Below are 72,089 nucleotides of genomic sequence, written 5' to 3'. Positions count from 1 at the left end.
CTTGTGTTTTCTCAATCCGTGCCTCCATTCTATTTCCAGTATTCTGAATCATTACTGTCATTACTCTGAATTCTTTTTCAGGTAGATTGCCTATTTCCTCTTCATTTATTTGGTTTTGTAGGTTTTTACCTTGCTTCTTCATTTGTGACATATTTTTTTGCCATCTCATTTTATTTATTTATTTTTTTTTAATGAGTGGGATTGTGTTCCTGTCTTACTGGTTGTTTGGCTTGAGGCTTCCAACACTGGAGTTTGTAGGCTGTTGGGTAGAGCTGGGTCTTGGTGCTGAGATGAGGAACTCCGTGAGACCTCATTCCGATGAATATTCCCTGGGGTCTGAGGTTCTCTGTTAGTCCAGTGGTTCAGACTTGTAGCTCCCACCACAGGAGCTTCGACCAGACCCCCAGATGATGAACCAAGATCCCACAAGCCACGTGGGGCAGCAAAGAAAAAAAAAAGAACAGTAACAAAGTAAACAAAGTAAAAAATAAAATTAGACTAGGAAATTAACAGATATGTTAGAAAGAATATAAAAATATAGATGAATCAACAACCAGAAGGTACATCAGTATCACAATAGTAAAAAAGAGGAGGAGGGAAAAGAAAAAAAAATATAGAAAGAAAGAAAAAAAAAAGGGGGGGATGGCCTTGGCTGTGGAGGGTGGGGCCTAAGCAAGGGTGAAGTTTGGGCAGTGGACGGGGCCTATGCTTAGGACTTTTCCAGCCCTGTGGGCTGTGGGGGGTGGATCTTAGGCTCAAGGAACAGAAGGGGCCCCAGGCGTGCCCCCTATCCCTGGTCTCAGAGGGCGGGGGATCTCCTCTGGGGGCCCAGCAGGCTTCCTGGGCTCGAGTGGGCAGAGCAAACGCCTTCCGCTCCTCTCCCGCTCCTCTCAGATGTCTCCTACCTCCTGCCTTTCCTGATCTCCCTGGCCTCCCTCCTATGCCCCCAGGACCCACTCGGCCTGGAGGGGGGTTTGGAGGGCAGGGGACCGGCCTGGGAGCTCAGCAGTCTCCCCGGCCCGAGTAAGCCAGGCGATCGCCCTCCGCTTCTCTCCAGCTCTTCCTGGAGAGTGCCTCCTGCCTGCCTCTCCTGATCTCCCCTGCCTCAGAGGCGCCGATCCTGTCTGACCTAGAGTTCTCCTCACCCCTCAGTCCCCCCACATCCTACCGGTTCACTTGGACGTTCCTCCCATCTCCTTGGGCATCAGAGTCTCCCACCATTGGCTGGCAGGCACCCTAATTGTGGGGAGATGCCAACTCCGTGTCTTCCCACACCGCCATCTTGACTCTGCCGCTGGTCTAGAGGTTTTAACACAAATTTTTCTTTGAAGTTATTATACAATTGAATAACTTTAGAGTCGTAGTTTCCAAAGTGTGTAACTTTAAGCCCTTGTCCCTCAAGATGCTCCTCCAAGTAATACATTCACTACAAAAGTATTTATTGAGCTCCTGCTGTATGCCCTGGCTGAGGCACTAGGAACAACGGTGAAGAAGAGAGATATACTTACCTGTCCTGTTAGAATTTATAGTTCGGTGGAGAAGACAAATTAGTAAACAAGTGCAAATGAGGTTTACACAAATTTGTTTATACAAGTAAAATAAATGTAAATCATGATGAAAATAACAGACTTTGAAGTAAATAATATGAAGAACCTCTTTCTTTTAGAGATTCACAATGAATATTAGCGGATTAAAGGCTCTGAGGACTTCTACCTAAAAACATTTGCTTAACATCTTCCCAACAAATTCCCAAATTTTTTTTAGCACTGAATCTTTGTGAGCAATGCTATTAATAAAATAGAACCATATTTGTGGAACAGTGCTTTTTGAAACCAAAGAATCCAATAAACATAAAATTCTGTTAACATTACCTTACATTTTTTGCCAAAGCACATTCACAGATTTTAATAAATTTGTATGTATATAATCTGTTTGAAATAGATTGAAGATAAAATTATATACAAACGTATACATATATTAATAAATTTTAATAGATTTATAAGAATATATTTTATAGATTTTGTCTGAAGATAAAATGATGTAGACACATTTATAAATCTATTAGAGTATATGAGTATATATATGTATAAGATAGATATTTTGTAGCTAATGTTGTTTCATGAATGGATTTCCATATATCAACATAGTCCAGATGCTTATAATTATTAGTTGCTCTGTAGTCCGTAATATTGGTATAGAATTGTTTTCTTAACCCTCAGCTTTAGGATAATACATTTTCTGACTCTTTTGCTATTGTAACTAACACTGCCTTAACTTCTTTGAAAAATTTAGTCTCTGTGATATTAAGTGGAGGGAATATTTCTGATATCAGTATTTTATTAAACATTTAAAATGTATATTTTTTAATGATAAGCTTCAAAATTTCAGTAGAAGCAGATTTGATTCTGGATCTCATAGATGACCACTTTATAACTGAGTACAAGTATGCAATTTCAGAACCCATGTTTTTTGCATTTATCATTGCATTGGTGCCTAGCAGTATCACCCTGTCAAAGCCTAATGAGAGAACTCACAGCTGAACAATAAAAAGACAAATAACCCAATTATAAACTGGACACATGATTTGAATACATATTTCTCCAAAGAAGATATGCAAATGACCAACAAGAACATGGAATGATGCTCAACATCATTAGTTCTTAGAGAAATGCAAATCAAAATCACATGAGGTATCACTTCACACCCACTAGTATGGCTATAATCAAAGTCAGTATTATAATATTAAGAGTTGATGAGAAAGTAGAGAAATTAGAATCCTCATACATTGATGAAGGGAATGTAAAATGGTGCACCTATTTTGAAATAGTTTAACAATTCTACTCCTAGGTATATACCCAAGAGAATTGAAAACATGTCCTTAGGAAATCTTGCACCCAAATGTTCACTGCAGTATTATTTATAATAGCTCAAAAGGGGAAACAACCTAAACATCTTATCAATTGATAAATGTACAAATGAAATGTAGTATATTCGTATAATAGGATATTATTCAGACATTATAAAAATAAATGAAGTACTGATACAGACTACAACATAGATGAATCTTGAAAAATTAGTTCAGGTGAAACCTGCCAGACACAAAAGCCCATATATTTTATGATCCCATCATATAAAATGTCCAGAATAGGCAAATCCATACAGACAGAAAATAAATTAGTAGCTGTTAATTTACTGGCTGATGGAAAAGGGAATGGGGAATGACTCCTTAATGGGGAGGGGATTTCTTTTCGATATGATGAAAATATCCTGGAATTAGATAATGGTGATGGTTGCACAACTTTGTGAATATACTAAAAACTACTGAATCGTACACTTTAAAAGAGTGAACTTTATAGTATGTGAATTATATTTCAATAATAAAAAATAGTATCAGGAATTGTCTAAAAAAATTTAATGAGTGAGCAAATATAGACTTAGTTTCTAACAAGGCATTTGCTTCTAGCGAAGACCAAATAACATTAATTTGTGCTCTTCCAAGGTATATTTAGCCGTTGACAGAAGAGAAAAAAGGGATGGGAGAAATTAGTCACTATCCAGCTCATTTTAACTAAAACTTTTTTAATTACGTAAATTACAGGTATACAATATAGTGGTTCACTATTTTTAAAGGTTATACTCCATTTGTGATTATTATAAAGTATCAGCTATATTCCCTGTGTTGTACAGTATATTCTTGTAGCTTATTTTATACCTAATATTTTGTACCTCTTAATCCCCTACCCCTTTATTGCCCCTCTTTCCTTCCTTCTCCCCACTGGTAACCACTAGTTTGCTCTCTATATCTGTGAGTCTGCTGCTTTTTTGTTACATTCAACAGTTTGTTGTATTTTTTAGTTTCCACATATAGGTGATATCATACAGTATTTGTCTTTCTCTGTCTGGCTTATTTTGCTTAGCATAATGCCCTCCAAGTCCATCCATGGTGTTGTGAATGGCAAAACTTCATTCTTTTTTATAGCTGAGTAGTATTCCAGTGTGTGTGTGTGTGTGTGTGTGTGTGTGTGTGTGTGTGTGTGTGTACCACTTCTTCTTTATCCATTCATCTGCTGATGGACACTTAGGTTACTTCCATATCTTGGCAATTGTAAATAATGCTGCTATGAACATTGGGGTGCATGTATCTTTTTGAGAGCTCATTTTAAGTATGTTAAACCAGAAGATCTACGAAGTTTCAGTCAGTACCACACTCACATTACAAGCAGCAATTTAATTTCTGTCCAACAATATCATTCTTCATACTCAGTTGTCTGTGAACTTTTTGTGAAACCCAGGTCCCCACTGACCAGTTGTGTCTTGATTTCCCCGTCTACTAAATGAATATAATAGTGCCCACCTAATAGAGTTGTTGTGAGTTTTAAATGAGTTGCTATATGTAAAGTGCCTACTACCCATTAACTAGTATATATGTTAGATATTATTTAACAAACTTGCACATTTGTTTTGGTTTCATAGTTACATACATGTTCTAATCATAAGAAATTTACACAAAGTTTTATATTTGAACGTAATCATGTAATTTTTAAAAGAGAAATTTAAGTCAACAATGTGGCCATTGAGAGTTTTTCCCCCTTCTTTTTTCTTTAAAAGGAGTTCATACTTTACTCAAATTTGAGAATCACTGGTCTAGAATAAACTTGGGCTTTTTTTCTCTCTCTGTACACCACTTTGTACCCTCTAATACATCACAGGTATCACTCTGCAGTCTTAAAAATTAATAAGGATCAACCATACTCAAGCCCAGTTGTCTTGTTAGTAAGGTTTTAGTTCAAATACTACTGGGTAAGTGAAAAAGGTAGCATGTTGCATGCAAATTTGTGGACTAGGAGTTAGAATGTCTTCAACGACTTATGTAAACCTTTAGCAAGTTGCTTAACCACTCTTGGTCTTAGTTAGAGCGTCTTTGAAATAAAGGTTGGCTTTCAGGAATTCCCCGGTGGTCCAGTGGTTAGGACTTGGGGCTTTCACTGCCATGGCCTGGGTTCAATCCCTGGTCAGGGAACTATGATCCTGCAATCCACATGGTGTGGCCAAAAAAAAAAAGATTGGCTTTCAAGTCCCTTCAAGGTCTAAAATTTTATGACATTTTCAGTATACCTACTATTATATTATGATAAGTTGTTATGTACACCTAGTACTTAAAAACAATATGTGCCTTTCAAGGGGCCAGACTTTCATTTGGTATCATTCAGTTGGGAGTTTCTAGGTGTTGTTCTGTCCTTTTCTCATTGCCTGGTATCAGTTTGAATACACAGTTAAATTCCCCAAAGTAGCAGAAGAGAATATAGTCAGAAGGACAGGTTATAGTGATTACTTAAAGATTGTAAAATTAACTGGAAAATTCACACTTGGCTGCGTAGGATTAAAGAATCATTCCTGATTTTTTTCCACTTTTTTTAACCCATCATATTCTTTTGATGCTCTTTTGGGCACCTTTACCAGCTCTATGTCAAATGTTGTAGAAAGCACTTGTGGTAGCTGGTCTCCAAAGATGGTCTCCCTTGAATTATACCTTCTAGTATTCATACTGTTGTTCAAGATTCCTGGGTTGGCCCCATTTAACAAATAGAGTACAGTAGTGGTGATGATTTTTAATATCTAAGTCTGGATCACAAAAAAGCCTTGTAGCTTCTGCCTCGGTCTCTTAGAGCTCTTGTTATAGGCGAAACAAGTAGCCACTTAAAATTTACCTTAGACCACCATGCTGTGAGAAAACTCAATCCAGGCTCATAGAGAGGCCATAGGAAGGGACAGATGCCTGACCAGCCTACCCAGTTAAAGTGTAAATCATGTGAGTGAAGAAGCCATCCTTGATGTCCAAGGCAAGCCTTCAGATGACTTCAGCCCCATCAACTACCTGAGCAAAAGCATGAAAGTCTCCAAAATGAGAATCACCAAGCTGAAGGCAATCAATTTACAAAACTGTGACAGAAAATAAGTTGTTTTAAGCTGTCGATTTGGCAGAAATTTGTTATGCAGTGATAGATAAGCTTGTTTAAGGACCCAAAAATGCTCATTTTCTCTTTTGATCAAGAATATCTACTTTAGGGACTTCCCTGGAAGTCCAGTGGTTAAGACTTTGAGCTCCCAATGCAGGGGGCATGGGTTCGACCCCTGGTTAGGGACCTAAGATCCCACATGCAGCACAGCTGGGCCTAAAAAAAAAAATCTACTTTATATCCCTCTCATACGAACTCTTTTAAATAAAGTACAGCCATACTTTTTTTCAGTAGACAATTTCCTTCTTTGTTTCATTTAAAAATTTTTTTATTTATTTTTGTCTGAGTTGGGTTTTCGCTGCTGTGTGGGGGCTTTCTCTAGTTGCAGCGAGTGGGGGCTACTCTGCGTTGCGGTGCGCGGGCTTCTCACTGCAGTAGCTTCTCTTGTTGCAGAGCACGGGCTCTAGGTGGTCAGGATTCAGTAGTTGCAGCACACGGGCTCAGTAGTTGCAGTGCGCAGGCTTCAGTAGTTGTGGCACACAGGCTCAGTAGTTGTGGCCTGTGGGCTCTAGGGCGCAGGCTCAGTAGTTGTGGCACATGGGCTTAGTTGCTCCACGACAATTTCCTTCTTTGTTTCATTATTAAAAAAAAAAATCACAAAGACATTATTTCACAGTTTCATGTCATTTCATCATCTTTTTGATGTCTGGTTTAAGATGCATTTTCCAGGAATAATTGAGTCATCATCAACATTACGAATCCTGTTGTTAACACCCATGAAAGAAACTTGCTTTAAGAAACAAAACCCAACTGCTCTTTCTATAAACATAAATGTTTGACCCTTATTACTGTAAAAGGATCAGAGAAGATTAGGAGTGGGAGAGATATTAAACAGGAGTCTATTTTAATCTGTTTTCATTATTTTTGACCTTGTATTTAACCTAGGTCATTTATTTTCAAACACATTTAAGTAAAATTGAAATGTCATTTAAAATGTTGGAATTTTATAACTCTAAATCCAACTATCTCTAAAAAAGAGATTGCCATTTATTTTTATACAAATGTTTTAAGAACTGACAAAGTGCTTATAAATAACAAAGTGTTTTATAATACTTAATTTCATACAGTACCACCAAAATAAATTCTATTTAGGTCAAAGTGTTAAAATTTAAAGTTTTATTTTTAATAAAACGTAAGTTGAGGGGGAATGTTTGCTATAAGTTTTAAAGATTGATGTCAAATATTTAAAATAGCTCATACAAATTCAGAATAGAAGCAAAAGTTTAGGCTCCAATAAATGGACAAAAGAATTGAATGAACATTTTAATAAAGAAGAAATAAAATTGTTTAATAAACAGAGACACTGGGAAAGATACAATCTACGGGCTTTCTATAATCTCTTTATTCTTTTCCTGTTTATTAATTTTGAGCAATTAAGTATTCACCTCTCTAAGCAAGTCACCAAAGGTTTTACCATTTAAAGGACCTTTTTAAAGTTTGCAATACACTTTGTTAAGGCAAAAAGTAAGAGGTAGGCCATTGGCTTAAAAATGCCAAAGACGACATTTCTCTTATTTTTATTATGCAATTATTTAATAAAGGAGTTACCAGACTTCCAGTATTCAGTATATTTATATACTGGGCCTATTGTTTCCTAGATTATTCTACTCCAGTAAATTTACCCATTTTATGAGCATCTATATGTTTTGAGTCATCTTTTCCAGAAGCATGTCATTAAGAGGGTTCATGTTTATTTTTAAACATTAACTAATAACTTTTATTTTTTGTGTTTTTTCAAACTATTGATTTATTCAACAAATATTTATTGAATGTTCTTTTTGTGTCTCTCTAAGGGGCTGGGGACACAACAGACAAAGCAGATCCCCGCCTTCGTGAAGCACGCATTGGCGTCTCAAATATTTAAACCACGAATTCACCAATGGAGTTTGAGTAGTTAGAAAAGAAAAGAATTCCAAGGATTGAGCTTTGGAACATTCCAACGTCTGGTGTTGAGAGAGATGAGGAGTAAAGGACAAAGGAAATTAAGATGCCACTAATGAGGTAAGAGAAAAAGTGGGACTGTTGAGTGCCCTGGAAGCCAAGTGAAAAGAATATTTCAAGGAAAGGGGTGTAATCAGCTGTGTCAAGTGCTTTTGTGTGATCAAGTAGGATGAGAAATGAGAACAAGATTTAAAATGTGAAGGTCACTGATAACTTACCCCGTGGGAGTTGGTTTAGAGAAGGGGAGAACAGAAACTGGAGACAAGTCAAAGAACGGGCCAATCCAAGTATAGACAACTCTTCTTAAGACTTTTGCTGTAAAATAAAGAAGAGAATTGGAGTGGTGACTGGAGGAGAAAACAGGGTCCAGAGCCAGGAACATTTTATGATGGAAAAAAATTGTATACATAGGCTTATGGGGACGATCCCATAGAGAGTAGAAGATGGATGATGCAGAACATAGAGTGGAGAGTTGCTGGAGCCAGGTCATTGAGAAGGCAAGAGGGGATGGATTTAGTGCACAAACGGTGGACTTGGCCTTTGCTAGGAGGATGAACAGTTTATCCTCAACAGAAGAAAATGTGCTATCGATGAGTCCAGATGCAGTGAAGTGGCTAGATGTTGTGGATGAGCTTGGGGAAGTTCTCCCCTGACTGCTTCTTTTTTCTCAGTGCTATAGGAAGCAATTGTCTGCTGTGGGTGAGGAAGAGGGAAAATGAAACTTTGGGAAAGGAGGGAAAGGCATGAATAATGGGACAGATAGCACATAATAAGAAGGTAGAAATAGGTCTAAATGTAACAGTAATCACCACAACTATGAATGGAATAAACTTTCCAATCAAAAGGCAAAATTTTCAGACGGGATTGAAACAAACATTTATGCTATTTACATAAGTCAGATGTAAATTGCAAGAACAGAGAAAAACTAAAAATTAAGGATTCAAAAGGCGTACCTGTGAGATATCAAGTAAAAGAAACATGATCTAACTATATTACCAGGTAAAATGACTTTAATGAGAGTTATTACATAATGATAAAATATTCAGTTCACCAAGAAGATAAAGTAATTCTAAATTTTATGTCTCTAATAATGTAGCCTCAAAACATAATATGACAGAACCACAAAGAGATTTTTAAAAAGTTTACCACCACAGTAAGAGATTTTAGCACAATTTTTGAGCAATTGAATCTTTAATTAAAATCTTTTTATAAAGTAAAACATAAACAGCAAACAAATAAAATCAGGCACAGGAGGCTTTCCTGGTCAGTTATCCAAACATTCAAAGAACAGACCAATCCAATATAACACAAACTCTTCCAGAAAACAGATGAGAAAGAATGTTCCCCAACCTGTTTTATGAGGTTAGCACAACCTTGAAACCAAAGTTAGTAAAAAACAGTACAATTTTATTTTTTAATTTAATGTAAAAATTTTTTAAAAATGAACAAACTGATTTGCTTGATAGCAAATTTTAAAAAAGATAATACATTATGATTAAGTTTATTACAAGGATGTTAGATGATTTAACATTAGAAAATATATTACTGTATTGTAATTCACTATACTAGTTCAAAGGAGAAAATCATATGATCATCTCAATAGATGCAGAAAAAGCATTCTGCATAACTCTATTCATAAAAACAATTTAGCAAACAGAATAAAAGGGAACTTTTAAAACTGAAGCATAGGGGCTTCCCTGGTGGCACAGTGGTTAAGACTCCACCTGCCAATGCAGGGGACACGGGTTTGAGCCCGGGTCCGGGAAGATCCCACATGCTGTGGAACAACTAAGCCCTAGCACCACAGCTACTGAGCCTGCGCTCTAGAGTCCGCGAGCGACAACTATTGAAGCCTGCATGCCTAGAGCCTGTGCTCCGCAACAAGAGATGCCACCGCGGTGGGAAGCCTGTGCACCGCAATGAAGAGGAATCCCCTCTCACCGCAACTAGAGAAAGCCCGCGTGCAGCAGTGAAGATCCAGTGCAGCCAAAAATAAATAAATAAAATAAATAAATTTAAAAACAAAAAAACCCTGAAATATAGTTGATTTACAATATTGTGTTAGTTTCAGGTGTACAGCAAAGTGATTCAGTTATATATAGAATTTTTTTCAGATTATTTTCCATTATAAGTTATTATAAGATATTGAATATTGTTCCTTGATACAATAAATCCCTGTTGCTCGTGTATTTTGTATATAGTAGTGTATACCTATTAATTTCATACTCCTAATTTATCCCCCCCTCCCTTTCCCCTTTGGTAACAATAAGTTTCTTTTCTATGTCTGTGAATCTGTTTCTGTCTTGTGCATAGATTCATTTGTATTATTTATTTTTATTTTTTTATTTTTTATAAATGTTAACTCCATTTCTTTTTTTTTTTTTTAAATTTATTTATTTATTTGGCTGCACCGGGTCTTAGTTGCGGCACGCAGAATCTTCATTGCTACATGCGGGATCTTTAGTTGCGGCACGTGGAATCTTTAGTTGCGTCATAAGAACTCTTAGTTTCAGCATGTGGGATCTACTTCCCTGAGCAGGGATCAAACCTGGGCCCTCAGCATTGGGAGTGCAGAGTCTTAGCCGCTGGGCCGCTAGGGAAGTACCTGTATTATTTTTTAGATTCCATAGATAAGTGAGATCATATATTTGTCTTTCTCTGTCTGACTTACTTCACTTAGTGTGATATTCTGTAGGTCCATCCATGTTTCTGCAAATGGCAATATTTTATTCTTTTTTATGCAATATTATATGTATATTATATATATATGCAATGGAAAAAATATATATATGACATCTTGTTTATCCATTAATCTGTTGATGGACACTTCAAATAGTGTGCTGTAAATAGTGCTGCTGTAAACATTGGGGTGATATATCCTTTCAAATTATCATTTTCATCTCTTCTGGATATATACTCAGGAATGGGATTGATGGATCGTATGGTAGCTCTATTTTTAGTTTTTTAAGGAACCTCCATACTGTTTTCCATAGTCGTTGCACCAATTTACATTCCCACCAACAGTGTAGGAGGGTTAAAAGGAAACCTTTTTAACCTACCTTTGGGCCTGCGCCCAGCACTTCCTAATGTAGTGTTGAAAGCATGTCCTTAAATAATGAACAGGACAAAGATATCCTCTATTCCCATCACTGCTCAACATTGTACCTGTAGTCCTAGCTTGTGCAGTAAGGAAATAAGAAGAAATAAAAAGTATAATGATTAAAAAGGAGGAAACAAAATTGTCATTATTCATAGATGGAATACAGTTGACTCTTGAACAACAGGGGATGGTCAAGGGGGTTAAAGGTGGAGGTTCCACTTCAACACAGTGGGATGTAAGCTCTCTGTATCCATGGTTCCTCATCTGTACGTTTAACCAACTGTGGATCATGCCGTATTATAGTATGTACTTATTGAAAAAAGAATCCATGTGTAAGTGGACCTGCACACTTCAAATCCCTGTTGTTCAAAGATCAACTGTAATTTTACATAGAAAACCCGAGAGTCCACAGATAAAGCATAAGATTTAATCAGAGTTTAGCAAGATTGCTAGATAAAAACATCAACATACAAAAGTCAATTGTATTTCTATGTAGCAGCAATGAATAGTTAAATAATGCAATTAGGGAAGATACCATTTCTTATAGTAACCCCAAGCACCAAGTACCTACTAATAGTTAATGAAAGTTAAGCAAGCTCCTTATGGAGAAAAGCATTAACTGTATTGGAAAAGGAATTAAAGAATATCCAAATGAACATAAAGATCTTCCATAATCTTGGCTAGAAGAACTCAGTATATTAAAATAGCAATTCCTCCCCAATATATCTATTTTTTCAATGTGATTCTAATGGTTGTCCCATCAGGGTTTTTCATGGAACCAGACACATTAATTCTAAATTATCATGGAAGAGCAAGAGGTCAAGAATAGTTATGAAATTCCCAGAGAAGAAGAACAATATCAGATGATTTGCTGTTTCAGATATCAAGGTTAACATAAAGCTGTGAAAATTGTTTAACACAGGGTTAGGCAAACAGACCAAGGGAATGGAATAGAGAACACTGAAACTGACCCAGGCATAGAGGAAAAATTTGATTTGTACCAGCGCTTGTATGTCAGTGGGCTGTTGTTTATGTTAATTTATAAAACATCGTTTTTTGAAAAAAAGAAACTGTACTTTCCTCCACAAAAATCAAGTCTAGGAAAAATGAAAGACTTACTCTGAAAGGAAAACTTGAAAATATAGGAAAATATCTTTAAAGAGGAAAACATAGGAAAATATCTTTGTAACCTTTGAATGAGGATAGATTTATTAAATAAGACACATATAAGAATGTGAACCAAAAGAGTAAATAATTTATCCATTTTACACTAATATTAAAACTCCTCATAATCAAAAGAAACCATGGAGGGACTGAAAAATATTAGTTGCATTGCAAAATGGTATTTGCAGTGTGTAAGCAAATGATTAGCATCCAAAAATAAAAACTGTATGAATTAATAAGAGCAGCATCCATCCAAAAGAAAAATGATCAAAAATATGTGCACAGTATTCAGCCTAGCAATACCATTCCTGTTATATGCCTCCAATACTTTTGTCTCTGAACCTATTTACACTCTTAAAAATTATTTGAAGAACCCCAAAGGGTTTTTGTTTCTGTGGGTTATATCTGTCAACATTTATTTATAAATACTTATTTCGTTTCATATAACAATAATAGATAATGACATGTTAATGTAAATAACATTTTTATGAAAAATAACTATATTTTCCAAAACAAAAGTGAGAAAAGTGGCATTGTTTACATTTTTTCAAATTTCTTTAATGCCTGGCTTAATAGAGCATGGTGTCTACCTCTGAGGATGGGGGTGGAGAGTCAACTATAACAAAGAAGGGCACTTAGGAGACCTCTGAGACACTAGGATTTTATTCTTAAGCTGATGTCTGCTGCATGAGTGTTCATTTCATTAATAGGATTTTAACTACACAGACATATTTCATACAAATTTTATTTAAATATGATATAATTTAAAACATATATTTATAAGGTAATACAAATCAGTTCAAAATGACAAAGCAATATTAGAAACACATTGGCTTTGAAATGGAAAGTGAGAGCTTCAGGTATGGTTTGATCCGGAGTCCATATCTACAGCTGGGGAAGAGATCATTTTCCTTCAGAGCACAAAGACTACATTGGGAAAGGCTGAATACCAGAATGAAGAACCACTGAAAGAGGAAGAGTCTAGGCAGGGAAAATTAGTAAATGTCCAGAGCCACAAAACATAAAACAAGTGTCACAAATACTTCAGTTAGCATTTCTCATCTTGCACTCAACTTTTAAAATGCTTGTTTTTCCTGTTTGACTTCTGCTAACCTGGATTTCTAGCTGGAATGAAACTTATTAAGAGGTATAATTATTTTATAATATCCCTCAATTATTTTGTACCTGTAACAGTCCAACTTATGCTTTAACTTTTTGCTCAAAAGATATTTTGATTCAATAATAAGCACTCCTTTTAAGTGTGGTGACATTCTGACTGAGAAATAGTCTTAAAAGCTTGTTAAAATAGTGACTGCTGTGCCTTGTATTCCAGATATTTTTACAAGTCATAATTAGGATCATATTGACTTTGAATGTAATTGCAACTTTAATTTATTTTATCTTATTTAATTTTTCATGTTTTTCTAGTTTTAAAACTGTTATTATAATAGACAACTTTCCCAAGCTAATTATTATTATTATTTTTTAAACAAATTTATTTATTTTATTTATTTATTTTTGGCTGTGTTGGGTCTTAGTTGCTGGGCGTGGGCTTTCTCTAGTTGAGGCGAGTGGGGGCTACTCTTTGTTGCGGTGTGTGGGCTTCTTACTGCGGTGGCTTCTCTTGTTGCAAAGCAGGGGCTCTAGGCCCATGGGCTTCAGTAGTTGTGGCTCGTGGGCTCTAGAGCACAGGCTCAGTAGTTGTGGTGCATGGGCTTAGTTGCTCCATGGCATGTGGGATCTTCCCGGACCAGGGCTCAAACCCGTGTCCCATGCATTGGCAGGCAGATTCTTAACCATTGTGCCACCAGGGAAGCCTCCAAGCTAATTATTATTATCACAGTTTATCATTTCTTTTGAATAATTGTGGATTTAAATAATTTAAAATTTCCCCTTTAGGTCCAAAAGTTTTAAAGAAAATTATTCTTTTTCAAAATTTTTAAATTGAAGTATAGTTAATTTTCAATGTTGTGCCAATGTCTGCTGTACAGCAGACAATGTCTGCTGTACAGCAATGACTCAGTTATACACATATGTACATTCTTTTTTTATATTCTTTTCCATTATGGTTTATTCCAGGATATTGGATGTAGTTCCTTGTGCTATACAGTAGGACCTTGTTGTTTGTCCATTCTAAATGTAATAGTTTGCATCTACCAACCCCAAATTCCCAGTCAATTCCTCTCCCACCCACCCCTTGTGGCAACCACAAGTCTGATCTCTATGTAAAGAAAATTATTCTTGATAGTAATCTCTCAAGACCTTAAACAGATTAAATGCTATGTAATTTAATGTTTTGTTCATGGCTCAGGGTCATTAGGAATGTAAATTACTTTGTAATAATTACAATAATTTTAAATGCAAGTAGCTGTTTGTTTCTATACTTGAGATTATTCTAACTGGTGAGTGTAAATTTTTTATGTTTTTTAAAAATTGTATTGTTTTATTGGAATATAGTTGTTTTACAATGTTTTGTTAGTTTCTACTGTACAGTGAAGTGGAGTTCCCTGTTCCATACAGCAGGTTCTCATTAGTTATCTATTTTATACATATTACTGTATATATGTTAATCCCAATCTCCCAATTCATCCCACCCCCCCCTTTCCTCTCTTGGGGTCCATACGTTTGTTCTCTACATCTGTGTCACTATTTCTGCCTTGCAAACCAGTTCATCGGCACCATTTTTCTAGATTCCACATATATGCGTTAATATAGGATATTTGTTTTTCTCTTTCTGACTTACTTTACTCTGTATGACAGTCTCTAGGTCCATCCACATCTCTACAAATGACCCAATTTCGTTCCTTTTAATGGCTGAGTAATATTCCATTGTATATATGGACCACATCTTCTTTATCCATTCATCTGTCAATGGGCATTTAGGTTGTTTCCATGACCTGGCTATTGTAAATAGTGCTGCAATGAACACTGGGGTGCATATATCTTTTTTTTTTTTTTTGCGGTACGCGGGCCTCTCACAGTTGTGGCCTCTCCCGTTGCGGAGCACAGGCTCAGGATGCGCAGGCTTAGCGGCCACGGCTCACGGGCCTAGCCGCTCCGCGGCATGTGGGATCTTCCCGGACCGGGGCATGAACCCGTGTCCCCTGCATCGGCAGGCAGACTCTCAACCACTGCGCCACTAGGGAAGCCCCATATATGTTTTTGAATTATGATTTTCTCAGGGTATGTGCCCAGTAGTAGGATTGATGGGTCATATGGTAATTCTATTTTTAATTTTTTAAGGAACATCCATACTGTTCTCCATAGTGACTGTATCAATTTACGTTCCCACCAACAGTACAAGAGGGTTACCTTTTCTCCACACCCTCTCCAGCATTTATTGCTTGTAGATTTTTCTGATGATGCCCATTCTAACCAATGTGAGGTGATACCTCATTGTAGTTTTGATTTGCATTTCTCTAATAATTAGTGTTGTTTAGCATGTTTTCATGTGTTTTTTTTGCCATCTGTATGTCTTCTTTGGAGAAATGTCTATTTAGGTCTTCTGCCCACTTTTTGACTAGGTTTTCTGTTTTGGTCTTTACTCTCAACATGAGCTTTAATTTTCTGAAGCTGTTAATATGCCAGCACCTAGCAGCAAAACTTTTCTAAGTTGTTACAACTGAAGTGCTACAAACTGATAAACTAGTTAAAAGCGTGACATAACCATGTCAAAAGTATCTGTGAATAGGCTTTGAGTAAAGTTCTCACAAAAAGGAAGTACTTGAATTTTAGAGCAAAGTTTTTTTAATTTTATTTATTTATTTGGTTGCGCCAGGTCTTAGTTGCAACAGGTGGGTTACTTAGTTGTGGCTCACAGGCTCCTTAGTTGCGGCATGCAGGCTCCTTAGTTGTGGCATGCGAACTCTTAGTTGCGGCATGCATGTGGGATCTAGTTCCCTGACCAGGGATCAAACCATGGCCCCCTGCACTGAGAGTGCAGAGTCTGAACCGCTGTGCCATCAGGGAAGTCCCAGAGCAAAATTTTTGATACCCCTTTTATTTTTTATTTATTTATTTATTTTTGCGGTACTCGGGCCTCTCACTGTTGTGGCCTCTCCCATTGCGGAACACAGGCTCCGGACGCACAGGCTCAGCGGCATGGCTCACGGGCCCAGCCGCTCCACGACATGTGGGATCTTCCTGGATCGGGGCATGAACCCGCGTCCCCTGCATCGGCAGGCGGACTCTCAACCACTGCGCCACCAGGGAAGCCCCCTGATACCCCTTTTATATCACAACAGTTTTAAAATTTTTACTTATAATTTTCCTTCTTACCAAGTTTCTAGTTATCTTTTACATAGTTAAAATTTCTAAGGAATCCTATGAATATGGATTGTTTTATAATCAGGAAAGAGTACTAAATATGAATGAAAATGCTGAATTGTTTCAGTTATATATGATTTTACCACTGTAATGTTTAAATTCTATACTTCCTGCTCATAATGTTGACTTTAAGCTTTATTAATACCTTTCTAAACTATCTGTGATTTCTGTTTAAAAAGATTCTGTTTTTAATTGTCTCTTTTTCTTCAAAAATTATTTTAGTGATTTTTTATTTCTCATTTTATATTAAAACTGTTTTGTTGGTGCTCTGAAACTTTCAAAAATCTCCATTGTCTGTAGGACAAAACACAGACTACCAAAACTCTTCTCTAGTGTATCCCCAAATTACCTACCTTCTTTTACCAAGCATATCCCTGTCTAAGCTCTCTTTTCACATCCTATTGGTCTAGAATATGTCATTTTCAGTCCTATTTCCTGGTGAGCTTCTACTAAATTACCTGCCTGTACTAAGTGATCCACTGGTTAGATCCCTTTTCTTTATGAGACCTTTCTTGAGTTCTCCCAGCCCACACAAAACTCTCTCCTCTAATTATGTATGACACATTATCCTTACTACGGACGTAGATCTTGCATGCTGTTTTGGGTTGGCACTCTTTCTAGAGTAACCTTTGGATGATTTTATATATCTATAACACTTAGTTCAGTGTTTATCCATAATACCTAGAACACTGTCTTAGTAGCTACTTGGTAAGGATATAAAAATGGGTGGGTTCTTTTCATTTAGAGTACACACCAGTAGTCTACCTGGGAGAGTTCTTGTCCTTTCATGATGAAGTGGTGTGGGTTCCCTTTTGGCGAGGAATCCTGGCAGGCAGAATACTGTGAGTACACGTTTCTACCAGGAAAGCAAAATACAGACTGCGAGCCAAAACTCAAGTAATTCTGGCCAAAGACATAAATAGCCAAATTCCTTCAGAAATAGTTTCCTAGAAGCCATTTGCATTGACTGTGCTTTGCTCCAAACAGCCTCCTTTAAAAGTGTAAATCTTTAAAACTGTGGTGAATCTAATCATTGCAGATTGATAGCTTGGAGTAGTAGTGTTTAACTGTTGACTAAAATCATCTAGATTATTGCTTCTGTAATTCAATACAGTTTGGAAAGTCACAATTCATTTTCTGCAGATATGTGGTTGAAAGTACACATCTTTTTAGAACTGGAGTACCTTCTAATTTCTGAACAGTCTTTCCTCAAGTGTGGAATTTGTTGAACCTAGGGTGCAGAAGGAATTAAAAAAATATGTGAGTGTCATTGTATAGTGATTAAAGAGTCAATGGAAACAGCATTTTTCCTTAATGTGTACATTGATCAGAAAGTTGAATTCCTAAACTGGGTTAAAGACATTCATATCTTTAAATACCCAGAGGTGTACAATCAAAATCAAATAAACAAGTGTTTATTAATTGCAAACCAAGCCTTACATGGGATGAAAAGATATCTAAGCCATAATCTTTGTTTCTTAAAGTTTGCAATCTAAATAAGTAGCTATAGGTAGATAATGTGTTATTTATTGAATGAATTCATGATAGAATAAAGCAGTACATCATACTTGCCAAAGAATGATACAACAAAAATATTATCACCAGAGAGAAAGGGAGAGGAAGTTCCTTCAGGCTGGGATGAGTATAGAAAGCTGTATGAAAGTAAACTCAAAAGGTGTACTTGAAGAATGGGTGGACTTTGAATAAGGGAAGAAGAGAGAAAAAGACATTCTTGGAGATAAGGAATGAGAACAATGTGAACAAGGCCATGGAGTCAAAGCCATTTTAGGAGGAGAGTGAGTAAATTGGTTTTTCAGAGAGGTGAAAAATTATAGATTAGACTAGGAAAGGAGTTTGGAGTCAGATTGTAGAAGAGTGTGAATGCCAGATTAAGGACTAAGGACTTACCTTATAAGCAGTGAGGAGCTATTTAGGGAAGATTTTGATAAAAGAAACAGCTTAATCCAAGTTGAGTTTTAGGAAGATTAATTTGTTAGCCATGTGCCATTTGCAAAGGAAGGCAAAGAGGCTTAGAAGACTAATAAAGCAGTTCAAGTGTGAAGTAGAACAGAGGACATATGTAATTTTTCTGTCCAGCATCCCCTCTTTTCTGATTCAGTGGTTTAGGTGGAGATGACACCATTCTCCCTCACGAGCTATAGGTAGGCAGATGACCCTGATGTGCTCAATTAAAGGAGTCCATTCCTCTGGTCATAATTATTGGTTCATGAACGGGCACACACTCTAAACGGAGCCAATTAGCATTATCTCTAGAGCTTTTTTTCCTAGACCTATCGGGAAAGATACCCACTTCTTCAAGGATCCTAACATTGTCAGTGGTCATCTTTCCTGCCACATTGTGTGGTTGCCAGCCTCCAAGATGGTCCTCAGTGTTCCCTCCTGATGGTCATGACCTGTATAATCTCCTTCCATATTGTATTAGAGCTGGTCTATATCAGAAGTCCCCAACCTTTTTGGCGCCAGGGACCAGTTTCGTGGAAGACAGTTTTCCACGGACCGGGGTGGATGGCTCCGGGATGATTCAAGCACATTACGTTTATTGTGTACTTTATTTCTACTATTATTACGTTGTAATATATAATGAAATAATTATACAGCTCACCATAATGCAGAATCAGTGGGAGCCCTGAGCTTGTTTTCACTTGCCACTCACTGATAGGGTTTTGATATGAGTCTGCAAGCAATTGATTTATTATGGTCTCTCTGCAGTCAAACCTCTCTGCTAATGATAATCTGTATTTGCAGCTGCTCCCCAGCGCTAGCATCAGCGCCTCAGCTCCACCTCAGACCATCAGGCATTAGATTCTCATAAGGAAGGCGCAACCTAGATCCCTCGCATGCGCAGTTCACAGCAGGGTTCATGCTCCTGTGAGAATCTAATGCTGCTGCTGATCTGACAGGAGGTGGAGTTCAGGAGGTAATGCGAGCGATGGGAGATGAAGCTTCGCTCGCTCACCTGCTACTCACCTCCTGCTGTGTAGCCTGGTGCCTAACAGGCCATGGACCGGTACCAGTCCATGGCCCGGGGGTTGGGGACCCCTGGTCTATACGATGAATGAGTATACAGCAGAAGTGATGGTATGTTATCAGTGAAACTGGGTAGGGACAGAAGCTATAGATTCCAAAGTGGAATCAAGTCTTGGTAAATCAAGACAATTTTTAGATGGAAGGGAACACAGAGTTTTTTAGTTTGACAAACAGTTATATCATTAACAGATGTAGCAATGTCTGGAAAGGGGATTTGTTGTTGTTGTGGGAGATGGACAGGAGGAGATAAGGAAATTATTTTCAGGTTGAGACTCTGGATAGCAGCATTAGGAACAATGGCTGGTATTTATAGAAATAGATTGTCTCACAAAATAGTGAGTTCTCTGTCACTGTATGATTCCTTATTGAGAATGTTAGAGACTGGACTTATTATAATAATATAGCATCTAAAGTCACATCCAAGCAGATGATTTGATTTCTATTAGCTGTTAGACACACACTCAAAAGAAGGGATACTAAAAATAAGTGGAGACGATAGCCATAATCTCTCCTACCATAGAGCTCTTAACAGTTTTTTCCCTTGTTTCTCTCTTGTTGCATCAGGTGAATTATAATCTCTGTTGGAGCGTACCGAGTTCAGTAGACAGACCGGAACCAAGATCAGGGGACTCGTCACAGCCATCTCTCAACTTTGCAAATTACTTTGGTTCCATTCTCACTTGATTCTATGCTGTATAAAACTGGCCATCTCAGAAAATACTCAGAAAAACAGAGAAAAACAAAAGATACCCTAGCAAATTGACAAACCTATATGTCTTCTTTCCATTGGAAATGATTTTATGTCCTGTAAATATCTTTCCTATATTGCTCAATACACTCAAATCCCCCTTTTCGTTAATTTTCTTTTCTTTTTAAAAAAGTTATCATCTATTCCTTTTTTCTGAAAAATTTTCCATTTTCTTTAACATAACCCCAAAGCAAACAAAATACATTGCTTGGAGAAAATAAAACAAAAATGTAGAACGAGGAAATTAGACTAGACAATTCTGAAGATTCTTTTTAGCTCATAAATGTAAATAGCAATCCTAAGTATTGATATTTTGTATTCAACAGCACTGAACTCCTTTAGTAATAGTTAAAATTTTTTTTAATGACACAATTATACAAACTATGTTTTTCAATACTTTTTCATCAGATTGTTGTAAAATTCTGTGAACACTTAAAAGGCATTTATGGGCTTGAAAAAGCTAACGTGCTTCTCTATTAAGCATCTTATTCATAAGAAGCCAAATCTTGATATTCAATAGGATATGTGAAAAAAAGCAAACAAGGAAGTGGGACAATGAGAAGAAAACAGGTTCATCAGATTCTTGACTCGTTCTCAGCCTCCCTTTACCTCTCACCTTGGATTCACTGAGTACTTGTTCTTTCAAGTCTGGAAAAATCTCTCCTGCTTGTGAGATCCGGTAGATGCCTACTCTGGAGATTTATTGTTTACTTTGCTTGCATCCAGTTGAATATTTTAATGAAAACTGGAGCCTTCCTTAGAAAATATTTGTTTTGACAAGTGGGAAAGGATTAGCAAAAGCATTGATAATTTGAGTGATTTTATAAAACCACACAGCAGAGTTTTTCATCACTGGAAAGACACTTAACATATTAAGGTTTTCTTATGCCATCTAGGAACAACAGAAAGACCAAGCTGTTGCAATTTTCACTCATCAATTATTTGATGAAAGCAAGGGAATTCCCAGTCAGCCATTTTTAAGTACGCCGCAAGGCTAAAGGGGCTATTTGACTTTTAAATTCTGTTTGTGTAAACAAACGCAAACCAAGACCCAAATCGTGGGTCAGTTGACCTCAAAATTTTCCCTTCTTGGTGTTGTTCTTTTCCTCTGTCCCTCCCTGCAGCCTCCCTCCTCTTATTGACAGTTCTTCTTACCATAAGCTATTATAATATAGAAGGTATTATCTTTCCGGATAAAGGCAGAATGCCAAAGTGCGAGGCAGAATTTTGGCAGTATTCCTCTGTCCCTCCCTGCAGCCTCCCTCCTCTTATTGACAGTTCTTCTTACCATAAGCTATTATAATATAGAAGGTCTTATCTTTCCGGATAAAGGCAGAATGCCAAAGTGGGAGGCAGAATTTTGGCAGTATTCCGAATTTTCTGAAAGACAATGTTCATTCTTCTTCCTTTATCCCCTTAGAAGTGAAAAAGAAATCTCACTAGCCTTAATGGAACAAATTTAGCTCAGCTCTCAACAGACAATGTGTTCTTTTTTTCTATAGTCACTTCAGGGGGAAGATTCCTGAGCCTTCATTGTACAAGACTGTTTAAAAAATATTTTTCTCTTTCTTTTGGTATGACTTGTGCAGTATACAAGTGTAACTGAGTAATAAAATTTTAGTTTTCATGTTGCAAATCTGGTTGCCCTAATTTAAAATTATATGTTGAATGATGAAAATTAAGCATTTAGTTGCCAAGGGAAAAAGAGAATTCTATCTTAAAATTGTTTAACTACACAAACTTGGTGTCTTTACCACTCATATTTTCCATCCAGAAAGTTGTCGGGAAAACCATTCCCCCTCTACTAGAGATATTGCACAAACGTAATGAAAATCTAAAATAATTTTGGTTTTCACTGCCCTTTTCTTATGAATTAGTCACAGTTTCTGTGTTATTCTTTGAAAAGAACCAAAGGATGGATTTTGTCAAAAGATTACTATGAAGAAGGAAATGTGGTTTGGGATTGACTAATAGAAATATGAGAAGAAGGTAAGATACTAGCTATATGAAAACAATTGGCCTTAAAGAAAATTCAGAAAGACTTGATTTGCCTTGTACAGATAAAGACATTTTATTTCATAGCCTATGTGATACAGATTTAGGAAACTTTAGTAGGTATGCCATTTAGGTATGCCTAAAACTTAGACACTAACCGGCTATTCTGTATTTGAATTTCAAGTTTTTAAAACAATATTCAATGAATTTTACACTAGATTTACTTTTTGGTAGATTAAAAAATAATTTTTTAAAAAGAAGAAATAGTGTCTCTTAATTTGAAAGCATGTCTCACTATCTTGACTAGTCCATGGGATTTTAATGATTATTCTGGGGTTGCTTTTGAAGAGGAACTACTGCTAGAGATATTGCTTAACTTTTATCCATAATGTCCAGGGATCTGAAAACCAAGGAAGTCATGGTGGTGACTGATGGGTGTGTCAGACTGTTTGTGTCTGTCCCAATAGAATGAAGTATTTAGTATTATAGTCATGGAACAAGGTCCAGATGTGAGTTTTCAAGTGGCTGTTTTCCCAACACTATTACACACCTCACCCCTTTGGTAACCTGAAGCAAGATCAGATTTACTGCCTTTGGCTGGTGAGCTTGTTAAGCCAAGAATGAGGATTTCTGCAGAGAACAGAGAGATTTGCTCTGTTGTGAGTCTCTGGACTCTTCACCAACCCTTCCAGTGGCACAAATGCACACCCTTCATCACAAAGGAGACCAAACACAAGAGTGTAGAAAGATCAGTGCCAAGCTCTCAGCATGACACAGTGGCTACAAAATCAAGGAGCCTTGGATCTCAGACCTTGTTCTGCCACCTACAAGTGTGTGATTCTGGAACAGCCTCCCCTCTCTGGCCCCAGTGGTGTCTACAAAATGAGATTCATGGAGGATTTATGTTATGAACTTACGCTACATATTTAGAATTACAGAAATTATTTTGGATTAGGAATATGTAGACATTAGAATGTGATCTTATAAACTCTGCTTCTTATGTGAGATGGATTTCATATGAAAAGTTGCGTGATGGGGTATTAACATTTTGGCACCAGTTCATTGACAGCCAGGACCAGAATAAGTGCCTCATTCCTGCCAGAATGTGAGGCTTTATGAGGAAAGTGATAATTTTAGTAGCCTTAGTTCATTATTAATGACATCCCTTCTGGCAATACTATCTACTGCCTAGCTTTTCTCTAGAGCCAAATTTTAGGAATATGTGTAACCACCCACTCTCTCTTCAATTGCTTGGAACCTAGATACTTTTCCCTAAAGTAATTAGTCTGTTTTTTCTCTATGGAAGGTTTTGGGATTTTTTCCCTTATCCTTGGTAGCCTGAAAATTCACCAAGTTTGAATAAGTATAGATTCCTGAGCTCCCTCACTCCCTAATTCATCTTAGAAAGCCCTTTGATCTGAAGTCTAGTGTTTTTCTGTAGCTCCAGGAAATTTTCTTTTATATTTATTTTCACATTTCCATTCCATGCTTCTGAGGACTTACATGAGAGGTATTTCAAATCATCTAGATCTCTTTTCCATGTCCCTTAACTTTTCTTTAACATTTTCCTTTTTTTTTTTTTTGTACTGCATTTTGGGAGGAGTCCTCAGTTTAGTCTTTTAGTTCTAGAAGTTGGTCCTTAACTATATCTGTTATGGAATTCAGTTCCTCTACTAATATATTTTTTTCCTTTTTGAATCCTGAATGTAAAGAGTTGTCTAGGGCCATATCACCCTGAATGCGCCCGATCTTGTCTGAGTGTAAAGAGTTGACTTAATTATAACACCTTACTTCATAGTGCAGTGTTATCATTTGTCCAGGTAAGAATCTTGTTTCACTCATTTATTTTTCTAAACTTCATCCCTGATTTGCATTTTCACTTTCCCCACCACTGTTTCTATTTAGTATATTTGATATGTGTTCTTAAATATGCATGTATTCTTGCATGCCCAAAGGTATTTTGTTGTCTTCTGTGTGTGCTTTTCTCCTATATTATACAATATTGTGCTATGCAGTTTTAAAAAATTTTGGCAGTAATAGTTTTAATTCCTAAGAACTCCAATTGTTCTCTTTTTTTATAGCAGTCATATTTTTGCTCATGAATATACTATCGTCTCAAATCTCTCCAAATATATGTTATACTTATTTTAAGGTCTTATTCTGTTGTCCCTATTAATTTTCTGTAGGTTTTAGTTCTGTTATTTGAATCAGATGATCCTTCCCAATAGGGTTCATTTTCCTTAAATACTTGGTGATGATTATCTGTTCTTATTGTTAGTAAGGTCTGTTTCCTTGGCCAGATGAGAATCCCTGTTTACTTGTCTTTTAATGCATGTTTCCACTTTTGCTGCTAAAGGAAGAGCACAGTGGAATGTGGGCCCAGAGTGCTGGTGTATTAGTTTCCTAGGGCTGCCTTAACAAAATACCCCAAATTAGGTGGCTTTAAACAATAGAAATTTATTCTCTCACAGTTCTAGAGGCTAAAAGTCCAAAATCAAGGTGTTGGCAAGGCCATACAATCTCCAAGTCCTAGAAGAAGATCCTTCTTTGCTTCTTCCAGCTTCTGGTAGCCCTAGGCACTGCTTGGCTGTGATAACATAAATCCATGCTCTGCCTTTGTCTTCACATGGTCATCTTCCCTCTGTGTCTATGTGTCTCTTTGTATTCACATGGTGTTTTCCTCTCTCTGTCTCTGTCCTCTTCTTATAAGGACATATAAATCATATTGGATTAAGGGCCCACCATACTTCATTAGAACCTTATCTTAACTAATTATACCTTCAATGACCTGTTTCCAAATAAGGTCGTGTTTTGATGTACTAGGGATTAGGACTTCAACATATCTTTTTGAGGGATACAATTTAACCTGTAACGGTGGGTAAGTAGCTTGTTCACTGAGTAAAAGTGGGCTTCCCATCCTTACCTTGCACATTGTCCCTCTCCATTCCCAGAAGCTACTCTGGGAGTCTCTGATTCCAGAACACCCAGTTTAGAGTCCTGTACATGACAGTTTACCCTAGTGGCAAATGCTAGAGTCAGGATGCCCTTTTTTTCCTGTCCTCTGCTGTCACTGTGGAAGCCTTGCTTGACTCTGCTTCTCAGGCCCCAGAACTTAAGCCAGGAGCCTTTCCCAAAGCCTTTTAGCTTGTTTTGTAAATGACGTGCAGCCAGCTGCACAGATCTTTGCTCAAAGGGTTACTGGCTAGATCTTCTGACTGGTCCTTTAATGACTCATCCAATGATTTCTCCAGGACTGATTTGGTCTAATGAGCTCAGAGCATAAAAACTCATTCAGGATTTTCTTAGGAAATTTTGCTTCCTTTTGCAATAGCTTCTACTGGGATCTTGTGTTGCAGTTTCTCCTACTCATTTCTCTGTAAATCTGCTTTCTCCCCTCCCCCAAATACTATCTGTGTACTGGAAATTCCTCACATTTTCTGGTCCACTGATGTCATGCTTTCCTGTTTTTTTGTTATGGATCCTTCTTTAACCATATCTTTCCTTTAAATGTCAGTGGTATTTAGATGGGAAGGAGATACATGTATGTGTTTACTCTGTCGTAAATATATGGTGTAAGGTATTAGTCTAAACTAGGGATAACTAAACTTTTTCTGCAAAGGACCAGAGAGTAAATATTATAGGCTTTGTAGGCTATAAGATCTCTGTTGCAACTTGTCAACACTGCTGTTTTAGTGCAAAAGCAGCCTAGACAATATGTAAATGACTGGAAGTGGCTGTGTTTCAATAAAACTTGACTTACAAAAATAGGCAGTGGGCCAGGTTTGACCTATCCCTGAAACCAGTGGTTCTCAAACTTATCATGCATCAGAATCTCTAGAAGGACTTGATAAAACATAGATTGCTCTCCTCACCTCCAGTTTCTGACTCAGTAGGTCTGGAGTGGGGGTGGGGTGTCCCAGAATTTGCATTTTTAATAAGCTCCCAGGTGATGCTGATACTACTGGTCTGTGAACACACTTTGAGAAACACAGATCTAAATAACTTCTGTTTCCTAAACACCACCATCTCAACCATTTATTGATAATACAACTGTGTTCCTTGTTCATTTGTTCATTCATTTAACAAATATTTTATTGAGTTTCTCTTAGTGCCAGGCTCTGTTCTAGGTTGTGAGAATATTGTCATAAATAAGACAATGGCTCTGTTCTCGTGTGTGGGGGAACTAGACAACCAGACAAACACAAGTACACCTATAAAAGATATAACATTGGATAGTAATAAGAACTTCTTAAATAAAGCCAAGGGAAAGGGGAGAGTGGTACAGGAACAGAACTATTTTAGATAGGATAGTCAGGGGAGATCACTTGGAAGAGATGCCATCTGAATATAGATGTAATGATGTAAAAGAATGAATCTTGAGAAAGGTAGAACATTCCCAGCAGAAAAAATAGCAAGTATGAAGGCCTTAAGGTAGAAATGAGTTTGTGTTTGAGAAAAAGCAAGGGGACCAGTGTAATTGGAGTGATTTGCGTAAGGTAAAGAGTGGCAAGAGTTAAGTTCAGAAAAGTGGGCACGGTGCACATGTTTTAGGGATTTGTATCCCATAATAAAGAGTTTGCATTTTATCTTGTGTTATGGGAAGACATTGGAGATTTCTGTGCAGAGGAATGACATGATAACATTTACAGTTTTGAAGCATCACGTTGAGTGGGAAATACTTTGTGGGAGTGGTGGTGGTGGCAGGGGATGAAGATGAGGGTGGGAGCAGAAAGACCAGTTGGGAGGTTTCAAGAATTCTAGGAGAAGGACTATAGTTTTTTAAACCAAGATGATTTTAATGATGAGACACAGTTGGATGCAGAATATATTCTGATGGTGGAACCAGTAGGATTTGCTAATATATTTGATGTGGAAAGTGAGGTAAAGAGCAGTATTGAAGGTAGCTTTTAAGTGTCTGTTTTGAGAAGCTGGGTGGAGATGGGTAGGAAATTAAGATTTCATTTTTAGAACTTAATGTTTGAGATGCTTTTTAGACATTTAAGTGAAGTTGTCAGGAAAAGAGATGTAATAGTCTGGAGCTCAGATGAAAGGTCAAGGCTAGGGATATTAGTTTGGGACTGATCAACATACTTTTGATGTTTTATATTTAAGGCCATAGACTGAAGGAGATCACCTGCATTGTGGGTGTAGATAGAGAAGAGAGGGGGTCCACAAGTTAACGCTACTAACATCAAGATGATGGGGAAAGGAAGAGGAGCCAGAAAAGGAAACAGAGAAGGCATGTCAGAGAGTATGGTTTCCCAGAAGCCAAGTAAAGAAAATGTTTCAAGAAAGAAAGTCATCTCAGTTAAATGTTACTGGGTGAGCAAGTAAGATGAGGACTGAGACTTGATCACTTTGTGATCTTTTTTTTTTTGCGGTATGCGGGCCTCTCACTGTTGTGGCCTCTCCCGTTGCGGAGCACAGACTCCGGACGCGCAGGCTCAGCGGCCATGGCTCACGGGCCTAGCCGCTCCGCGGCATGTGGGATCTTCCTGGACTGGGGCATGAACCCGTGTCCCCTGCATCGGCAGGCGGACTCTCAACCACTGCGCCACCAGGGAAGCCCCACTTTGTGATCTTGACAAGAGAGCCTGCAGTGGAAGAGTGACGGATAAAGCTGTTAAGAATAGAAGAGAAAATGGAAGAAGAGGACACAGAGACACTGACTACAGTCAGCTCTCTCTATGGATTTCTGCTTCTGGCAGTGCTTGCCTAAGTTTTATATACGAATTCTGAGAACAACTAGAAAAGCAAGACTAATTACAAAATCTCTTTACCTGAAGGTATTGGATATCTAACAAAATGGTGAAAAACATTAAGTTTTGGAAGAGGACAGAAACCCAGAAGGGTAAAACCAACACTGAGGTCTACTTTTCCATTAGGAGATTATGAAGATGTAGTTGAGAGGCTGAGAAAGTGAACAGCACCTTTAACAGATTCAAGAGACTAACAGGCCAAAATATGTAATCCAGAGTGTGCCAACGGGGAGAACCAAGTAGTCATCTTCCACGAGGCTTTGAGTTGGAATCCCAAGAAGCTAACTCTTGGAATAAGTGTGAATCAGAAGTAGTTCAAGTTTGGCAGGGAGTGAAGCCCAGCTTCAAATAAACTCAGTCCTTAAAACTGAATTAAGGAAACCTCACATTGCTAGTGCCCCTTAAGTACTTGCCAGAAGAAAACATAAATTCTTGAGTAAGATAACATCATTCTAGGCCTCAAATTATTTTACAGTGTCTTAATATACAGTGTTTGACACTCAATAAAATAACCAGGCATATTAGGAGATTAAATGACATGAGTGAAAACAAAGGGAAAAAAAAACAAAGCCCTAACAGTAGAAACAGACTCAAAGGAGCATCAGATAATGGACTTATCTTTAAGATTCTTACTTTGCTCATGGAGATTAAGGTTAGATTAGGAAATCTGCCAGAAAATTGGAAGCTAGAAAAAAAAAATTGAAATTTCTAAAGCTGAATTTACCTGAAATTAAAAACTCAGTGGATGGATTTAATAACATTAGACATAGTTGAAGATAGAATTAGTGAACTAGGAGATAGGTAAAAATGATTATAAGAATGATATATAAAGAAAAAAAGGAATGGAAAATACAAAGAGAAGGTTATGAAATAAGAGCGTGAAAATGAACAAATGAAGAGTAAATCAAAATGGAGTCAGGAAGCCATGAAGGGAGGCCTCTCATGCACATATCCCTCACCCCAGCTTGCAGACCCCAGAAGGAAGAAAGAGATTTCCTTCTGATCCAGCAACAAGCTTCCCACTTCTTGCAGCCAATTAAAAAACAAAACAAAACAAAACCCGCCACAGCCCTCCCCAGTTTCCTCCTAAAGCATAATAAAAGCTGACCTTCCCTTTGTCTCCTTAGATTTGCTTATGGCTTTTTATAGTTTGCTTGTCCCAAATTGCAATTTCTCTGCTGTTATAGCATTTGGCTCATTTTAGATAGTTAAGACCTTGTTATTTCATTTTTAAGGTTGACAGGAAATAGAGTGTGAACATCTAGCATGAACAATTGGAAGAAGCAAGGGAGAGAGAAAATGAGACACAAGCAATATTTGAAAAGACAATGGCTGAGAATTTTCCAAGCTTGTTCATGAATATCAAATCACAGATTCAAGAAACACTACAAAATCCAACCAAGATAACTGAAAGGATAAACCACACTTAGCCTAACAATAGCAAAAGGACTGAAAACTAAGCCACAAAGAAAGGAAAAAAAAAAAACTAGCCACAGGAACCTCATGAAGCAAGTTAGAATGAGATTTCTCTTTTTTATCAGAAACAATGGAATTTTCTACAAAGTTTAGAAAGAAAATAACTGCCAAGCTAGATTTCTAAACATCTAAAAAAAAATCTGTCAATAATGAAATAAAGACATTTTCAGACCAAAAACTTGTGAAGAAAAGAATTTTTTCCAGCAGACATGAATTATGCACTGAAAGGAACACTAAAGATTTTTTTTTCCAGGTAGTGGAAAAAATGAAACCAGACGGGAACTAGGAGATGCAGAAAAGAATAAAGAGCAGCCAAAAGGGTAAATGTGTATAAATCTAAATGACTGTATAATACAGTAGTTATAATTTCTTTTGGGTCTATATATATATAGAATTAAAATACACAACAGAGAGAAACAAGTTTCTCACATTGTATTAGGAAAGGTAAAAGTGCCAGTTAATGTTGGGTTTTGCTAAATTGTGTGATCTCTAGAGTAACTTCTAAAAATAGTAAAAAAAAATGTATAACTGTTATAGAGGGGAAAACTGGAATAATGAATATTCTCAATCAGAAAAATGCTATATAATAAAGACATTAAGAACATAGAACTTGGTGAGGAAATAGGTAGCACACAGTAAGATGGTAGAATGAAGTCCAAACATGCCAATAATTACATTAAATATATATGGCCTAAATGCTATCATTAAAAACAAATATTACCAAACTGAATTTAAAAATGACAACTATATGTTGCTCTCAGAAGACATACCTAAAAATACGGGAAAACAGAAAGGTTGAAAGTAATAGGATGGGAAAATATATGCTGTGCAAGTACTAATCCAAAGAAAGTTGAATAGATAAATTAATATCAAAGTAAGCAAATATTAAAATTTTGTTTTAAAGTTTTACAGAGAAATGGGTCAAGAACTAAAGGGAGACATTGATTCAAAGTATTTTATTTACTTATTTTTCAATACTGTGTATTAATGGGAATAATACAGCAGAGATGGGTAAATTGATGACATAGGAAGGATGTGTATAAGCTTTTTAAGTAGAAAAGGGGATCAAATTTAATTCTTAAATGGAAGAGTTGGCCTTGGGGACAGGGACAGTGTTGTAATAAGTGGAGGTTAAGGGTACCAGATGCATGTACATTGGTGGATACATTTGCTGGTGAGAAGATGAGACAGTTCTTTTCTGATTATGTCTATTTCCTAACAAAAATTTACCGGTTGAGTGCAGGAGACAAGGTTATTATTGGTTTGAGCAGAGGGAAGGTATAATACAGCAGTTTTAACAAGAGGAAAACCAAATTCACTATGGAAATATACAAAGATTAGACAGTGTAGAGCGTTCGCTTAAATTTTCTATCATAAATTTAATGTGAGGCTAGTCAGTGTGGTAGGCAAGTCCATCTTCTTCAGTGAGGATGTAGAGTAGGTGAAGGGTTTAACCTGTGATGAGGTGAAGTGAGGTAAGACGTGGACACAGTTTCTCTTCATAAATGCTAATCTTCCCAGACTAAAGGAGACCTTCATGGCTCCTTCTGTCCTCTTTTATATGTATTAGGAGTGAGGTGGTGAGTTTTTGTAGCACTGGTTCTGCTGAAAAGTACCTCTCAGCAAACTGTCTGACTCCACAGCTGGTTGTTCTCTGAAATTAGAATGAGGACTATTTAGCACTTTTGTTGCCAGCTGTGGGTCTAATTGTCAAATTTGAGAAAATAGGAAAGAACCCACTTTGAACTTCCTAGCATTGCTACATCTGTCTGCAGAGACAGAACAAGCAGATACACTTAGACTCTTGTGGGATCCCAGCTCTAGGGTCTGGGAGGACACATCATTCACTTGATGTGCGGGTTATATCAGCATCCCCCTTCTGCTGTCAATATCTTCCCCTTTACTTAAGAGACTTTGAGTAGGTTTTTGTGCCTTGCAAATAAGCAATCCCTGACAAAAAGATCCATTTCCTCATCTGTATAAATGAGGAAGGGTTTTCAAATCATGTACCATGGAGCTCAAGTTGTCACAGGGGCTTGTGAGTGGGGTGAAGACATAACAAAAAAGAACATCTCCTGGTCCTGTGAGCCCACTTCCACTCTGGCCCCTATTACATGGTGGGCTTTTGTTAGGAATTTCACTCACATAAGTTCTATTTAAAAAAATGAAAATTATTCCTACTCTTCCAGCTCTTACACTGTATAACTAACTCACTGTGTAAATCCATTATTATTTATCTTTTGTGATAGTACAACTTCAACTTACGAGGGAGATCTGAAATCATTTCCCAGGTCATGTGCTGGGGTACGTGCCAGTCGTTATGGCCGGATCATCACAAGCCTCAAGCTTCAATTCCTGGTTCTCTGACTCTCAGAAAACCTTGTCCAGTGAGTCACTCCCTGGTTCAGTCGAGGTGCAGGAGGGGGCATTGTTTCTAAGAAGACCAACAGCTTCCTCATCATTACCATTTTGGCACCTATGCTCTTTTCCCTTTTTCTCTTTCTTCAGTGTTGTTCTAAATACAAACATTTTGCTGAGGAAGCCTCATTTCAGTGGGGTCATGCCTCTGGGTGAGGGATTAGTGAGCTCAGGTGATCTCATCAGTCTCTTCCAGTTGAATAATTTTATAGCTGCATGAACTGACAACTTGTCCTTGGCACAGTTCAAAGGGGTATCCATTAATAATTCTGGGAATGTCACATACTCACTGGCAATAACTGTGAGGCCTCCTTGACCAGCTGAAGTAATGGAATTAGCTGAGAAGAAGAAGGTAGTGGACTTTAGCCTCAGGTCATGTGTAATGGTCACAAGTCAGTGATTTATTAATTTATTCAAGCATAGGATTATTTTCAACAAATAAGAGATCAAATAATTTATTACCTCTTCAAAGGGGCTCTTGAAGACATCTGGAAAAACTGGCATAAAAAAGGAGAACCTAACATTAAATCCAAACTGGAAATTTTCTAACACTTTCACCTTGAAGACCAGTTTTAGAAAAAGCAGCTATTATATCTTGTTCATATTCTTGGAAAAAAATTCTAGCATTAATGTTACCAATTAAAATTACATATTTTTGTTATTAATTCAAATGTTTAAGTTTAGAGATCCCATGCTCATTAGGCCATAATTTCTTACAGGCTTCCTTAGAAGTCTATGGTCTGAAAATCAGATCAGAATCACAAATTTCTTTTTTATTGTCTTAAAACAACATTAAATGTAACTCATTATTAAAATAATAAAAGACATCATTTTCATAGTTTTATTTTTTTAACTGAAGATTATAAGATCCCTATAGAGCAATGCTTAAAGAAAATAAACCCCAGCAGCCTTCATTTTGAGCAGAAAGGAAGCTCTGTTTGAGTAAGGAAGGCACTGGTCTCCTGGCCAGCAGTTTTCTAGGTGTTCTTTGTGCTCCAGGGAGACCCTGTGTGACTGTTCTCCATGACTGTGTTAAAAAAACACCTTATCAAAGGAGCAGAGAAATACCTTCCTTTTTCTTTTCACTGCCACAAATTATATGTGTTTCATAATTATATTTGTGTATGCTGAAACAAAAAAACCCACACGGCATTCCTTAACAACTGTGTTTTGTAAACAGCATACAATGCACAGAATACTCATTCTGTTTTTGCTATGGTTAAAAATCTCCTTCTCCTGTAGAATTCCCTATCCTGTTTAATGGCATCATTCTCTAAGTCATTCAGGCTAATAGAATTCTAAAAGTCCCATCCTAAGCCTTTCTTCTTCTCACTTCTCATGGCCTATTGGTCATGAGTTCCTGGAAATTCAATCTTCCTACCATGTTTCATTAGCTCTCCTCTTTTATCCATCCCCCCTCTGCAACAACCTCTGTTTGGGAACTTAGTGCCTCTGTCCTGGGATACTGCTGTTGTCTACTTAGATATTCTTCCAGCCTTCCAACTTGCCTTCACCCTTTGTACCACTGCTCCCACTGCCCCTGACCCCTATCAAATCTATCTCCTGGATAGTCTATAGATAAATCTTTCTCAATTGCAAATATGATCATGTTAAGCTCTCATTTAAAGTTTTTCAGTGACTTCCCTATTCCCTAGAGAACAAAGTCCAAATTTAGTTTCATGTCATACAATGAACTTGTTGATCTGTCTGGCCTGTGTCCCTACCTAATCTGGTATTTCCTTCATCTGCTCTATTCCTGAATGTTAGTCCTTCCAATATATTCCATCCCATCATTTTACACCTCCATGCTTCTCACTATGCTACCTATCTTCCCATTCTAGCTGAAGGACACCTGCTTATACTTTAATCCCCAGCTCAAATAGTTCTTTTTTGGATCAACCTCACAGCTTCCTGACTTTGCCCTTCTAAACAGAGCTGGTCATTCCCTCTTTAGTGATACCAGTAAGCTAGAATTCATTGCTGTACTAAAATTTGTCTTCCCTATGAGACTGTGAGTAGGAACTAGGTCATTTCTATCTTGATATATCCTCTGTCTAGCACTGGGCCTGGTATATGGGAGGTGCTTTATACATTTTCATTGAGTAACAGGAAATCTAAGCTTGTACTAGAATATAATATTTATTCTTTTTAAGACAAATTTTATAGTTTTCTTCTGCTCATAACAATATTACCCAACAATTCTTAAAAATTCAGAAAAGATACAAAGAGTGAATGGTCTAGTTTTCAACAGCCCCTGAGTACAAATTGAATCTAGATGTTTTTGTGCTTTACTTCTAAGGCCCTTGTAGACTCCCTTTCTCCTATCACTGGGAATTCTGTGTTTCAGAATAGGTCTGTTGTCACTTATTACCATGGCTAACAGAGACAGGACTTCAGTGACCAAGCCAGAACTCAGATGTTGTCTCTACATTGACGTGCCACTTCAGGTTGGAACCCCGTTCCCAAGCTGCAGCCTCAATGCTATCTTAGTGCCAGGAAGGTTGAAAGTCGAGTTCTCCCTCTTAGAACTGGAGATGCTAACATTTTGCCATCTTGCAATGCAGTTGGGAATGCAGGTACTTGACTGCTGCATAGCAGAGCTGGTTGACTATGGTATGACATGTGTCAGGCTTAGTTAAGTGCTCCCATAGTTACATCTCCTTGCTGAATCTGATTTGCAATTCTAGAACCCCAGGGCTTCGGACCAGCAGGAACCCAGCCACACAGCAGGAGGTGAGCGAGTGAAGCTTCATCTGCCGCTCCCCATCACTCCCCATCACTCGCGTTACTGCCTGAACCATCCCCACCCCCAACTGGTCCATGGAAAAATTGTCTTCCATGAAAACGGTCCCTGGTGCCAAAAAGATTGGGGACCGCTGGTCTACTCTATTTCCAGTTGTGTACCCTAAACACTATCTGCAGACATGTATCTATACATCTGAATCCCAATAGTGTATAAAATTCAAATTTATGCTCCAGAAGGCTCCTTAGCCCCCGTGTAATAATGAATAATCATCCTTTGTAATAGAACAAAAAGTAAAAAAACTGAACTCCACTCAGTGAATGTTCTAATTGTTTTTCCTAATTTGTACCATTAGTATTAGCTCTATTATCTTTAATCATAATAAATAATTTATCTGTATAAAAGACAAGGTTTGCGTTAGTTTTGCTAATTATGGAAGACCTCTGAAGTATAGTTGGTTGGGTTAGCAAGCCCTGATAGTTGATGTATAGTTTGCTCTCTGATGACCTGGTTCATGGTATGCTTTGGCCAAGGTATTAAGGTAAGTTCAACCGAGTTGTACATAACTCAGATGTAGAAAACTGAATTTACCTTTTCTCCTGGAAAACCTGAGTTTTATTTTGCCTGGATGTGTATCTGATCTTATTCTATTGCTTTACTTGTGTAGTCATAAGCCATGTGTTTTTTGAGATGGGTGTTCCATTATGGGAAAATGAAAGTTCTTTAACAACAGTCATAAACATTGGATATACTAGTGTGGTAGATTCAGATAATAACTTTAAAAAATATTGAAGTATAGTTGATTTACAGTGTTGTATTAATTACTGCTGTACAGCAAAGTTATTCAGTTATATATATATATAATTTTTTTAATATATATTCTTTTCCATTACGGTTTATCATAGGGTATTTTTTTTTTAATGGGAGTTTTTTTTTTTTTAAACATATCTTGGATATGACCCCTTTGTAGCAATATTCTCTCCCACCCTGTAGCTTGCATTTTCACTCTCTTAATGGTATCTTTTGACAACTGTTTATTTAGTTCAATTTATCAAACTTTTCCTTAAAATCATAGGGTATTGAATATAGTTCTCTGTTCTATACAGTAGGACCTTTTAATTTGTCCATTCTATATAAAAAAGCTTACATCTGCTAACCCCAACCTCCCACTTCATCCCTCCCCCAACCCCATCCCCCTTGGCAATTAGTAGTCTGTTCTCTATGTCTGTGATTCTGTTTCTGTTTCCTAGATAGTTCATTTGTGTCATATTTTAGATTCCACATATAAGTGATATCATATGGTGTTTGTCTTCCTCTTTTTGACTTACTTCACTTAGTATGATAATCTCTAGTTGCATCCATGTTGCTGTAAATGGCATTATTTTGTTCTTTTTTATGGCTGAGTAGTATCCCATTGTATATATGTACCACATCTTCTTTATCCATTTATCTCTCGATGGACATTTAGGTTGTTTCCATGTCTTGGCCATTGTAAATAGTGCTGCAATGAACACTGGGGTGCATGTATCTTTTTGAATTATAGTTTTGTCCAAATATATGCCCAGGAATAGGATTGCTGGATCATATGGCAATTCTATTTTTAGTTTTCTGAGGAACCTCCATACTGTTTTCCACAGTGGCTGCACCAACTTATATTCCCACCAACAGTGTAGGAGGGTTCCCTTTTCTCCACACCCTCTCCAGCATTTGTTATTTGTAGACTTTTTAATGATGCCCATTCTGACTGGTGTGAGGTGGTACCTCATTGTAGTTTTGATTTGCATTTCTCTAATAATTAGCAATGTTGAGCATTTTTTCATGTGCCTATTGGCCATCAGATAATATCTTTTTTTCATGGTTCGTGATAACTTTTAAGGAGTGGCAAGGGCTGGTATTTCAAGGCCTTTTATTATTTATAATGCTATGTAGTCTGACAAATGACATATGATTATTTTTTATGCTCAGCTTTACTAAACATAGAGAATGTGATAAAGGTTATTTAACTTCTCGCTTTGAAACACATCTGCAAGGAAATACACATATTTCAAACATCACCCATAAACAAAGAGATAGGTTAAGATCCTCAAGTGGTCATTTTATTAAACAAATACAAAATTGAAGTGTTTATGATAAAATATATCAATATTGGACAAAAATGTGTGTAAACAGCAATTCTACAACTGGGAAGACATCTTAGTTTTGTTAATGTTGGTGACATCCTCCCAACCATGTCTAATCTTCAGTATCTTCTTTCTCAAGCATGGCAGGAGTAGTATGGCTTTGCATATCAGGACAACAGTCGGAAGGAAAACAGCTATCATAAAATTTGGAGGTGTATACCATACAAATTGTTTTATATCTACCCATTTATTCCAGGCAAAAACCAATGCATGTATTGTGCCCAGCAGAAGGGAAACAATTCCTAGTTTGCTCTGCAAAAGAAAAAAGAATTATCTTGGTGAGATTGGTTCATTTAGAGTTTATTCCATCCTATATCATCTAGATCTGTTTTGTTGCTTGGAAATTCTTCCATTCATCTCCATTTGTTTTCCTATTACGTTTCTCGACAATGTCCACTCATATTTCCACTCTTTTTACGTGTGGGTAATGCCTTTGTCTCCAGGCTATCTAAGTTGAGAAAATTCACAACCATTCTCCTTTTGGTCTCAGAAAATCGATAACATTGCCTTCCCTTTCTCCATACCTTGTTCTTCTCTCTTATGACATTTATTTTATGATGCTTTGTCTCTTGTGCATTTGCCTTAATTCTGCTTATCAAGAGACACCTAAACTCAGAGACTCTGTCTGACTCATCACAGGATCCCTGCAGAATCAACACAATGCTGTGCACATTTCAGGTGCTCAATAAATATTGGTGGGTTGACTGAAGATCAGTGCAAAAATCAACTTGATATTAGTGATCTTTATCAATTACAAAGGCAACTAAAGTGATTGTGATTTTGGTATATTAATACTAAAGTGAATGAGCTTGGTCTTTGTTAAAAAAAATCAAACATTTTGATAAAGTGGAAAAATACCAACAATTATTTCAATGTTTGAACGAAACATAGAGATATGGAGATGTGAAGAAAAATATCAGCTTGCATTGGGATACTTGGCACCATCCAGATAAAGTTACTTAAAAAGAATTGTTCAGGGCTTCCCTGGTGGCGCAGTGGTTGGGAGTCCGCCTGCCGATGCAGGGGACACGGGATCGTGCCCGGGTCTGGGAAGATCCCACATGCCGCGGAGCGGCTGGGCCCGTGAGCCATGGCCGCTGGGCCTGCGTGTCCGGAGCTTGTGCTCCGCAACGGGAGGGGCCACAGCAGTGAGAGGCCCGCGTACCGCAAAAAAAAAAAAAAGAATTGTTCACCTATGTAGTTTTATGGAATTCTGGCAATAGCTCTTCTAGATATCTTCTGACTTCTATTCACTTTACAGGAAATGTTCACTAGACTGTCAGAATGAATCCAACTCACAGTTATTCAGCAGTAAGCCCCAATGAATACAACCAAATAGCTAAGTTTATATTTTCAGATATAAATCTCCAAGGTAAATCATAAAGTAGCCAGTACTTAGATTGTAAATGAAAAGTTGCTAGGTCATTAATTGAAAAATATATGTAATTAGTTGAAGATTAATTTACCAAATGTGTATTGTATACATCTTATGGGCTAGGTATTGTACACAGAGTGGAATGAGTTGGGTTGTCGAGATACAGCGCTTGAATTTGTAATTAAATCTGTAAAGTGATGCACAGCATATGTGTGACAGGCAGAGCAATGTAAGAAGAGAGTTATTTAATGAGGAACAGACAACTCCAATGGCTATCAAGCTAAACCTACAAAATCAGCAAATATTGCATCTGGAAAATGTGGCACCATCTCTAAACCACATTCAAATAATTCAGATGGAGACATTCTTTCCAGCTTAATCAGATGTCCTGATAAGGTGTCTGTTGGAGTACATGCATGGATGTGTACAAAGGATAGTGAGGATTAACTGACTTTGTGGGAATTTCCAAAGATGTCCACCCATAAAAGTTAAAGCTATGTATATAATTTTAAAAATCTTGGCAGCGCTTAGGACTGAATTAAGTTTAGTCCTTTGAATCTTGTCAGACCTGGATCCCATTGTTCTTTCTAGGGTATAATCTACCACTAGGAAGTTAACCTCAGTAAATCTGAGGCAGTTTTGAATTCCAGGAATATTGAGTAACTTCAAGTGAATAAGCTACATAAAATGTAACTTGGAAAAAGAAGCTTTTAAAATTAGATATTACAATACCTTTGGTAGATAAAACTCCATATTTCAAGGAGGAGAGTACAAAGCTGTGTAACTTAAAAGGCATGAATAAAATCAGAGGATAGGCCAAATTTTTTTTTTTACTTTTGGAGAACTAAGAAAACAATATTGAATTTCTAAAATATCACATTTGTTGTTATTAGATAGACAGCTTTGTTCAAAGCTTGTCCAACAAGCTTCAAATGTTAGAAATAATACTTTTCTTTGAGTAATGCCTCTTATATATGTCTAGAAAACACCTCTCCTGTTTATCAGCAAGAGGGAAAAATGATAGGAGAGTACATTTTTAATTGGAACAAGTGTGAGATCTTTGCTATTGGAAAACCATCTATTATTTTTTTACGGGGTAAAGTCAATATACTTGAGGATATTATAAGCTTAAAAAGATTTACCTCTCTGAGGGACCAGAGTTTTTTTAATATATAATTTACCTGAATATAGTGAAATTCTCTCCATGTCAAAGAGTCGCTCACAGATGGAATAGATGTCACAGCCAACAGAGCCAGTATTGCAAGTGTCACAATTCCTAGAGACACATAAATTTCCATTCTCCAAACGTCATGCTCGATCCAGGCATCTTCTTTATTTTGTTGGACCTAAGAGAGGGTGAAAAGAGGAAGGAAAAAATGCAAACAACACTTGTTTCCAGTATAAGAACCTCCTTCTACGCTCCCTCTACTATGGAGGACCTGATGACTAGGGGCCTCCACAAATTTATGACTTTATTTTTGCATTTCTCTAAGAGAGATGACATAGGAGCTATTGATCTTTTTCCTTGAACACAAAATTTATATAATCTGTTTTATTAATTTATATAATAGTTATTTGTTGGTTAGAATTGTCATATGTGTGTATATATGGTAAATAAGCAGAAAATAGGAACAATTAGCATAAAAAAGAAATCTTCTGAGGGTGGTAGAAGATTGAAATGTGGCTCGGTCCATGAACAAAATACTTGTTTATGTTGTTAAAGCTGTAGTTTACTATTTTCAGCTTAGAAAACTTTCCTCAAAGTAGAATTATACAACCAAGCCCCAGTGAAGAGTTACAATAAAAAATTTTAAAAAGCAGATTACTTTCTCAACACAGGGTTTCAACAGAGGTTTGGGGTACTGATATTAAAATAAGAAACAGTTAATTTGTTAGGAGACTTAGACTTTTTAGTTTAGTGATATTGTCAGTAATGTCATCCTACCTGTTGATATGCCCAGTTTAGCAACTTGTATCTGTAGGATCGTCTCATTGGATAGGATAAGCTGTAAACTGCATGCAGTACAGCAAAAAAGAAACTGAGAAGACCAAATTGCTTTCTTGTTACCATCCACCTATCCAACCAATGTGGAAATTTCTTATACTTGGTTCCATTATGAAGCTGCACAACTGCTGCTATCACACCTGGCAAATAAACCAGTGCCAAGAGGGTGATGGAAACCATTGGCAAGACTTTGTTGATGACCAGGATTGGAATTTTATAAAAATACTGTTGATGGGAAGTTACAAAAGGGTGAATTATTTCCCTCAGAAGAGTGTAAAGAAAAGTCAGAGATGATACGATAGCAGCGACTTTAATTGGTAAACGCCACTTTGGAAAGAGTTCCTGTTTGTGCTGAAGCTCTGGGGGGCAATCAAATTCATCACAATGGGTTGTTTGGTGCAAGTGCAAAAGCACAGGTCCTTTCGGTGCACTGGTCTCTCTTGAATCCTTATTCTACAAAGGAAAGAAAATGAACATCTTAAAATTGAACAAAACAATGGGATGTCTCTCAAACTAATTACTTACTGCTCATTGTACGTATCAGTAAAAAGGGACATTTTGAACCTTGCTTTTGGATACTGGTTAGTGGAAGGTGGCATAGACTATGTGGCAATGATCAAAGGTATACTTAGTTATCCTACCTTACTGGAGGTTCTCCATAATTTCTGTTACTCATTTTTCTTTAAGTCAAAAGAAATACATGCTTCAGATACCTCCACTAGAGCTCAGACCATTGTGTTTCTATCTTGAAAGTGTAAAAGAATGAAATAATGCAACTGGGAAACAAAAACTGAAAAACTTTAAAAAAAATCCAGCAATCGTTGGTAAAAATAATAACACTTGTAAGTAGTCATAGTTGTATTTGTTTTATAATTTCTTTTGGTTACTGGACAACCCTCTGCAAACTCCATTCATTCAAGTACAAAGGAACAGGAATAATATAGTCATCACTATTAGATAAAAATATGTAATTTCCATCTTGTAATCTTTTTTTAAATTAATGTTTATTGGAGTATAGTTGATTTACAATGTTGTGTTAGTTTCTGCTGTACAGCAAAGTGAATCAGTTATACATATATGTATATCCACTATTTTTTAGATTCTTTTCCCATATAGGTCATTACATTACAGAGTATTGAGTAGAGTTCCCTGTGCTATACAGTAGTTTCTTATTAGTTATCTATCTTATATATAGTAGTATGTATATGACAATCCCAATCTCCCAATTTATCCCTCCCCCCATCATGTAGTCTCATATTCATAAAATATCTCATTTGTATAAGTACTAATAGATGAATAGTCTATTAAAATGGTACAAAGGCTATATAAGTAGTTAAATCCCACAGGGATGATTTATTTCCTGAGAAAGTTATATTTCTTTACCCAGTTGCATTTCTAGGTAGTCAACAATTCAAAAGAAGTTTGCACTGAATATTACATCACTTCCCCAACTGACTGATATACCAGCAAATTAAAAAAAAAAAAAACCCTCAAAATAAGAACTTATAGCAGAGTGTTTCATATTGTGTTACTTTATGAATAAATTCACTTTCTCACCTAATATGTTATTCCTAATTTCTTATAGCTCTAGATGTAGACCCATAACATTTTAATGCTCAGAATGATGTTAGTGATTATCTTGTTCATTTCCTCATTTTATGCAGAGTGACTTTAATTCGCATAGTTCTCTATAATTTTTAGTGTTTAAAAATGACCTCTTGGGCTTCCCTGGTGGCGCAAGTGGTTGAGAGTCCGCCTGCCGATGCAGGGGACACAGGTTCGTGCCCCAGTCTGGGAAGATCCCACATGCCGCGGACCGGCTGGGCCCGTGAGCCATGGCCGCTGAGCCTGCGCGTCTGGAGCCTGTGCTCCGCAATGGGAGAGGCCACAACAGTGAGAGGCCCGCGTACCACAAAAAAAAAAAAATGAAAAAAAAAAAAATGACCTCTTGCCATTTGACTTTTACTTTCAGTAACAAATCACTATTACATCCAATGCTTTTTCCAGTTACTCCATTTAGAAGGGAGTTGAGCATTATACAGCTTCTGCCACCTCTGCATGTTAAAACAATCAACGGATATCAATTTTCTGGTTATGGGTGAAGAATCATGGAACAGCAAGTAAGACTTGAAAAATGAAAATGATTTTATTTTATGCACACTTATTTTAGACAGTATGTACTTGTACTACCTTATTTTTCCTATTAAGATAATTAAGATAAAATAAATACTTTCTGTTAAAACTGTAGTTGAGATCAGTTAGAAAGGTAAAAAGAGTTTGGAAGCAAAATTTTCCACCACTTGTTCAGTTAAATAATTTAGTAAGAAACATTTAATCTTGATGTGGGGCAAAAGTGTGACAAATGATTCTTATTCCAAAGTTGAATTTATTTAGTTAAACAGTGAATCATCAATTAACTTGATGATCTCTTGGTAAACTACCATGGAGCCTATGAAAAAAACAGTTTACAAAACTACTGTTATATGGGCATTGATGACTTTTTCAAAAAACTTAGACCCACAGAATGTTAGAAAGAGTTGGAAGGGCTTTGGAGATGATCTGGTCCAACTCTCTCACTTTATAGGTAAACCAAGACCCAGGATTTTCAGTAACTTACTCAAGGTTATTCAGCTAAGTCCATGACAGTCAAGGTACAACTCCTCTCATAGCCCACACTGCCCTTTAGCCATCACAGTATCAGTGCCAGGAATCAGAGTAAAGATATCAGCAGACTAGGGTGAAAATCACTTTTATAACACTAGGAGATATAGAACAGCATTTGAATTATTTATAGATTTTAATTAATTAATTAATATTATTATTTTACCAAATAACCATCTTCTTCTCGATTTCTCCTGGACTTCATTTTCCAGAGTTCTTCTTGGTTTGTGATGTCTTGTCTGCTCTCCATTAATTCTATAAAATAGTATGGCCTCAGCCACCTGTGCAAATAAAAATAATTATCTTCTTCACATCTATGCTATTTATGATATTAATGTTTGATAGGGCAATATGAAAAATTTACTCATATAAGGGCTAGAGTGGCAGATAAAGTGCAATTTAAAATATAGACTGATTGACTCATTTAACCTCACATTATAATCTATAAGAATTCAAACAAGGGCCCTTGTGTCAATAGTGTTTTTCTTTGTCCAACTATCAGTGCAATGAATGACCCAGGTGTCTATATGGAATTCAAAGGGTCAGATGTTGCCTTTTATTTTAGGAGACTTTAACTCCAGGTGCTCATTCGGAGGAAAGTCAACTCCCCTCAAAGGTAAATAGAATTAGGAATGTAGTTTTTTGAGAATAACAATGTTGTCAGTGGAGGTTGGAGTTTGCTGATATAAGATTATATTTCAGGAAGTTGTGTTTAATAGACTTTTGGGGTTGACACTGGAATCTGAAATAATGGTGAAATGATTTTATGGGGAAATGTACTCTGAGTTTCAGAAAATGAACAGAATAGACACTCTCGGTAAGGTGAATGCTGATAGCAGCACAAAGGACTGAAAGGTTGTGTTTTAGGAGTGCCATTTTCCCATCGGAGTCACAGCCTGGTTTTTGTTGATAAGACAAGCGTTGCTAGCATATTTAAATATGCTAGCATATTAACCCTGTGGAAATTATTTTGTCACACTTCCTGCCCGATAAAAGAATCTTTTCCTTAACACTGTCCACAGATCCTCATTTGGGCTTGGTGTAACATTTTTTAGGAAAGGGAAACATATGATGTCACAACATTATTCACTGTTTTATTAGTTCTAAATTTATTTCCAGAGGAATACATTGCCAATTTATTCTTTATGAAATCCAGTAAGAAAACAGATTAGATATATAACCATTTGATTGACAGAAACATTCCAAGTGTTTCTGAATTTTAGACCATCTGTAATACTTTATTAAGTGGAAAGTTGTTTCTAGCAGTTTAAAACACTTAAAACATTCTCCAACTTTTAAAGGTTTGATCTTCACAGAGAATAAAGAGGAGTCATCTTTACATAATGCCAACATGTGCCTTTGTTGAAGTGCTCTAAGAACATTTTCCATATGTTACTTATTTCAAAATTTCACAATATTCATGCTGAGAATATTTTTTTTTGGTCCGCCCACATTCTTTCCCCACTATTTTATGATCTAAAACATTTCCTCCATCCAGAGAAATGCCCTCCTTTGGCCACAGAAGTGGGCATATGACTCAGTCTTGACTAATGACAGTTCTCTATTCTGCTCATCACACTGATTGGCTTAGGGATGGCATACAACTCTAGTCGAACCAATTAGAGTCCTTCTCTGATGTTTATATTTGGAAATGAAAGATAAAGAGAAGATGTCTTTAATATTCTGTTATATTGGGATGATAGAAGCCTACCGTGCTTTCTTCTACACGCTGTAAGGAGGAAGATGTCTTCAAAAGGATAGAAGAAAGCCAACACACAGAAGCCTAAGCAAGAAATGGGGAAAGACACAGAAGAGTCCTGGCATATTTAAATATTTAGAGTTTCTGAGACCAGATCCTGAATTTTTCAGTTACACAAGCCAATACAATCCCTATTTTGCTTAAGTTAGTTTGAGTAAGGTGTATATCACTGGCATTTGAAAGAGTTCTGAGTAAAGCCTATGCCAATCTTCAAGTATCTATGAACTCTAATCTATGACAGACATTGAGGAGGAAAAAGAGAAATGAGATTTCGTGTCTGCTCTGGAGGGGTTTTACAGTCTATCTGCTTAAGAAGTATTATTCCAAATCATTTGGTGATTTAACCAACATTATTAATATAGTAATTTGGGGGTGTGAATATGACTAGGAATACAAGTTTTACTTACTGTAATCAAATACAAGAAATAATTCACCATGCTTGGGAGATGTGTTAACTGTGAGTTTCAGGATGGCAGAGATGTTAACATACAAATCTACACTTTTTCAATATTAAGTCATTAACTATACTGTGAACAACCAGGTAGGCAGTGGAAATATAAAGTTAAATGACATGGAGACTCTGCTTTCAAAAAGCTTAAAGTCTAGGAGAGAAGGCAGACATTTCAAGAACTGACTGCATGGTAGTGCAATGCATCGGAAAGGAAGACAAAGTTTCATGGACAGATGGTGGCGTGGGAAGGGTGAGGGCTCTCTTCAGGACCTGGTCCTGGAGCATCTAGCAAGTTGGTAGTATTTGCTGATTGAGGGCCACTTTGCACAGAATCTGGGTGAAAAGCCAGAGTGGCCCTGGAGAGGTATCCAACCATTCGTCCGCATGGTAGGGAGACCATACTGAAGAGCAAAGCCAAGGAAAAACCCCGGGCAGTTAGGGAGCTTGTTGACTGTGTCACCCACAGTCCACCTTGTACCCTGAAGCCAAGAAAATAAAATATCAGTCAAATAAAATATGTTGGTTTCCCTCAGACATTAACCAAATATATAATTTAAATTCTACAATAAAATCTTTTCATCAACAAAAACAACAGGAAACAGCACAGTATTCAGATGTTAGGAACGCCAGAATTTGATCCAAAGTTCTCTTTCGTCTCCATTAAAAAGCAAAGCCTATTTCTGATGTGACTGTTCCATTTTGCTGTACCAGGACCTGACGTTCCTGCTAAATATTGACACAGTCCAACTGACTTATGTTTATGTTGAAGAATTTGGAATATGAAGACACTCAATGACCGGGATACATGGTCAGTTGCATTGCATTTCCAAATCTTCTATACTTTTAACTGCAAACTTACTTTACCACATTTAACTATGAGAAGGGGAGATGTTTTTCTTCACTGGGCTGTGTTGTTAGGCCTTGCTTCCTTCGTGTGCTAAACGAATGACCTTTTATTCAATAAGGATTTTTTTTTTTTTTTACAAAAAGAACAGAGTCAGGAATTTGCAAGTGTTCGTAAATTTTATGTCTACAAACTCCTTCCAGTGGATTTCACACCTGACACATATAAAGCCTTGATTGAATATTTGGAGGAAACCTGAATCCTAACTGAGATCCTGAAAGAGTCGGACTAATGTTCCAAGGACTTAAAATGAAAACTCTCTGTTACTAGGAAACTTGAAGACGAGTTGCACGGTTTTAAGTAGTACGTACCAATCATTCATCAATACTATGCAAACTCGTGGCGATTTTGCCAAGTTGGAAAACTTGCCATCAGAACCCAACCTAAGGACAAACTTAATAACTCATCCTATCCCCTGAGTCCCCAGAGAAAAGGCTTTCCTGTGAGTCCCCGGCTCCCAGCCCCTGGACAAGCCACAATGGAGCGGTGTGCTCCGCGGAGAGCTCGCTGGAAGGCAGCGTGTCCCAGAGCAGCGCGCAAGAGGCAAACTGAGCTGCCCTCGCCCCGAAGCGCCACTGCTTCAGTCCTGGGAGGGCTCGCAACCCCCTACACTCCTCCCGATGCTGGGAGCCGGTGCCCGGCCTCGCAGGGACACCGAGCGGCAGGGAACAAGCAGCGAGCCAGAACGATTCAAGGGACTCACCCTTCTCTCGGCGTGATCTGACGGTAAGTCGCGGCCGCAGCACCGGCCCGGAGGTGCCCAACCCCGCTCGGCGCCCGAACCTCCAGAGCGCCAGCCTGCTCTGCCTGGGCAGACTCCGCCTCCTTGTCAATTGTCCGTCCGGCGCCACCTGCCGGTGCCGGGCGTCCGCAGGGCTCCTGCTTGGCTGGACAGTCCTGGGAAGGTCCCAGAGCCGAACCTAGGATTTCCCTACGTAGCCATCCGGCCGCTCTCGGTTTTCTTTCAAAGAGCCCTGTCCTCTGTCTGAGGTCTGCTCTGCACCCTCTCGATCCTCTCGATATTCTTCTCTCCTCCTTTTCCCTCCCTGCCTCCCTCCCTTCCGTCCTTCTTCTCGCCTACTTTAATCTCCCAACTAATGAACATTCGTGCAATTCCTTAGAGCAGTGGTTCTCAAACTCTAACATGTATTTCCTGTAGGGCTCATTAAAACACCGATCTGTCGTGTCCACCCCCCTCCTCAAAACCCCTCTCCTCCACCTTGCCCACGTTTCCTGTTTAGTAGATCCGGGATGGGGCCTGAGATTCTGCATTTTCTAACGGTTCCTAGGTGATGCTGAAGCAGTCTCAGATCACACTGTGAGAGCTTAGCTAACTCATTTTAGAGCTTTAGCGCTTAGCGAGCTCATTTTAGAGCTTTAGAGCGTAGCTAACTCATTTTAAACTTCACAGCAGCTCTTTGAAGTGGCTGTAATTTACAATTTCCAAATCCGAATCTGAATCTCTGAATCTCTTTTGCCCCCTAAATTGTCGAAATCTTGTATCTTAAACCGCACAAACCCTGTCCCCTAGCTGAATAAGTCCTTAAACCCGACGTTCACTCCTTCCCTTCCCCACCTCTGATATTAAAGCCGCCTTCCCATACCCTAACCCCATCAAGCACTACAAACCTGAAGTTGAGTTACTGTCACTATTTAAAAGTTTACGGTTGCTTTTAAAATATGAGGGGTATGGAGAAAGAGCGAATGTGAGCGAGGGATTTACTCCTCTGAGTTGGAACCAGCCTCAGGGTAGAGCGTCTGAGACCTGAATTGCAACGTCTGAGGATTTGGTGTATAACATCCCCAGAACTAATCTGATTAGGAAAAGTAAAGGAAAATAAACTCTCAACTGCATTTTCCTTGATTATCTTTTATTCATAGCTAGGGCCCCTAGGACTGTTCATATTTTAATATGTAATTTTCTGTAGTCATTGACTGTCCACAGGGTAATGTTAAAACCCCTTGAAGATTAATTTACCATGGACTGATGCCTTGCGGTAGAAATAGAATCCTACACTTTTTATTTCTAGCAAAACTAGAAAATAATCATTTTTAAAAGTTTTAGAAAAAAAATCTCTGTTTATAGAACAGATTATGAAAATTAAGACAAATTGCTAAATGTGTCTAAGCATTGTTGAATTTTAAAAATGATGATAGGTTTTAAATCATCAAACAAAACAATATGATTTTATTTTTTAAAATTTGATAGAACAAAGGTCATTCACTTTTTTATAATTTATTTTACATGTGATGAGGGCAAGGAAGTTAATATTATATTAATATAAGTTGGCTAACTGTAGCAAGCTTCACTTAAAACTGCTTTTCCTGTTTAATTAAAACATTTGGAATCAAACCCCAAATACTTCTGCTTTATAATTAGACCAATAATTTTATTTCCACACTTCTTCCGGAAGCTTTTTGGTTAAGTTTTTTAGTGAGGTGAATAAATATAGTATGTTTCAAAGGAAAATGATTGAAAATGTGAGGTTATTTACTAATTAGTTTGTAGAGTTTATAAAGGCAACAGAACATTGGATTAAAAAACCATAGTATTAAAGAACTTTGAGTTATCAGGAGTTAGTATTGCAGACCAAATTTCTGCAATTTTTGCATATATGTGATCTGTGATTTGGGTATGAGATGAAGGAAAAGATTTTTTTTTTTTTTTTGAGAAATTCAAAGCCAAAGCATCTGAAAATGCTCTGAGTCAGCCTCTATAGCACGTACTTTATAAAACCAGTATGGCTTGTGGAAAACAACGCTATGCTATTGCAAATGTCGAAAAGCAGACTGCTAGTTTCGGTATGACTTGCGAGAACTAGAGGATTTTAAAATAGGAATTCAACTGTGAGTTACTAACCAATTTGGATCATTCAGAATATTTGTAATAAACTTAAACTCTAGCAAGAAAGCATATTAGCAAAACAGTTCTTCAATCTTATTTAGGGTCAAATACTAAACTAGTGATTTCACAGTAACATATCATGGGGAAAATATAATTTAGAATCCATGAGTACTTTTACTTGACCAAAAAGCAACCTAATCTTAGAATTTGATGGGACTGCCATTTAAGAGGTAAATGGAGTATAGTGGTGAGAGAGAGAAAAAATGATCACACTGTTAAAGTTAATCAAAATGATCAATAGACAGTAAATTGTGCACGGATGACAGGAACTGTATTTAGTTTTTCTCCTTCGGAAATCAGACTGACTCCTAAGGGCACAGTAATTCAAACAATGTTCAACGGTATTTCCAAGTCTACCTCTTACTGTATAACAATGGTCAGACTTATTTTAAGAGGAGGCAAAATTTACCTAAAGTTCATGGGGAAAGATTTTGTCCAAATGATTGTTTTAGCACAGACATGGTAAAGCTCTACTGGCCTAATTTTCTGATTCTACTAGTCTTATATGATAAATTCTCTTCACTAGTTCAAGATCTTCTGGTAGACTAATGCTTAGAGTATGTGGTCAGTTAGCCCCCAATGTCAGTGGGTGAAAGTGGTTGGGGGCGGAAAGAATCCACCCCCAGGACTGGAGGTTTTTAAAAAATTCTTCCATGTATTTCCCCCCAGCTCAAGCCCTTTATTGCTTATGCACCAACACAGTTAACAGTCAACATCTGTTCTAGGCGGATTTTAAGAATTGGTGGTTTATTTCAAGGCTCACGGATCCATTTCTGCCCAAATACTGCTTAACTATGATGCTCAAAATTCTGTGACAGAATATATCCTATTGTCTTTAAATCTGTTGTAATCTTTGAAAAGGTACCTGCAAATGGCATCACATTAAGCCTTACCAGTTATTTACATCTTACTATCATCGAATATTTCAGTACTTTTTTGAAAGTATGTTCTGACAGAGAGAGTGAAATATAAGGGTGTTGAAGATGGATACTGGAAGGCTGTGAAGGGGTTATACCTTAGGGAAAAACAGAAGCATTGGAGCCAAGAGAACAGATTTCACCACCTTCATAGTATTACTTAACTAGGCAATTTCTCCTTTCCCCACATCTCCATATCAAACGATACATATTGGTGAAAAAAAGTATCTTCTTTAAACCACTCTATCTTGGTCTCCTTTGTTATAGTAGCTTAGCCCATACCTGAGCTTGTTTGATATTATATTACAGCACTTTTCAGAATTAGCCTGTATTGGAGATTTTTATATGTGTTTCTTTTACCCTCATTAAACTGTGAGCTTTAAGAGAGCAGAGACCTTGCCGTTTTTACCTTTGTATCTCTTGTAATTTAGAGATTGGTGGAACAGACTTGTATATGTTTGTGGAATGTGATTTTACCCCTGGAAATAATATGATGGAAAAGAATTTTTTTTTCCTTTGTCTATTCAACCACTGATGGACACATAGCCATTCATCTATGTTTGCTTTTTTTTTTTTTTTTTTTTTGCGGTACGCGGGCCTCTCACTGTTGTGGCCTCTCTCGTTGTGGAGCCCAGGCTCCGGCCATGGCTCATGGGCCCAGCTGCTCTGCGGCATGTGGGATCTTCCCGGACCGGGGCACGAACCCGTGTCCCCTGCATCGGCAGGCGGACTCTCAACCACTGCGCCACCAGGGAAGCCCTATGTTTGCTATTATAAATAATGATGCAGTGAACATGGAGGTGCAGATATCTTTTCAGCATAGTGATTTCATTTCCTTCAGGTATATACCCAGAAATGGAATTGCTGGATCATATGGTAGTTCTATTTTTAATTTATTTTTTATCCTGTTTCCATAGTGGCTGTACTAATTTACATTACCACCAACAATATATAAGGGTTCCCCTCTTCTCCATATCCTTGCCAGCTGGCATTTTTTTCTTACTCCAAGTTTAATCTTTTATCAGTTTGATTATGAAGTAATTTGGGGGAAGCCTTCCAGAAGACTATTTGAAATGTGAATTTACACTCAGCAAAGCTAATGACAAATCTCACCTTATTATCTTGAGATATTAGCTGAGGATACTGTATACATGCTATGTTGGGGATGTATACATGAATAGGGTGTGTGATCAATAGTGGCAGAAACCTTTGTTGGCAAAGGGGAACATGGAAAAATTCAGTAGGAGAAACAGGAGCCTCAGATACTTCTTCCTCTGCACTCTCTGTACAGTGTATTCAGCCTTCTTTGCTAGAGTGGAAACTGCTGGAGGGCAGGGATCATTTCTTTCCATTTGCCTCCTCAGACTTAGTAAGAACATAGTATATAGTGAAAAGCTGATAAATACCTATTGAATGAAGAGTACCTTGGGGAGAATTTAAGTTGGGTCACGTGGTCAACAATGTCAAGTGCTATTAAAAGTCAAATAAAATAGGAAATAAAAAAGAGTCTGGGCTTCCCTGGTGGCGCAGTGGTTGAGAGTCTGCCTGCTGATGCAGGGGACACGGGTTCATGCCCCGATCTGGGAAGATCCCACATGCCGTGGAGCGGCTGGGCCCGTGAGCCATGGCCGCTGAGCCTGCGTGTCCGGAGCCTGTGCTCCACAACGGGAGAGGCCACAGCAGTGAGAGGCCCGCGTACCAAAAAAAAAAAGAAAAAGAGTCTGTTGGGCACATGAAAAAAATGCTCAACATCACTAATCATCAGAAAAATGCAAATCAAAACCACAGTGAGATATCACCTCACACCTGTCAGAATGCCTGTCGTCAAAAAGACAACAAGTAATAAATGTTGATAAGGATGTAGAGAAAAGGGAACCCTAGTACACTGTCGGAATGTAAATTGGTGTAGCCACTATGGAAATCAGTATGGAGGTTCCTCGAAAATTAAAACTACCATATGATCCAGCAATTCCGCACCAGGATATATATCTGAAGAAAACAAAAACACTAATATGAAAAGATACATACACCCTGATGTTCACAGAAGAATTATTTACAGTAGCCAAGATATGGAAGCAACCTAAGTGTTGGTCAACAGATAAATGGATATAGAAGTTGTATATATTTTGGGTTGGCCAAAAAGTTCGTTCGGGACTTTCTGTATGATCTTATGGGAAAGATCTCTCTATCCACCATCTATCTATCTAATCTATCTATCTATCTATCATCTATAAAATAATTCATGGAGTCAAGACCAGCTGAAGGGATGGAGGGTAGGGACTTTGAGACTGCAAAAATCGAAGACTTGTTCCCTGCCTTCAAAGAGTACAATATTTATTTGGGAGAAATAGGGAGGCAAGATATATGAATAATTCAGTTCACTGGGGAAAAAAGTGCAAAGTCATTCAGAACCAAGTACTGAATAATAAAATAAAGGCTGGGGTGCCTAAAGTTCACAGAAGCATTGGAGCAATGATTTGGGCTCAGTTGGTGAGAGGAGATGTAATGGAAGAATGAATGTTTTGAACTTGGCCTTAGAAGAGTGAAAGATTTTTCTTTGGGGAAAAGAAAGGGAAAGACTTTGTTTTCTTTCCCAAACCAGAAGTAGCATATATGGATTACATTTTCCTTTGGTCTAGCAACATATTTATGTCCCAGAATTAGCTTTATAAATCTAGTAGTTTTCCTCCCCTTGACCTACTGCTTGTTTGAGTTAAGCAAAAGACTTCTAACACAGCGTATTGGATGTGATTCCTTAGTACTTCCGAAGGATTTCTCCTAGGCGAGCTCCTAAAGGTGTTAACCTTCTTCAGACCTCTAGCCCTTAGGAGAGAGCATGTCTCAGAGTAGCTGGAGCTCAAAGAAAACTTATTGAATTGAATTCTCCCACTCAGCTCTTGGTATAGGTCTGTCCTTAATCCTCTTCTGTATTCGGGTTAGTTTCCCCTGAAAGCCCTCATTTCTGTCTACACACTTCCATCCAGCTCTTTTCTGATCGTGTTTTAGTCAGTCGTGTAACACGCCTCTCTCTCGATTGATGGGCAGCTGCAGAATCCTTAAGGACATACCTTCACAGGGAGAGTGCATAGTTGGGATAAATCAATTAAAAACACAGAGATAGGTTTGTGGACGACAGAGCAAGCTTTGTGCACTGTTTCTGTCTGAAACAGGGTAGAGTTTTTACAATCAAGGAAACTATTCATCTTTTCAGTATTTAAGGGGGGCTTTGGAAAGGTCAGATTTCAAAGCTTCTGTGGAACTGGATTCAGTGGTGGGCTGCTGTGCTATGTGGCCACAAGGTGGCGCCAGAGCCCTGTTCAGTAAAAATGCACCGTTCAAGGGCCTCTGGCGCTGCTGCTTTCTGCTTACATTGTTTTAAGGACTTTCTCAAACTCACTGGAAAGATTCTGTACGTTCAGACTCACTTCTGTGTGTGTTCCTCTTTCTGTCTATCATTCATGCGTTTGTTTTTGTGTATATATGTCCTTGAATCTTTGTATAATAACCTTTTTATCTATATTTACATCTGTACCTAATGTTTATTGAGTGTTTACAATATCAAGCATTTCACACAAATTATCTTCCCTTTATTGAGGTATAATTGTCATATAACATTATATCAATTTCAGGTGTACAACATAATGATTTGATATTTGTATATATTGCAAAATGATCACCACAATAAGTCTAGTTAACAACTGTCAAGTATAGTTACAAAATTGTTTTTCTTGTGATGAGAACTTTTAAGATCTCTCCAGCAGTACACAATACAGTATTATTAACTCTAGTCACCATGCTGTACTTTATATTACCATGGATTATTTATTTCATAACTGGAAGTTTGTATTTTTAAACACCCTTCACCCATTTTGGGTACTTCCTTTCCCCCCACCTCTGGCAACCACCAATTTGATTTCTCCTATCTGTGAGCTCATTTTTTTTTGGTTTTTTTAGATTCCACATGTAAGAGAGATCATTTGGTGTTTGTCTTTGTCTGTCTGACTTATTTCACTTAGCATAATGCCCAAGATCATCCATGTCACAAATGGCAAGATTTCATTATTTTTAATGGCTGAGTAATATTCCATATGTATGAGAGAGAGTGTGTGAGTGTGTGTGTGTGTGTGTGTGTGTGTGTATTAGATTTTCTTCATCCATTCTTCTGTCAATGGACACAGGTTGTTTCTGTGTCTTGGCTATTTTAGATAATGCTGCAATGAACATGGGGGTGCATATATCTTTTTGAATTAGTGCTTTCTTTTTCTTCAGATAAATACCCAGAAGTGGAATTGCTCGATTATATGGTAGTGCTATTTTTAATTTTTTTGAGGAACCTCCATACTTTTTTTCCATAGTAGTTACACCAATTTATATTTCCACCAACAGTGCGTGAGCATTCCCTTTTCTCTACCTCCTCACCAACACTTATTTCTCATTTTTTTGGTAATAGCCATTCTAACAGGTGTGAGGTGGTATAAATTATCTTATTTAATCCTTATAAAACCTTTGAAAATAGGTACTTTTATCATTTGCAAATGAGGTAACTGGGGCTTAGAAAGGATAAATATAAATAACCTGCTCGAGGACACGAAGCCTTACCCTTTATACGTAATGCTTCTCATAGGTTAACTTTCACAGCATCTTTGTGAGTTTAAAGTATATGCATAGAGAAATAAGAGCAGTTCAAGTAATTTGATTAGAACGGGAAGAAAGCCCCTGTGCCCAAAATGTTTGTCTTTGGTTCCTGACCTGTTGATTATTAGTTTTCGTGAGTGTGGAGATCTTGTCCCTGATCAAGGTGGATGTATCCCACCCAAACTCCCGATATGGCTGAAGCACAGCTGAGATCTATGAAAGTTACTGGAGTAAAGCAGCTGGAGTGATCACTCCCTTCCCAAAGCAACTTTAGCAGCCCCACTTCCGTCTCAAGCGTTACGTAAAGGATTTGCTTGAGAATCATGAACAGCAGTCGTGAGCTGAGACATTCTGAGAAGATCGATTATTTTATCCTTTTGCTCTTGTCACCGTGGCCAAGGACTTCATTCAAGGTGTTTAATGATTGTTCTATTACACGCACTAGAATATAATGGTCATAAGTAGAGGGAAGGAAAAACTATCTTTCTAAGTCTCAGGCTCATGATCTGTAAAATGAGAAAATAATTTTACCTCTTTCATAAGGCAGTTGTCAGGATTAAATGAGATAATGAATGTCAAGTGTATGGCACAGTGAACATTACTCTTATTGCTGGAGAATAATGGATGGTAGTGTTGAATGAAGATGGGGAATTGGCAGAAGAAGAGAAAGGGCAACGAAAAGGAAGGAAGACAAAATTTACTGAGGGACCGAGCGGCAAAGGAAGGGAGGCCCTTAGTTGCATCCAGAGACTGAAAAATCTGTTAGTTCCTCAGTCCTGATTACCACCAGCCAGAAAGCCATAGAATTTCTGGCAGGAGACTTAGAGATCATCTAATGTAACCATGGTATGAAAGAAAAATGAGTTGTGGGACTTATTCGAGGTCAACTAGAGGCAGCTCCAGGACGAGAATCCAGGACTCCTGACTTTGGTTCTGCTGTTGTTTTACCACTCTTCACATTGCTTTAGGTTAATCAGGGTGTTTGCAAGCACGAGGCTGAGACAGTCCTTGTCTGTATATAGGGGCTTGCTTTAGAGCCTTGAGTTGCTGAAATACAATGTCATATGGAATTGAGAGAGGGCAAGGTATTATAAGTTTAAATCAAAAGGACAACGTACATGGAGTCTTAGTTCTCCTTGGCATAGTATCCTCAAGTTCATGGTGCATTCAACACATCTCTTCCTAGAAAGGCTACATGTAATGTGATACTTTCCCCATTATGAGAGAACCATGGCTCCTTTTATGTGTGACCTCTTTAAGATGCTTTCTATTGTCTTTACTTACGATATAACCTTATAGAGACTTATTTCTCAGTGAGCTCCCAAATATGAATAGCAGTAACTTGACTTTATGGGCTAATATATTTTCAATAGAGTCGTGCTTTCTGAGATTTCCCTAGAGAAAATCTTACTTTTGTAGGTATATTAGCATCTATCTTTTATATACATGGCTACTGGACATAAGCAAGTAGAAAGTAGTTCATTGGATGGTTTCTGAAATTTTAGAGGCTGCCAAGATGGAAGGATCCTTTCCTTTAAAATTACATTGAAAAATTTCCTTTGTAGTCCCACACATAGAGTAGCTCTACCATTTTCTTGGTTCATTTTTAATGCTGCTAATGAGCTTGTTCATTTCACTATTCAAATAAATATCTTAAAAAAATATTATCCCTTCTCTCCCACTCTCATATACACACATCCATATGGGTGAAGACAAAAGTTGGAACTATGATAATGCTATTTCGAAACATTATATTTACTGTGGCTTCCAATGACAAAAGTGCATATTTATTGAATGAAATGTAGAAGTTGTAGAACAGAAAGAAGAAACTAAGAATGAGTTTGGTTCTGGAAAAGTTTCTTCACTCTTTGCTGATGGTCCCCTCCTTGCTCTTTTCTTTGCTCTGCTTTCATGGTCCTATGAGGACCCAGACCTTTTGTTGTTTGTTTGGTCTTGTGGCTCTGCCATTCCCGAGGGGCTTGGAATCCTCCTCTGGCATCTCTGAACCTGGCCGAAAGACGGGGAGGGTCACCTTGGGAGGTTTCAATGGGCCAGGCCTAGAACTGGGATGCATCATTACATTCATAGCCTATTGGCCAAACTCAGTTACAGACTGTCACACCTATATGGAAGGCAAGTTGAGAAAAAAGTAGTCTAGCTGGTGCCCAGGAAGGTTTTATGAACATTCAAGAGACTTTTGTGATTGTTTGCTCTGCTGGCACTTAGGATCTGTCTCATATTCCTGCTATGTAGAGAATATATCACCCAAGGCAGACAACCCATCTGGTCACTGTATCCAATTCCAAGTGTGATATTTCCAGTCCTTTTATGAGGACTTGTGAACTATTGACATGTGAACAAGGAAGAAAAATTATCTGCTCTCCCTACCCACTTAGTGATGGTGGAGCAGGGACAGGATAAACACAGAGAAAACTCTACTGGGAAAAGAAAAGGATGGGAGACTTACAGCGATCTCTGGTCCACAGATTCTGAAATTCTGTTAAGCAAGCATTCTAAAGGCTTTCTAACCTGGAGGTGGAAGAAATTCCTTGCTTGGCCCTGATTGTGCTTGCAGAGAGGAATTTCCTTGATCAGTGTTCCTCACGGCCCTGGGCTCTCCTTCTGGGAGGTTCTTTCTCAGCCATTACCCTTTATGCTCACATCAGACACAGACTTCGGTGAGTGTGCCTTTTCTGGGAGCGTGTGTAGCTTCCATTGTCCCTTCCTTCCTGAGGGCTGTGTTAAGACTTTTCCAAACCAGCCTTCTTTAAACCAGTCTCATGATTTCTTTGTCAATTCCGCCAAAATTTTGATAGTTTTCGATCTATTTATATACTTTCAGTAAGCTCCATGTGTCGGTTACCATGCACGTAGATTTCCCCTACACATAATTCTTAAGCTTTCCCTGTATGTCTGTTCACTCTCATCTCTCTCCACTTAGGGGTGGATGCTTTGAATTAGGGCTCAGTGGGGAAGGTGGCACCCTTATTTTTTTTATTTTTTGAGGTACGCGGGCCTCTCACTGCCGTGGCCTCTCCCATTGCAGAGCACAGGCTCCGGCCGCACAGGCTCAGCGGTCATGGCTCACGGGCCCAGCCGCTCCGCGGCATGTGGGATCTTCCCGGACCGGGGCACGAACCCACGTGCCCTGCGTCGGCAGGCGGACTCTCAACTGCTGCGCCACCAGGGAAGGCTGGCACCCTTGTTTTGATGTCTCCTGCAAGGCTGAGTCACTTTGCCTAGCTGAAATGTCTTATTGGACTTTGCTGCTTAAGGTGTTTTAAAATCTCTCTTCATATTTGGGGAAAGAAGAAACAGATTTTCTAACCCTGTAAAGCATTTTGAGTCTGTTCATTCCCTTCTGTTATTGCTTGAAAACCAGACAAATTTTTGCCTGAGCTAATCTCTTCCGTGTAATACTTTGAGGAAGGCAGGCCATAGTAGCCAGTATGTAACACTTTCCAACCACTTTCCCTAGAGCTACAGACTCGTATGCAGTGGCCTTTCAAGTTGTCAGACAGTGGTTTTATCAAATGTTTTGTGTGGCATTACAGGGGTCTCTAGCCTTCTAGACTCTCATGATTGTTTACTTGAACCCCATATCAACCCCACATATTTTAGGTTTTTTTGGGGGTTTTTTGTTGTAAAAGCTCCCCACTTCAGAGTAATAGGTTCTGTGTAAGTTATTCTTTATCTTAATAAAGAACATTAGCTGTTATAACAAATTCCCAGATCATAATGATTTAATACTGTAAAACTTGACGCTTTGCTCACCCAAAGTCTAATGTGATGTTCAGCCTATGGCTTTCTATATGGTTATTTAGGGAGCCAGGTTACTTATTTATTTAGGTCAAAATGTATCCATCCAACACAGCCACATGGATACAGCTTTGTGTTTTCAGACAATAGCCACTTGAGAAAAACCTGAGCTTTCTCTCCCAACTCTTCCATTCAGCCTGTGTCCTCATGTTGAGAAACAAAGGGACATTCTCCATCACCATCTTCTCTTCCCTACCCTTGAGGAGCTGAATGGGGAGAGCTGGCCTATAATCAGAGAACTTGCAATACCATGTGGGGAGGACAATAGAAGTGATGGGAACAAAGTCCTGGAGAGCAGAAGTGTGAGCACTAACTGCCTCAATGGCACTGCCTTCTCAGAATTCTTGCATTCGCTTCAAATGAAGACAATTCTAAAGAAAATTATTGCCATTCAAGAAAGAGACAGTTCGGGCTTCCCTGGTGGCGCAGTGGTTGAGAGTCCGCCTGCCGATGCAGGGGACACGGGTTCGTGCCCCAGGCCGGGAAGATCCCACGTGCCGCAGAGCGGCTGGGCCCGTGAGCCATGGCCGCTGAGCCTGCGCGTCCGGAGCCTGGGCTCCACAACGGGAGAGGCCACAACAGTGAGAGGCCCACGTAAAGCAAAAAAAAAACAAAAAAACAAAAAAAGAAGGAGACAGTTCAAGAAAAAACCAGGCTACCACATTGCACAAGTCCCCAGAACTTATTCACCTTTTAGTTGTAAGTTTCTACCCTTTGACCAACTTCTCCCCATTTCCTGCATCCCCCAGCCTGCTAACCACCACTCTAGTTACTGGATCTAGGAGTTTGGCTTTTTAAGATTCCACCTGTAAGTGTTATTATCCAATATTTATCTTTCTCTGGTCTTCTGTCCCTTTAGGAAGCCAGGTTAATTCAATTTTATGGCCTCGACGTTTATGCTGGATCTGTTTCATCTGGTTGGCCCAAAGGGGAAAAACGTGTGGGAGGGCTTAGTGGGAGAAACACATCATCCCGCCCCCTGTTCTCATGGCTGGGATTCAGTCACATGGGTGCGCCTCTTTGTGAGCGAACGTAGCCTACCTGTGTTCCCAGAAGGAAAAGGAAACTGGCTTTGGTGAACGCGTAGCAACAATCGCCTCATCTTTTGTTTTACCTCATTTAGAGGCTAAACCTCCAGTCTTCTGCAAAGGTGGGAGAAGGGCAGTTTCCTGTCTGATTGGAGGTGAGATCTGTTTAATATACCCTTCACCTCACATGGTTACCTTTTTCTTCTTTATGATGAGAACTTTAAGGTCTACTTCCTTAACTACTTTCAAATAAACAATAGCGTGTTGCTGAGTGTAGTCGCCATGCTGTACATTAGACGCCCTGTCACCTCCTCGTCCCTGGGAACCACTAACCTACTCTGTTTCTGTGAGTTCAGCTTTTTTAGATTCCACATATAAGTGAGATCATACTGTGTCTGTTTTTCTCTGTTTGACTTATTTCGCGTAGCCTAGTGCTCTCAAGGTCCACCCATATTGTTATAAATGGCAGGATTTCCTTCCTTTTTATGGCTGAATAATAGTCCCTTGTGTATATATATTATACACATATATATATGTACCACATTTTCTTTACTCATCCATCAATGGACGCTTGGGCTGTTTACATGTCTTGGTTATTGTACATAATACTGCAATGAACATGGGAGTGCAGATATCTCTTCAAGATAGTGATTTTATTTCCTTCAGATATTTACCCAGAAGTGGAATTGCTGGATCAGATAGGCTGGGCTTTGTAAGCAGGTAGGTTGCTGGTTGTGCTCTGCTGTTGGATGAGTTCACTGGCCGGGCTCTCTGGTCAGGCAGGACTTCCCAGCTGTATCCTGTAATTGGGTGTCGCTGGAGACTGTGCTCTGGTCAGTTGGGCTGTGCTGCTGTCCAGGCTCTCTGGTCAGATGGGGCCACAGACTATGCTCTGTAACTGGGTGGGGTCACTGGCTGTGCTGTCTTCCTGGTGAAGCTTCTGGCTGTGTCAGCAATCAGGTAGGGCTGTAGGCTAGGCTCAGCTGATGGATGATGTTGTAGGCTGGGCTCTGAGGCTGCCCAGTATCACTGTTCAGGGTCCCCGGTTATGTGGGGCCAGAGGCTATGCTCAACGATTGGACAAGGCTGCTGGCTTGGTCCCCTGCCTGAATGGGGCTGCAGGACGGGCTTCACGGCTGCCCAGTGTCTCTGGCTAGGCTTCACGCTCAGGTGGGACTGGGGGCTATACTTAGCAATAGGGGAGGGGCCGGGAATTTGCTTCCGTACCTGAGCAGGGCCATAGAATAGGCTACAGGACAGGTGCAGCCCATTGGCTGGGGACCCAGGTCAAGTAGAATTGCCAATCAACTTCCCTGGCCAGACAGAGACCCTCGTTTTGGCTCTGCTGATGGATGGAGTTGCTGGCTAGGGTCTCTGCTCAGGGACAGCTGCCAGAGGAATGTGGTCCTCCAGGGTCTGAGTGCTGGTTGCTGTGAACCCCACTGCCTTTCTCCGTCTCCATCGGATCCCCACTGGTCTAACCCCGCAGATGGTTGCAGTGATCCTTGTGAGGCGAGACCCAAGTGGGCCTCCTGAGAAGTGTTCCAAAATGCTGGGGCAGTGAGATATCCACCTTGCACTCTCTTTTGCTACTGGAGAGACCATAGGCCCAGGGGGGCCTCTTGGTGTGATGCTGTGCTGGCCTGGGGGAGGGGCAACGCGGTCGAGGTTAAACTGCGCCTCTTACCCTGCTAATGTGGTCCTTGTTGACCTCTGTCACTCAGGGAGGTTCCTCAGCCTCACCCCCAGGTTCTGGGATTCTCCTGATGGTGTCTAGTCCATGCATAGTCAGTAGTTGGTCTTCTTGTGAGGGGGACTGAGGTTGGAAATGACCTGTGTTGCCATCTTGATATCACCTCCCCTGTTTCTTAAACAGATTTTCTTTACTCTAGGCTCCCATTCAACTCTTCTTCCAGAGGTTTGTGTTATCACCAATTTTGATTCTTTTGGGGATATTACAGTGATAATTAGTTTGTTTTTGGCTTGCTTTCTTTTTTTTCTAATAGATCTTTATTGGAGTATAATTGCTTCACAATATTGTGTTAGTTTCGGTTGTACATCAAAGTGAACCAGCCATATGCATACATATGTCCCCATATCACCTCCCTCTTGAGCCTCCCTACCCCCCTCCCTATCCAACCCCTCTAGGTCATCCTGAAGCACCGAGCTGATCTCTCTCTCTGCTATGCAGCTGCTTCCCACTAGCTAACTATTTTACATTTGGTAGTGTATATACATCAATGCTACTCTCTCACTTTGTCCCAGCTTACCCTTCCCCCTCCCCATGTCTTCAAGTCCATTCCATATGTCTACATCTTTATTCCTGTCCTGGAACTAGATTCCATATATATGTGTTAGCATACGGTATTTGTTTTTCTCTTTCTGACTTACTTCACTCTGTATGACAGACTCTAGGTCCATCCACCTCACTACAAATAACTCAATTTCGTTTCTTTTTATGGCTGAGTAATATTCCATTGTATGCATGTGCCACATCTTCTTTATCCATTCATCTGTCGATGGACACTTAGGTTGCTTCTATGTCCTGGCTATTGTAAATAGTGCTGCAATGAACATTGTGGTACATGTCTCTTTTTGAATTATGGTTTTCTCAGGGTATAAGCCCAGTAGGGGGATTGCTGGGTCATATGGGAGTTCTATTTTTAGTTTTTTAAGGAACCTCCATACTGTTCTCCATAGTGGTTGTATCAATTTACATTCCCACCAACAGTGAAGGAGGGTTCTCTTTTCACCACACCTTTTCCAGCATTGTTTCTAGATTTTTTGTTAATGGCCATTCTCACTGGTGTGAGGTGATACCTTATTGTGGTTTTGATTTGCATTTCTCTAATAATTAGTGATGTTGAGCATCTTTTCATGTGCCTCTTGGCCATCTGTATGTCTTCCTTGATGAAATGTCTATTTAGGTCTTCTACCCATTTTTTAACTGGATTGTTTGTTTTTTTGATATTGAACTCCATGAGCTATTTGTATATTTTGGAGATTAATCTCTGTTATTTCATTTGCAAATATTTTCTCCTATTCTGAGGGTTGTCTTTTTGTCTTGTTTATGGTCTCCTTTGCTGTGCAAAAGCTTTGAAGTTTAATTAAGTCCCATTTGTTTATTTTTGTTTTCATTTCCATTACTCTAGGAGGTGGGTCAAAAAAGATCTTGCTATGGTTTATGTCAAAAAGTGTTTTTCCTATGTTTTCCTCTAAGAGTTTTATAGTGTCTGGTCTTATGTTTAGGTCTTTATTCCATTTGGAGTTTATTTTTGTGTATGGTATTAGGTAGTGTTCTAATTTCATTCTTTTACATGTAGCCATCCAGTTTTCCCAGCACCACTTATTGAAGAGGCTGTCTTTTCTCCATTGTATATCCTTGCCTCCTTTGTTGTAAATTAGGTGACCATATGTGTGTGGGTTTATCTCTGGGCATTCTATCCTGTACCATTGATCTATATTTCTGTTTTTGTGCCAGTACCATACTGTCTTGATTACTGTAGCTTTGTGGTATAGTTTGAAGTCAGGGAGCCTGATTCCTGCAACTCCGTTTTTCTTTCTCAAGATTGCTTTGGCTATTCGGGGTCTTTTGTGTTTCCATACGAATTGTAAAATTTTTTGTTCTAATTCTGTGAAGAATGCCATTGGTTGTTTGATAGGGACTGCATTGAATCTGTAGATTGCTTTGGGTAGTATAGTCATTTTCACAATATCGATTTTTCCAATCCAAGAACATGGTATATTTCTCCATCTGTTTATGTCATCTTTGATTTCTTTCATCAATGTTTTATAGTTTTCTGAGTACAAGTCTTTTGCCTCTTTAGGTAGGTTTATTCCTAGGTATTTTATTCTCTTTGTTGTGATGGAAGTGGGAACGTTTCCTTAATTTCTCTTTCTGATCTTTTGTTGTTGGTGTATAGGAATGCCAGGGATTTCTGTGCATTAATTTTGTATCCTGCAACCTTACCAAATTCATTGATTAGTTCTAGTAGTTTTCTGGTGACATCTTTAGAATTTTCAAGTATAGTATCAGGTCATCTGCAAACAGCAACAGTTTTACTTCTTCTTTTCTAATTTATATTCCTTTTTTTTTCTTTTTCTTCTCTGATTGCCATGGCTAGGACTTCCAAAACTATGTTGAATAAGAGTGGCAAGAGTGGATATCCTTGTCTTGTTCCTGATCTTAGTGGAAATGCTTTCAGTTTTTCACCATTGAGTATGATGCTTGCTGTGGGTTTGTCATATATGGCCTTTATTATGTTGAGGCAGGTTCCCTCTCTGCCCATTCTCTGGAGAGTTTTTATCATAAATGGTTGTTGAATTTTGTCAAAAGCTTTTTCTGCATCTATTGAGATCATCATATGGTTTTTATTCCTTAATTTGTTAATGTGGTGTATCACATTGATCGATTTGTGTATATTGAAGAATCCTTACATACTTGGGATAAATCCCACTTGATCATGGTGTATGATCCTTTTAATGTGTTGTTGGATTTTGTTTGCTAGTATTTTATTCAGGATTTTTGCATCTATGTTCATCAGTGATATTGGTCTATAATTTTCTTTTTTGTGATATCTTTTCCCGGTTTTGGTATTACGGTGATGGTGGCTTCATAGAATGAATTTGGGAGTGTTTCCCCTCAGCACTTTTTGGAAGAGTTTGAGAAGGATCGGTGTTAGCTCTTCTCTAAATATTTGATAGAATTCACTGGTCCTGGACTTTTGTTTGTTGGAAGATTTTTTTTTTTTTTTTTTGCGGTACACGGGCCTCTCACCGTTGTGGCCTCTCCTGTTGCGGAGCACAGGCTCCAGACATGCAGGCTCAGCGGCCACGGCTCACGGGCCCAGCCGCTCCGTGGCATGTGGGATCTTCCCGGACTGGGGCACGAACCCGTGTCCCCTGCATTGGCAGGCGGACTCTCAACCACTGCACCACCAGGGAAGCCCTGTTGGAAAAATTTTAATTACGGTTTCAATTTCATTACTTGTGATAGGTCTGTTAACATTTTCTAATTCTTCCTGGTTCAGTCTTTGAAAATTGTACCTTTCCAAGAATTTGTCCATACTCTGTGGTTGTCCATTTTATTGGCATATAGTTGTTTGTATAATTGTTTGTCTCTTATAATCCTTTGTATTTCTGCAGTGTCAGTTATGGTTTCTGCTTTTTCGTTTCTAATTTTATTGATTTGCATCCTCTCCCTTTTTTTCTTGATGAGTTTGGCTAATGGTTTATCAATTTTGTTTATCTTGTCAAAGAGCCAGCTTTTAGTTTTATTAATCTTTGCTATTGTTTTCTTCGTTTCTATTTCATTTATTTCTGCTTTGATCTTTATGATTTCTTTCCTTCTACTGATTTTGGGTTTTCTTTGTTTTTCTTTTTCTAGTTGTTTTAAGTGTAGGGTTAGATTGTTTAGTTGAGGTTTTTCTTGTTCTTGAGGTGAGATTGAATTGCTATAAACTTCCCTCTTAGAAATGGTTTTGCTGCATCCCATAAGTTTTGGGTCCTCATGTTTTCATTGTCATTTGTTTCTATGTATTCTTTAATTTCTTCTTTGATTTCTTTAATGATCTCTTGGTTATTTAGTAGTGCACTGTTTAGCCTCCATGTGTTTGTATTTTTTACAGTTTTTTTCCTGTAACTGATTTCCAGTCTCATAGCGTTGTGGTCAGAAAAAATGCTTGATACAATTTCAATTTTCTTAAATTTTCCAAGGCTTGATTTGTGACCCAAGATGTGATCTATCCTGGAGAATGTACCATGTGCATTTGAGAAAAAAGTGTATTCTGCCACTTTTGGGTGGAATGTTCTATAAATATCAATTAAATCTATCTGATCTATTGGATCATCTAAAGCTTGTGTTTCCTTATTTATTTTCTGTTTGGATAATCTGTCCATTGGTGTAAGTGGGGTGTTAAAGTCCCCTACTATGATTGTGTTACTGTCGATTTCTCCTTTCATGGTTGTTAGTATTTGCCTATGTATTGAGGTGCTCCTGTGTTGGGTGCATAAAGGTTTATAATTTTTATATGTTCTTCTTGCGTTGATCCCATGATCATTATATAGTGTTCCTCTTTATCTCTTTTAACAGTCTTTATTTTAGTCTATTTTATCTGATATGAGTATTGCTACTCCAGCTTTCTTTTGATTTCCATTTGCATGGAATATCTTTTTCCATCCCTTCACTTTCAGTCTGTATGTGTCCCTAGGTCTGAAGTGTGTCTCTTGTAGACAGCATATATATGGGTTTTGTTTTTGTATCCATTCAGCAAACCTGTGTCTTTTGGTTGGGGCATTTTATCCATTTACATTCAAGATTATCATCAATATGTATGTTCCTATTACCATTTTCTTAATTGTTTTGGATTTCTTTTTGTGGGTCTTTTTCTTTGCTTGTGTTTCCTGCCTAGAGAAGTTTCTTTAGCATTTGTTGTAAAGCTGGTTTGGTGGTGCTGAATTCTCTTAGCTTTTGCTTGTCTGAAAAGCTTTTGATTGCTCCACCAAATCTGAATGAGATCGTTGCTGGGTAGAGTAATCTTGGTTGTAGGTTTTTCTTTTCATCACTTGAAGTACATCCTGCCACTCCCTTCTGGCCTGCAGAGTTTCTGCTGAAAAATCAGCTGATAGCCTTATGGGGATTCCTTTGTATGTTATTTTTTGTCTTTTCCTTGCTGCTTTTAATATTTTTTCTTTGAATTTAATTTTTGTTCATTTGATTAATATGTGTCTTGGTGTGTTTCTCCTAGCGTTTATCCTATATGGGACTCTCTGTGCTTCCTGGACTTGGGTGACTATTTCCTTTCCCATGTTCGGGAAATTTTCAACTATAATCTCTTCAAATATTTTGTCAGACCCTTTCTTTTTTTCTTCTTCTCCTGGGACCCCTATAATTCGAATGTTGGTGCATTTAGTGTTGTCCCAGAGGTCTCTGAGTTTGTCTTCAATTCTTTTCATTCTTTCTTCTTTATTCTGCTTCTCAGCAGTTGTGTCTCCCAGCTCACTTATTTGTTCGTCTGCCTCAGTTATTCTGTTATTGATTCCTTCTAGTGAATTTTTCATTTCAGTTATTGTGTTGTTCATCTGTTTGTTCTTTAGTTCTTCTTGATCTTTGTTAAACATTTCTTGTATTTTCTCAATCTGTGCCTCCATTCTGTTTCTGAGATTCTGGATCATCTTTACTATCATTACTCTGAATTCTTTTTCTTTTTGTAAATCATGATACATGATTTACAAAACATCCATCTGCTTTCCAGCTTCCAGAATTTTGTTGCTATTATGTACTCTTCCATTCTCCCTGTCATTGTGGGTTTGTGATTTATAATAAATTTCCTGTGAATTCATTTTAGTAAGCCTTTAGGAAAGAGCAGGAGTAAATATATGTGTTTCACCCACCATTTTGTTTTTTCCCATTGGCACTTTTTCCTTGATAATTTTCTTGGATATCACTTTCTACCTTTAGAGGGAATGGTTGAATACATTTTGATAGGTTAATAGCATAGATATACATCCAATAAAAGTATGTTAATTTATTTCCATGCAACTTGGAGTGATTTCTGATGTATTATGTTAGAGAAAAACCAGAGCTGGTCAGTAGTTAAAGCAGTAAAAACAGATTTTATTCAGGAACGATTGCAATAGGGGAAAAGAGACCTTAGTAAGGAAATTCCAATTCCAAATACAGCATGAACAAATGGGGATTTATAGCTAAGGAGCAGGGTGGGGGTTAATGGATGAAAAATTACTAAGGGGAAACTTTACGGGTAAGGGGGGGTTCTGGCTGAACCAACTTGATAGGATTCTTGCTGAAGGTAGGCCAGGGTGGTCAGATATTGGAGATGGGGGTTGCGGAATGTGATCAGATATTACAGTGACCAGAAATCAAGTGTGTGTATTTGCTCTAAGCTGACCGAGCAGGATTCTTGCTAAAACTGGGTGACGCAGGTCCAATAGGACAGACCCTGAAGCTCAAGGTAAAAGTCTCTTTGAGAAGAGGGCTTAGAGGAGCCTAACCAAAGAGTCTTTGTCAACTTTTATATTATTAAATGAAGGGGTGTGTGTGTGTGTGTGTGTGTGTGTGTGTGTGTGTGTATGTGTATGTGTGTGTGATTATATGACGCAGAAAAGGATTTTAACATTGCTTACCTGGCTGAAGAAAGTTTGTAAATGTTGGTTACCTGGCTGGGGAAATGAAGCATGTATTTGGGAGGAGAAAACCATTTAAAGAAAGGAATGCACAAAAATAGCATGTCACATTATTCCATTTATTTAAAATTTATAGTATATGCAGCTATATGTCTAAAGACGCGCTTGAAAGAATCCTTAAAATATATTAATTGTGGTGTGGCAGATAAGAGACCAAGAATTTCTTGACACCCCTCCCATCAGGATGTGGACATCTATGAACCCTCTCCTTGGATCCGGACAGGCTCCATGATTGCTTTGACCAACAGAACATAGTAGAATTAAAGTTCCAGCAGTTTCCAGGGTTAGGGTGAAAGACAGTGGCAGCTTCTGCTTTCTTCTTTTGGAACACTTCCTCTTGGAATCCTAAGCCACCATGTAAGAAGTCTGACAACGCCGATGCCCTAAAGGAGGAGGTACCATGTGGAAAGAGAGGTCAAGGTGCCAGACATGTGAGTGAAGAAGCCATCCTGGAAGTGCAAATATATCCAAAGGCATACTTGAAAGAGTACTTAATAAGATGTTAATTATATCATCTCTCCATGCTGGGATTTAAGATGATTGACTTTCTTGCTCATGCTTTCAAAAGAGGTTGTATAGTGTAATAATTGAAAACATTTGTTCTGGAGCCAGACTACTTGGGTTCCAATACCACGTCTGTCCTTCACTAACTATTTGATCTGGGGCAAGTTAACCCAGCTTATGTACCTCAGTTTTCTCATCTATAAAATGGGGATAATAATAGTACCTGCCTGATGAGATTGTTGTGAGGATTAAATGAACTAATTTAATCCTAGAGAACTTAGAATTCATATAATGAACTGTCATTAGCAATAACTGTGTTGTTCAAATTATTTTCACCAAGCCTGTGAAAAAAAAGATACCAATGTGGATATATAGGCATACCTCAGAGATATTGCAGGTTCAGCTCTAGACCACCACAATAAAATGAATATCATGATAAAGCAAGTCCCACAAATTTTTTGGTTTCCCAGTGCATATAAAAGTTATGTTTACATCATACTGTAGTCCATTAAGTGTGCAATAGCATTGTCAAAGAAACCAATGGACATACATTGATTAAAAAATTCTTTATTGTTGAAAAATGCTAACTACCATCTGAGCCTTCAACAAGTCATTATCTTTTTGTAATAGTGACATCAAAGATCGTTCATCACAGATCAGTAATAATAGAAATGAAAAAGTTTGAAATATTGTGAGAATTACTGAAATGTGACACAGGGACATGAAGTAAGCAAGTGCTGTTGGAAAAAATGCCACTGATGGACTTGCTCGATTCAGGGCTGCCACAAACCTTTAATTTGTAAAAAATGCAATATTTGCAAAGATCAATAAAGTGAAGTGCAATAAAGTGAGGTGTGCCTGTACACTTTTCGTTCTTTTACAAGAATGCTTGTAAAATTAGAAAGAAAACAATAAATGTCATTTAAAAAAAAAAGTTCTGCAAGAAGTTAGGAGAGCTCTCCAGTTCCTGTAATTTATGTCTGTTGGAAGGCTATAGAGTTTAAGAACTCTTTGGTTAGATCCCATCTCACCAAAGTTTTAACTCTAGTTTATAGGGAAATATTTTTTATGAAATGGAATTTAAAACAGTGAAGGAAATTTATGAGAAAGTTAGAATTCCCTCCATGGCTCCATGTAGAGTAAAGCATCATCTGTAGATTTATTTCCCTAAATATGTGTCAGTGCAAGTAGACTAAGTGGAAAGGAAATTCTCCTGATGATACAGGCCAAGAAAACCCACTCTTAATGTATTTTGGATTGAATTACGCACACTGACTTTTTACATTTATTTGAATGCATTTGTTAGCTGCACTACAATCTTCGCTGGCTGTATTGAAAGGCCCAAATTATGTGCTAATACAGTGCGTATGACCTAATTCACAGGAATCGTTAAACTACAGACGGAGTTTTCTCCATGATATTTTAATGTCAGAGGATAAACTATGTTGTTTTATCTTCTTGTCTTAAGAAGTTTAATCTTAGTAAGTGTGGGTCTAGATGGAGGATGACAGGAATATTGGAAACACACTCAATTTCCTCTTTCCTAAACTAGCTTCAAATAATCTGTGGTGATTCTGGGTCATCATTTAATTCAAATGGGAAATACATTTGAGTGTCTATTCTGTGTAAAGCATTCTGTACAATTTATTGGAAGATTTAAAGATTCAAGAGGATTTTAAGCCTAGTTTTGGAGGCAAATTATATGTAATTATACAAGGCAGTATAAGAGCTATATTATTTTATTTAATATGTATGTTTATGATCTAATTCTGTAAAGAAAATTTCAGGACTCAAAGTCTGTAATAGAATCAAACTCCACAGTATCGTGGGATTGATCCTAGAGAATGAAATTAATTTTATTCAGGAGTATTAGGAAAGATAGTTGAGTCTTAAGGATAGCCAGGGTTTCGATTAATAGAACAGGGACCACGTAAACAAAACTGTGCAAGTATCTAACATAATTAGTCAATGGCGTAGAGTCTGTTTGGGCTACAACATATGAAGACAGATAATGTGGCTCCGAGTATGATAGATCTCTGGGAACTTGCATACTTAAAGGCTTGGCCCTAGGTTTTCAGATATACCCAAAGATTAGCTTAGATCAGCAGTCTCCAAATTATCTTACTTAGAAAGCTAGTTCAGCAAAGTGTTTAGAGATATTCCAAGGAAAAAAGGGTTCCATGATTAAAGAAGTTTTGGAAATGCTAGGCCAAAACAATCTGGACAATATTCTTTATTGCAGAACTTTTCAGAGCCTTTACTATGCTAGTGTACAGAGTTAAACTACCAATGTGAGTTCTTGGCTTGGCATTTTAGGTGTTTTGGAAACATGGGTTTAGTTTGCTTTAAATTCTGACTATAATCTAAGTTCCTTTTAACCAATGACATCAAACGCTTTGTTTCTTCCTTCCTTCTTTCTTTTTTCTCTTTCTCTCCCCCCTTCCTTATCCCCTTTCTCTTTATTTAATTTTTCTTCTTTTTAATTTTTTCTCTTTCAAGAAATTTGTATTAAATTATAATTTGAAAAACATCTGTGACCACAGTGCTGTGTTAATTTAAAAACAAAATCTTTTGTGCACCTCTTTAAGAAACTGATTCTAAAAATACAGATGAAAGTAAGTATTCTCCCCTGTTTTAACTCTACCATCCTTCTGGCAGTGGAACATGGCTTCCCTTATATTCTTGATTTAATAATAGTTCTTTCTAATTGGGGAAGGATAGCTTTATTTTTTTTTTTTTTTTTCAGTTTTAACCTAGAATGCAGTTTCTGAGTGATGAGGAAAAAAATGGGATAATTGTCTGCCAGGCAGATCAGCTGCATCACTCTGTAGGTCAATGGGTGATATGTCTCAGCCAAACACACTAAAAATAATTCTTTTAGTTGCTATCAGCCTTGCTATATGCCATGCACTGGAAATTAAGTATTTTCCTTCGTTGTCACTCAACTCACGTAAGAGGTAGAGCTAGAATTAGAACCCAGGAATTTTAGATTTCAAAACCACTACGTTTTGTTGCCCGCTGCTATGCGAATTAGAACTTCTCAGTAAAATCACCAAAGGAAGGCTACTATCCTTTAGGTTTTTTCTGATAAACTGCACAGTCCAAGAACTATGTGGCAGACTCCCATCCAGCATTTTAAAGTCATTTCTTTGGTAGTGATGGCAAACAAACAAGCCATCAGATAACAAACAAACAAACAAGCAAACAGAAAGCATAGAAACAAAACAAAGAAATGAAAAATATTATAAATAAATCATATCTTTTGAGATCCAACAATAATGACATCATTTTGTGTATAAAGGACAGAGATATAACACCATAAACTTTTGTGGGGGGCAGAATTTGCCAACTCAAAATGTCTCTTTGGCATGTGGATTATTTCAAGCTGAAAACTATCAAGGCCCAAAAGACTCAGGAAGAAACTTCAACCTTGCCCCTAACTGAGTAAAGAATGAAGATAGAGACCCTGTCCCAGGAAGGGAGCCATCACCACAGATAACTGTAGTATGAACTAGGTGTGTAGACAGGGAGGAACTTAGCTAAATCTGTTTGTTAAAACTCCTCTCTGGGGTTTCCCTGGTAGCACAGTGGTTAAGAATCTACCTGCCAATGCAGGGGATACGTGCTCGATCCTCTGGTCCGGGAAGATCCCACATGCTGCGGAGCAACTAAGCCTGTGTGCCACAACTACTGAGCCTGTGCTCTAGAACTTGTGAGCCACAACTACTGAAGCCCACGTGCCACAACTACTGAAGCCTGCGCACCTAGAGCGTGTGTTCCGCAACAAGAGAAGCCTGCACACCGCAATGAAGAGTAGCCCCCGCTCGCCGCAACTAGAGAAAGCCCGCACACAGCAATGAAGACCCAATGCAACCAAAGGAAAAAACACAAAAGAGTAGCCCCCACTTGCTGCAACTAGAGAAAACCCACGCGCACAGCAACAAAGACCCAATGCAGCCAAAAATAAATAAATTAATAAAATAAATTAAAAACAAAAAACAGCTCCTCT

General features: G+C 38.1%; 1 protein-coding gene across 1 annotated transcript; it reads right to left on the bottom strand.

Annotated features, from left to right (window-relative positions):
• Window positions 1–36,909: 36,909 nt before the first annotated feature.
• On the bottom strand, window positions 36,910–46,844 carry STEAP1 (STEAP family member 1; the record flags this gene model as incomplete). The annotated part of the gene is made up of 5 exons (XM_082661998.1): window positions 46,774–46,844; window positions 43,123–43,237; window positions 40,236–40,748; window positions 39,472–39,636; window positions 36,910–37,167 (listed from the first exon to the last, which is right to left on the bottom strand). The coding sequence occupies exons 2-5, from the start codon at window positions 43,204–43,206 to the stop codon at window positions 36,910–36,912; spliced, it is 1,020 nt and encodes a 339-aa protein (XP_082518124.1). The 5' UTR covers window positions 43,207–43,237; window positions 46,774–46,844.
• Window positions 46,845–72,089: the final 25,245 nt, after the last annotated feature.

This window comes from Grampus griseus (assembly GCF_964374135.1).
Source record: "Grampus griseus genome assembly, chromosome: 9".
NCBI classification, from domain to species: domain Eukaryota; kingdom Metazoa; phylum Chordata; class Mammalia; order Artiodactyla; family Delphinidae; genus Grampus; species Grampus griseus.
This window is presented reverse-complemented; position numbering and strand designations above follow the sequence as displayed.